Source organism: Podarcis tiliguerta (assembly GCF_965153285.1).
Source record: "Podarcis tiliguerta genome assembly, chromosome: 9".
In the NCBI taxonomy this organism is placed as follows: Eukaryota; Metazoa; Chordata; class Lepidosauria; order Squamata; family Lacertidae; genus Podarcis; species Podarcis tiliguerta.
Genome location: NC_139542.1, coordinates 40,552,868 through 40,613,815, shown reverse-complemented (window position 1 = coordinate 40,613,815; position 60,948 = coordinate 40,552,868). Strand labels below are relative to the sequence as shown.

At 40.6% G+C, this 60,948-nt stretch overlaps 1 long non-coding RNA gene across 1 annotated transcript; it reads left to right on the top strand.

Moving 5' to 3' along the window:
• Positions 1–2,947: 2,947 nt before the first annotated feature.
• LOC310685471 lies at positions 2,948–23,952 on the top strand. The gene is made up of 2 exons (XR_014515304.1): positions 2,948–3,710; positions 22,775–23,952. It is a non-coding gene; the product is annotated as an uncharacterized lncRNA (long non-coding RNA).
• Positions 23,953–60,948: the final 36,996 nt, after the last annotated feature.

Genomic DNA, 60,948 nt, shown 5'->3' with positions numbered 1-60,948 from the left:
GGAAAAGAGTATAAAACAAATCCCTCAGTACATTTGCTTTATTATTTTTTTTAGCTATTACAAAAGCAGCTTAGAAGCCACTCAGTGACTCATCACTTGTAGGTGGTAGCTTTATGAGTAGCTAAATGCAGCCAGCAATTGTTCTCAAACTAGATTTCTATCTGAAATCTAGATTCCTATTTGGTACAGCAATGCCAAAGCATTTTCTTATAGCAGTAGCATGAATGCTACATAAGTTGAGCCCCGAAGGTAAAGTTAGTTAAATTTCTGATATAATTTAAGCTGATGGCATCAAATTGTAATAGGTGTTTCTTCCAATTCAGACACACATCAGAAAGAAGGCAAATGTAATTTCGATTATTTTCTGATTCTGTGAAAAGGAATGTTAAATATAACAATAAAATGTTGCAGTGATGAGTGGTCCCGTTCAGGATTCCAGTTGGCCAGCCATATGTTTTTTCAGGACACTCCATTCCATTGTCCCTTCCCCTGGGCTCTGAGGCCACAGAGTGATTAGCGCCTTGGGATAAATGATCATGTACACAAGTCTTTAAGCGATCATGAAGTTGAGGGTGGGCATGGCTTAGACATAGGTCACATGCTTTGCCTGTGAGAGATCCTAGAGTCAATGACTAGCATCACTGCTTAAAGTACAGCGGCAGCAGGATCTGAAGAAAAGCCATTGCTAGTTAGTGTTGACTTTCATGGGCTAGTTCGGGTGTAACCAATGTGACACCTTCCAGTTGGACTACAACTCTCTTCAACTCCAGCCTGTAGGGCTAATAATCAGGTATGATGTCTGTTGTAGTCTAAAACTACTGGAGAGTATCACGGGCACTGTCCAAATATACAACGGTTCTAAGTTGATGCAAGGCAGCCCCTTATATTCAATAACATCTCTGGCAAAATAATATTGTTGGATGTATGTAGCCATCTTTGATAATGAATGATTATTGAGCAGAGGTCTTAGTGCTCACACTCACTCACTCACTCATGAAGTCAAAAAAAGAAAATTTAATGACAGACTCAATTGAAATTCTTTTGTTCCGTTTCTATTTTTATAAAAGCTACAAGAGATTAGGTTAGAATTTCCTTGTATAACAGTGATTGCCATGGTAACTAAACAAATTTAAAGCCTTAGGTGCTCCCCACTCTCAAGTCTTTCCTTTATATTGAATATAAGGATCTCAGGTTTTGTCCTCCTGCTCTCTAATTCAATACACTGATGTGTATTGTTATACAGAACCCTATGAAGAAACCTGTTGAGTTCTCAACACCGCGTGGAGCCTGTTTTTAGTAATTAAGGCACAACACACAACACACTTACCAAAGCCAAGTTTTTGCTATTAACTTCTATTTGCTATATTCTATTCTATTTGCAGTAATTTGCTCTCACACCTTCCATTTTTTTAACATTTCCTGGGAGTTCAAGAATAACTTGTGAGAAGGTAAGTGAGACAACTACATCTTTTATCTCGGTCTTCTTATTCCTCCTGTAATTTTTCAGAATTAAAGTCCAGTACTAGGCACACTTACTTTGCCGTGGGACCCGTTTTTAACACGGTAGTCTTGGAACTGATACAGCTGGGTAATGAACCTCATCATTCAGCATCAAAGTGAGCTCCTGCTACATCCTGATATGAAGCCACTGTAGATACAGGATTTCTATTCAAGGTAAAATCGGGAGCTCAGCACCACCACTCAGCACCATTCCTAGAAGCTCTCACTAAGCATCTACCCCTATGAATATTTTGCAAAACCCACAGACTTGACAACCTGCTGACCAAACTCTCCGTGGTCAACTCACCTTTTGAGACATATCAACAACATAGGGTTGTAGCCAAGTGAATTCTCTGAATTCTCCCATTGCAATTGATAGAACTAAGTTAGTGATGTGCATTAATTTTAATGGATCTGCTCTGAGTATGATTAACATTGGATGTAATCCATAATTATCAGAGGAGCCTTGCTGGATCTGAACAAAGGTTTTTATTCATTAAAGGTTTTAAAGCAGAGGTTGGATGGCCATCAGTCATGCATACTTTAGTTGAGATTCCTGTAACCTCACTTTTTGCAGTGAGGGCATCACCAGAAGGCCCTCAGAACTGGATCTCAGTGTCCAGCACTGGTGGAGCCAATTCAGTGCTCCTGCTGGTGTGTTTCCACCACCTCTAACCTCTCAGTCATCTAGTAGCACCTCTCTTCCTCCTGGTAAGCAACTGCAACCCACCTGCTAAGAACCTAACATAGTGGCTCTGCCCTTCACAGTCCGCCACTTCTGCATTTCAGTGACACCTCAAATTCTTTCCATTTTTGCCCCTTGCACTGTGGGTGTCACACTGAAGTTGCAATTACGCTGGTGCACTAATGGTGCCCAAGAATGACACAAATCCACTCTGCTGGTATATCTTTGGACTCAGTAGCACTTATTTTATCTTTGTCCAGGGTGCTTAAGTCAAAAGTTGGATTGTACTGTTATTCTTTTAAAAAATATTAGTAACAATGGTTTGGGTACTTGCAAGGTAACCTGTTTTTATGTCAAGATATATTAGTTTTCCCCCCTTTGGTTATATTTCAGTGTGAATTTTTGAGTCAGATACTGTTATATTATAAAAAGCTTTTCCTATCTCTTCCACTGTTAAATGTTTTATACTGTAATGTATTATAACACAACACTTAATAAATTTTGACTTGGCACCCCACAGGGCAGACACTATTTCAGTCTGACTTCAGCACTTCATGATTCTTACTGCAGAGATTGGGGATTTGTATTCCCCTCAAATTCTGCAGAGATCCCCAGTCTTTTATATACCATATTTTTCGCCCTATAGGATGCACCGTCCCATAAGGGGCACCTAGTTTTTTGGGGGTGAAATAAAAGAATTTTTTTATCCCCCCCCCAGGCACGGGGCAGGGGCAGGGGAAGCCCAAGCTTGAAGGGGAAAAAGTGCGTCCTATGGGGCGAAAAATACGGTATACAGATGCACTCATTTGATGCACATACTTTTGAACTGCATGGAACTTGGATTAGACCACAGCCTCCTAAGATTGATTCCTGAATTAGCTTGTTGCACCTTAGATTCTCAAGGCTGATTTTCTATCATATCCATTCATCAAACCCATAGGAAATAATGTATCCTGGAGATGTATTTCAGAGATTTGCTTCAAGAGGCAACTCCCTCATATCCACCAGCTGATAAGTATTTTATGCATGTGTCAGAAAATGGTCTGAATGGGAGGATTGGGAAGTGTATCCTCAGTCAGATCAGTTTCTCTCCGAAGCGGAGGAGAGGGGGACGATTCGCACCCCTTCTCCCCAGCAGTTTCAGTAGGAGAGAGAGAGGCCTCTGTAGGAGTTACCTAGCTACAAGATAGTGGAAGAAGAGGGGGAAAGGAGGGAACAGTCTCCCTAGAGGGCCTGGGCAACCCCTCTCCCCTTGGGCTCGTAGGTCTCTCCGTATTAGAGAACAGAGAATGCAGAGGGGTTGAAATTCCCATTGGTGCCCAGGATGTTGCTGGGGATGGAGGGGGAACTCTCTTTGTGGAGAGATATGGATTCTTGCCTTGCTGAATGACTGAATAAAAAGGACTATAAAAGACAAACTGCTTGTGATTCTTGACTATGAAGTTACCAGAGGAGAGGCCTCTCCACGCCTGACAGTATACTGATTTGGTAGATGGCATGGCGTCAGCAATGAAGCGAACTAGTGGTAAATCAAATGGGCAAGATCAATTACATGAAAATATTATCTGGCCTCTGCAGAAAGACATTAATCATGCCAGACATTTTCCAGTTCTGCCCCAGGGGTGCCTGTGATACTAGGTGAAAACCTTTGATTCCAGCCTGGAAGTAACCCAGTTCCACCATATTATCGCTTTTTACCACACTTTAATCTTAAAATAATACCTGAAGCAGCTTACAATACGGCTTAAAATACACAACAAAAATACAAACACTAAAACTGCATATTAAATATGATAATATCCAGAACAATAATAATATATTCCACCTGCCCTTCTTGCTATCCTCAGTCTCTGAGATTCTGACTTAGATCCTGCCTAAGTCCATTCCAGAATGCTGTCCTCCCTATGGTATCCACTCAGAGGTCTCCAGCCCTAAGCAGCAGCCCTCCGTAACTGTAGTCTACCCCGGGCCACTCTGGACACTGCCTGGCCCAACTGTTAATCTGAGTCTCTTCTAATATCCTCCACCAGCACCTTCTCCGCCTCTCTATATCAGATGTTTGGAAACAGTGTGGTAGTTCAACATTATTTCTGAAGTGTGAAACCCCTTTGTTGAGTGTGGGTCAACAACATGCCAGAATGGCATATCTTCCAACATGACATGGCCCAAATCTGGGATGCCATCTTTTGGGTCCACACTCTCATGTGAGTCATGTGACTCGTATGAGATCATGCCCCCCCCCCAAAGTGCTATTTCCAGGCATAGTGGCCCAAAACACATGTTTTGGGGCACAATGCCTGAAAAAAAGAATAAGGTTGTGGAGGCCATTTTGGCCACTGTCCTCTTGTAAGAAAAAAGGGATGTTTATTGGGGCAGTTGATGGGTATGTAAATGGGTTGGCGACATCACTGCAAGGCCAGATTGTTTCCATTTACAGATGATGTGAGTAAATCACTACTGGATCTCATCCACAGATACCTGCAGCAAAATGTTTGCCCATGGACTGTTCACTTCTCTCATAGGAAAAAAAGAAGTACTGTCCACTCTTGAATGTCTTTTCTTCTAGTTTTTTTTTATAAAGTTATTCAGTGTGCTAGTTTGAAGCAACAATTAGATGCAAGTAGGCTACTTTTCCTTTACAGAAGTAGGACAGCTTGAGATGCTTGCAGTACCAAGTCACAAGAAAAAAGGGTGTTTAGATCGTGTGCAAAATATTTTATGGTTTATGTAAATCTGCTGTGTGCAACGGTCTGAACAAAAATACTGTAAGAGATGCCTTTCTGGACACTTTATAATTTAAAAATCGATGACAAGATACACTGAAAGGATGAGAAGATTATATATATTTATTTACAGCTGGTATCTGTTTGTTTGTATTGAGATTTATTTATTTATTTCAACATAGCATTCTTTAGTCAGTTTTTATTTCATTTAACTCAGCTAAGGAGCCATGCATCCACTTTCAACTTAAATAATAGTGACGTGCTACTCTGTATCTCCTTTTGCTCAAACATCAGCTTCACACCCACACTAATGCAGAGCCAGATATTGGATTGGGGTGGTTGATCCTCAAGTCAGCTGGGGGCAGACTGGCCTGATCCGGAGGAGGGACTTTTTGTGCCAAGCCCAATCCTTCACCATCCTACTCCTCAGGCTCTTCAGATGTGTGTAGTGCTATTCCCTGTCTTTCTCCTATTCCTTTCTTAACCAGAGTCCTTGGATAAGATCAGGTTTGAGCAGCACAAAGGAGCGAGGATGGAGGGATGGGGAGTACCCATTTTACCATTTCATCTCTACAACAGTAGATCCTGACATACAGCAGTTAACAGCATGAGCATGGTTAGACTCAAGGGTCCTCATGTATTCTTTGTCAAATGGAATCTTAGTGCTGAGTAGAGAAGGTTCACATGATACAGGGTAAGTTCATAAGGGGAATGCATTTTCCAAGACTTGACAACAAACATGTCAGGTTATCAATCTTTTCAGAGTTTTATGGGGTGCTTGCTCACTTGTGACAATCTATTAGCCTATTTGCCATTTTGCATGGCAAAATTTAACACACTTTAACACCCATCCCTCTTGCTAAATATGGAGTTGTGCTGCACTTATTGTGTGGTGTGCGGGTCAATTACACAAACTAGTTCATTGTGTGGTGGATTCTGGTCTAGTGAAATTATGCACATGCCTCATACAATAAGGTGAACTCAACTCCATATTTTAAAAGTGGGATCAAAAGGTCTGACATATTTTCTCCACGAGTTTTATTTTTCTACAGTTGTCCATGTTAAGAGGACAACCAATTCAGAAGCCATACATGTGCTTTCTGAGGACAGAAGCTTCATGTAAATACACCTGGTGGGGATAAAAGGCAGAACATTAGTAGCTGATGGTGGGATTTCAAAGTGAAAGCAAGGTTTGATATGGGAATTTTTGCAGGTTATTATTTCCAGAATTTTGTTTGCTCACCTTAAGTTCCATCAATTATTAATTCAAATGGAGGTAACTTCTTTGACTGAACTTTGTGTGGTTATATTAAGTGCCTGGCTAAAACAATTCCTTCTTTCTCTAAAGACAAGGAGAAATAATCATAACTGCATGAGCTTTAAGTGCAGCCCCGTACTGACCACGGGAAATAGGTTTAGGATTGCAGTGCCAATGTTCTCATACAAAATAGAGCACAATATGTAGTCGCTGTGAAATGTAAGGATTTGAAAGTTCACTCACTGCCCCCTAAATTAAATAATATATATGTGTGTGTGTGTTTGCGTGTGTTTAGATTGTCACCATTTCTTACTTCTGTTGCATAAAGATGCAAACAGAATGAATATGTTGGGGGTAAAATGCCTTCCCATAGGCTTCCATGTCCTTCTGCATTTGCAGGATGAGGCCCATGTGGCAAACAAAGAACTGCCAGTGACTAGAGCAACCAGAAAAGATATGTTTCAGGTTACTGAAGTAGGATAGGAATGTGTGAAGTATCTCATAGGATTAAGAAACGATGACAGTTATCCAAACAATGAGGAAAATTCAACCTCCTGCTCTCCTGTCATCGCAAAGATCTTTCCCCCATCCCTCTTCTGGGGGTTCTCCTGACCATCCACAGCAGATATGAAGGAGGAGAGGTGGGAAAGTCCCATTGCACCAGCAGGACCTGGGCCTAAGTCCTATTTAGCCAGGTCAGAAAACCTCAAGCTCAGGGACAACTTGTGGTGTTCCAGGCCAATCACCCAAGTCCTTGGACTCTCCTTCCCAGGCCCTGGCTCTTGTGCTAGGCTGGAATGTGATAATGTCTCTTGCTTGCCATGATGGAAACCCTTAACTTCCACATGGCTGGAATGTAGCCTACTGTATGCTCTGCCCTCTTTTGCCTTGGGTCCACCTACTACTACCGTTTAGCCCCCAGAAGATTGACCATAAGTCAACCTCGGGCTGAAAAATATAGTATAATATTTGCTGTATGTCTGCTATAAAGGAATAGTCAATAGACACCTAGTTAAAACGGTAAAGGACCCATTGAGTGGTTAAGTCCACTCAAAGGTGACTGTGGCGTTGCAGCACTCATCTTGCTTTCAGACCAAGGGAGCTGGTGTTTGTCCACAGACAGCTTTCCTGGTCATGTGGCCAGCATGTCTCAACCGCTTCTGGCACAACGGAACACTGTGACAAGTGCCAGAGTGCATGGAAACACCATTTACCTTCCTGCCACCGTGGTACCTATTTATCTACTTGCACTGGCGTGCTTTAGAATTGCTAGGTTGGCAGGAGCTGGGACAGTGCAACGGGAGCTCACTCTGTCACGGGGATTCAAACCGCCAACCTTCTGATTGGCAAGCCCAAGAAGCTCAGTTGTTTAGATACAGCGCCACCCGTGTCCCTCGCCCAGACACCTAATACCCTATGGGAACTGCTCCAATCCATTGGTGGATTTCTTGCAGCCCACACTGAAGAATAGGGCATTAGTGGGGGAATCAATACAAATTTCAGAGTCCAAAGTTCAATGGAAAAGTTGCACAAAATCTCTCTTTTTTCAAAGTTCTACTTCTTGTATTTTGTTTAAAGTTGTGCAACCAATCTTGCATTGGGGAGCCTAAAACAGGATTCTTGGAAATGTGCAAGTACTGTTTATAATGGCGGTGCCTATCACAGATTCATTCTGGGTTGGACTGGATCAGAAAGCAAGACAATTCCAGTTCTACATAATGGTATTCTACAATAATCTGGAAATTGAATTAAATTAGAGGTTCCAGGCAGCACTAAATAAAAGAGAGTTGTATAATCCAACAATGGCTTGTGACAATAATTCTTCAATAACATTAATTCACAGTGAAGTCTTTTTCAGTAATAGTTTTCTGCACTCATAATTAAATGTTTTATTGCTTCCTGGTCAACATATTAAGGAGCAATTCATTAATAATCCCCTAGCCACACTAAACTGGAAACAATGCAATGGACAGAGCATGTGAAGAGAAAGCTTTTCATTTAAGGCACTGCAGCCCTTAAAAGCCTCAGTAACAGTTTATCAATTCATATTGAATAGGCTAGCACTGTTAATGCAAATATTAGGTCCCTCCTCTCTTTTTAAAGACCTTTATTGTTTTTACATGGAAGTACAACATGAAACAGTGGAATGCAATGACTGGATTTGGCAATGGTGTGATTTGAGGTCTATTTAAAAAGTTAATGAATGAAGGATGGTCAATTCAGAAAAAAGGGCATGTGTGGAAGCAACCCTAGAATTAAGTTAGATGAGATATTTTTATTAAAAACAGAGCACTTAGTCACTGTACAAGCTCTTTGAAGTCTACTGGCAGGTGGAATAAAAGCTAGCAGTTTAGGACACCTTGACCTCGTTTATGCTGACGCTTTCAGAAATTGCATTATGAGGCTGCCAAATGCTTTAAGATGGTACTCTGGGACAGCTTTAGGCATGCACTTACAATGGAAAGAGTGTACAGTTTTTCATTCGCATGGTTCTTTCTTTTTAAGTTTTCAATTTAGCCCTGTCCCTAAACAGAAGAAAATGAAACCCTAATTTTGGTATGTTTTCATTGTTTTGTATTCTTTCAAACTTAAAGCAATGTTGTTGTGTTGTTTAGTCGTTCAGTTGTGTCTGACTCTTCGTGACCCCATGGATCAGAGCACTTCTGTCTTCCACTGCCACCCGCAGTTTGGCCAGATTCATGTTTGTAGCTTTGAGAACACTGTCTAACCATCTCGTCCTCTGTCGTCCCCTTCTCCTTGTGCCCTCCATCTTTCCCAACATCAGGGTCTTTTCCAGGGCGTCTTCTCTTCTCATGAGGTGGCCAAAGTATTGGAGCCTCAGCTTCAGGACCTGTCCTTCCAGTGAGCACTCAGGGCTGATTTCCTTAAGAATGGATGCGTTTGATCTTCTTGCAGTCCATGGGACTCTCAAGAGTCTCCTCCAGCACCTCCAGCACCTCCAGCACCATTAAAGCAATAAACAGCACCAATAAATAACAGCAGCAGCAGCAACAGCAACAGCAACAACAACAACATTCATGGATGGTTTATTATCAACTTTTTACTTAAAATGTCACCACAATTTTTTATTTTCTTTCACAAAAACAGCAACAGCTGCACAGTGAGTCCTCTCAGCACACCTACAGGTATGCAAGTTAGTCATATGCAGGACAATATGTGTGTTGTCTATCACAGCGAATGAGAGAAAGTTTTGGGATGAACAAAATAAAGTACCAGTAATATATAGATATATATTTGTGACAGGATGTGATATGTTGTCAGCAAAGTCCTTGACATTGTGCTTTTAAATATCATAGCCAAGAGAAGAACTGTTTTGCCACTTTATTCCCATAGGAGACCCCAAGAACTTGTTAAAAGAGAGTACTATTTGATTTAGTAATTCTATAGAGATTCAATTTATGGAGTCACTAATTTCTTCCTCTGTTGCTGATTCTTTCCTGATATTTTCTATGTTCCCTTATTGTTCCTATCTAATCATTATTCCTTTATTGATCCCCCCAATATTTTTAGTTTCCTCTCTCCAGCATGATAAATACATATTGCCTGCCAAGCTGTTCGCTGAACCAACTCTGTCCTTCACCTTTCTGCTAATATCTTGATCCTAAGTATGATATACCCAAAGGTAGCTGTGCTTGCCCCAATGAAATCAGTGGTATAATGAAAGGGCAATATTAGGTTGACCGCAGCAATGGAACAAAGCTATAAGAAACTGAGTTGGATTTTGTGCTTGATGGTCACACTGGGTGACATTCAACTAGATTTTACTTAGAGTAGACTCACTGAAATGAATAAACATGACTTAGTTAGGATCATTAATTCCAATGGCTCCACTCTGAGCAATACTGAGTTGACAGTCACCCACTGTGTCTATAAGTAGAACACTTGTCAAATTCATTATTCACTTCAACTTATCATATAAAATGTGTACAATACATATAGTATTTACTTACTTGGCCTTCCTTAACTAATACTGTCTTCAAGGGTTTATCAGCTTCTGCTTATGAGTGTGATACAGGAAACCTCTAACCCTTAAAGTGTTTTCCTACTTTATTTCTGACTAGGGATGGACAAATATGTTCCTTTTGGTTTATCTAAATTCCTATTTTTTCCAGTTTTATTAACTTCCCACGTTTCTGTTCGCATCATAGTTTTAAAAAGTCATCATTTTAGTGCACTTTTATCAAATATACATGCATTTGTATGTCATTTCCCCATAATACCTTTTTTGAATGCTGTTTTCACTAATATATGCATTTTTACCTGTAATATACACATTTTTGTAAACAAGTTTGGTAAAGGTAAAGGTAAAGGTAAAGGTAAAGGGACCTCTGACCATTAGGTCCAGTTGCAGATGACTTTAGGCTTGCGGCACTCATCTCGCTTTAGTGACCGAGGGAGCTGGCATACAGCTTCCGGGTCATGTGGCCAGCATGACTAAGCCACTTCTGGCGAACCAGAGCAGTGCACAGAAACGCCGTTTACCTTCCCGCCAGAGCGGTACCTATTTATCTACTTGCACTTTTGATGTGCTATCAAACTGCTAGGTTGGCAGGAGCAGGGACCGAGCAACCGGAGCTCACCCCGTTGTGGGGATTTGAACTGCTGACCTTCTGATCAACAAGCCCTAGGCTCAATGGTTTACCGCTACCTGCATCCCCTACACAAGTTTGGTACACCAACCCAAATAGCTGTGCTTCTGTTTGCATATTATTTGGGGAGCTACAAATGAGGAAGATTCACATTAACATACAAACTAAACTCACTGCCCCAATTTTGTTTTTGACCTTTTTCAAAATCATACATAAACATCAATCCTTAGTACTGTAAAATCACTGGGACCTGATTATATTTAGATGAATAGGATATTTCTTTCCAAAATGTCTTTGTGGCAGATGGTGCTTCCCCATCTGTGATATTTGAACCCTAGTTCCTGTATTCCATGAACCACCTACTGCCATCTGCTCCTTCCACCAAGTACCATTATTAATTTGCTCCATTGCCTTTCCAGAGAAAGCCAGTAGAAGGCAATTTGCTTCTTCCAAATTTACCAGGGATCTCCCACTTCAGAGCTGCTTGATCTCTGCTTTTACTTGGGCCTCTTCCAAATCATCAACCAATTTTGGCATTTTGTCTATTAGCATGGAGTCTGTTACATTGTCCCCCAAGACAAACAGATGCCAGCCTTCATACAGATCACAGGTGACAATATGTTGGTCATATCTAACAGTTCAGCTGCACTGGCACAAGGGACTTCTCTGCTTGCAACAGAATTTCCTCTCCCTCTCCTCTGCTTTCCTCTCCAGCCTCCTCAAAATTAGTTCAAGACCCTTGCTGCCACAACTGGACACAACTCTGTACTCATAAGTTGTCTCCATTGAAATGATCTTGTACAAACTCTTGTATCTTTAATTCATTACTTTATATGAATACAATTAGATTCCAGAAATTGGGGGGTGGGGTGGGCGTTTGGGGGTGAGGAGGGGATAGCTCTTGATTTAAAGGTTGAGCTAGCAATGGCTTCCCCTGTCTTTCAATACAGTTCCTCCATGGTTTCCCATCCTGTACTTCATTGGCATATCATTCTTGATAAAGGCAGGGTACCATTTTGGCTGGTGAAAGCCAGATTAACTGATGTTTGTTTGTTTGCTTGCTTGCTAGATGGCTGTAATGTTTTATTCTGTTCTAAGCCTTCAGGATGTGCATTTTATTATTTATTGAATTTATATCCCACCCTTCCTCCCACTGGAGGAAGGAGTTCCCAGGATTTGAACATATGACAAATAATTATATATATTTTTACTTCTCTCATTCAAGCAGTAAACCCGAATTCATAGTTCAGCTAGTAATTCAGAAGGCCCCTGACCTTTGATTAATGAAAATTCCCTTGTATTCAAAAAGGGTTGTTTTATACACTTATCTACTAAATTAAGTATAACCTACATAAAAAGTGACCTTGCAAGTTACTTCACAGCTATTTTTATGCATTGCTGCAATATATTTGCATACTACAGCAGGGCTAGTAAGTAATCTTCTCCTAATGTAAATTAGAAGTTGGCTAGGCTTATCAAACAAGACACAGCAAATTAACAAAAATCATTTTGCCACAGCACATAATTACCTCCAGGGAGCCTGTCTGAAGTTCTAAAATCAAGGCAGAGAACACAATGGAGTTTTACAGCAGATTTGGAATAGACTTTTCTGAATGCCTTGATGCCAACTTAGTAGAATTATTTAGTAAATTAAAAGAATATGTGGTAGATGTTTCGTATTCATTTCAGACAATGGCTTGATTCAGCTAATATTCTTCCTTACTTTGTCCCTATTTATGATTTAGGAGGTTTATCATGCTTTCCTGCCTGGCCTATTTAGCACATCTGTTCCATCTCCACCCCCACATGTTGGAATGTCTGCACATGGGCATAATGTTTGAAGAGCATTCAGTGTATCTAAGCACCAAACAATATGATTGATTCCTAATTTATATATATATATATAAAATCTTCAAGAGTGGACATTTGAACTGCATATTTCAATTAGAGCTAGACTGGTCACTGTGAGTGGCCGCCGAGACCATATAACACCAGTCTTAAAAGAACTTCATTGGCTCCCAGTACATTTCTGAGCACAATTCCAAGTGTTGGTGTTGACCTTTAAAGCCCTAAATGGCCTCGGCCCAGTATACCTGAAGGAGTGGCTCCACCCCCATCGTTCAGGGCTGAGCGCCTTCTGACTGTTCCCATAACTGTGAGAAGTGAGGTTACAGAGAGCCAGGCAGAGGGCCTTCTGGGTAGTGGCGCCCACCCTGTGGAATGCCGTCCCATCAGATGTCAAGGAAATAAACAACTACCTGACTTTTAGAAGACATCTGAAGGCAGCCCTGTTTAGAGAAGTTTTTAATGTTTGATATTTTATCATGTTTTTAATATTCTGCTGGGAGCTGCCCAGAGTGGCTGGGGAAACCCAGCCAGATGGGTGGGGTATAAGTAACAAATAATAATAATAATAATAATAATAATAATAATAACAACAACAACAACAACAACAACAACAACAACAACAACAACAATTTTGCCTTGCTTGGGCTTTGCCTTAAACTAGCCTGTTTAACATTGTTAGAACAATATTAGATTGTTCATTCTAAAACATCACAGGACATACTTGTAATTTTAATCGTATTTTCATCAAACTGTTGCTGGTTGCTCTGCGGCACCCTCTGGTTTCACATTTTAATAATGCGTTAAGAACATTGTAAGCAGTGCAATCATTTGTTCCTCTGTGTAACCGCAACCGTTCCTTAACTCTTTCCTAGAGTTAAAAACACAAGTGTAGATCCACCCTTAGTGTCTTGTTTTCAACAATAGCGAGATACCTCTAAAGATACTGTAACCGTGCTAAACTTTATCCCTCTTCAGAAATGACACACACACATTCAAATGCATAAACAGGACGTGGGGCTGCACCCGTTACCCTGACTTCTGGTATCCATGCCTCCATCTGTAGCAGGGATGGCTTTATATATACAGCTGGCTGCAGAAAGACTTCCATGCCACCCTGGACCCCAGTAATGCAGGGGTCTCCTGCTTGGTAACTACAACTGCACACACAATCTTCACATGTACGTGCTCAGGCTTCCTTGCTACAGCTGTGTATGTGTGGATGCTAGGCAGTAGGGCTAGCTGGTTTGGCCCCGTTCCTCGCTCAAAGAGTTGATTTAATGTGTGGGCATCATTTCTGAAGTGGGCTAGAATTTCCATCTCAGGCACTCCAAGTCTGCTATATACATATTATAGATCTGCATAGCACCATCAATGTGCACAGTATTTTAGCATATGGGGGGGGGTGTCCTCTTAAGAATCTTGCAATCATCAATAGCAAGGGTGAAGAAAAGGTCGCATCATATACAAGTTCTGGAAGAGCATTTTGGCAACCATTTATTTAAGTGTCATCTGCATTAATCATCCTCCTCCTCATTATATGTCCGCACTGAGTGGCATTACTGTTATCAGCTCAAATTAGAAATTCTTTAGCTAGTTATTTGGGACTGAAAATAAGCAGCTAAATTTTCCCTTTTACAGAAAACCTGTGTTTCCTAGTGCTGGCACAGGCTTTAAGAAGGCTGGCTGGACTTCACTCACCAGTCAGTTACATCCACACTTTCCAAAGAGTTGAAAGCCAGAGAGTTTCAGTGTGGGAGACAGTTTAGTACTGAAACTGATGATGAGAACCATTGGGAGAGTCAAATGAACACTGAAAAATTAATACTTCTTTCTCTCCCACACAAACAGAAAGGCTATTCATTTACATGGGGACCAGATTATGTTTGTGAAGAGAGTTTTCTGATTACGGATCTGACTTGAGCTTAATACCATCTGACTAACACATCACTGATATGTAAATGTAAAAAAAGTTGAAACTGTGCTTTTGCCTTCACAAAGCTTATTGTGAATATTCAAAACTTATTACATCATTCCTAGATGTTCTCTTCAATGGCTTAATCCCAGCCAGTCATAAAATATGGTTTATTGTGAATACCCAGCCTAGGTTTTAATATTATCATGATCTGGAATAATAAAAGGGTGTGCATTTATGACCATATGGGGAGTGCTACCAGAGTGAGTCCACATCTCTGCATTAGAGGGAAAGGTTGCTATTCCAAAAAGAGTGGCTTCCATTGAAACTAGAAGCATTGTATTTCCTTTCCTTTTTTTTTTTAAAAAAAATTGTACTTCTCTAAAAATGTTCCATTTCTCCATTGCTATGTTGAATGGATCATTACATTTACGAATTCTCACATGCAAATCCAAGATTAGCAGGTATTTTATGCATCTTGGCTGTGAGTCCTGGAAGACCTGCTCCCTGCCTTGCTAGCCTTTCCCCGGCTGGCTGACTGACTCCAGCTACAAAAGCTGAGGCTGGGTGGGGGCATAGTTTAGGGTTTGATAGATAGATAGATAGATAGATAGATAGATCTTATAATTGATTTAGAAATGGCTTGATTTGGTTGTGTGCTTTTTGATGTGTTTTATTTATAGTTTATGACTACTTTTGTCATGTTTGTGATTATGTAAATATTTTTACATTGTAAGCTCCTTGAGGATAGTTGTAACTGTGGAAAAGTGACATACAAATCAAATTATGATGGTGAGGATGATTCTGGGATTCCTGGAGGCCTTGTTGCCTGAACAGCAGTGGCTCATGCTGTAGAGCGTGTTGTGGTGTCTTTGTGCCTTGCAGATCATGTTTTGTGTGTCTGGTGGAGTCTGGTGACGACATAGATGTGGAATAGCACCTTCCATGTCGGGCTACTAAGGAGTGGGGGTGGGTGGAATGTGGTTGGCACAGTGATTGGTGATTGCTGGGAGTCAAGAGTTGGCATGGCTGCTAGGGAAATGGCTAGCAAGAATGATCCATTTAATTGTGTGTGTGTGCTGCTAGTATTATCTCCTCAGCTTCTGTGTATAGGAACATATAGGATCCCAATTAAGCATGCTGCTAGTGTGTGAAGATACAGGAGTGCTTGCCTTGACTACAGAACCCAATAATGCAGTGCATTCCTGAATAAAAATGTGTATATGGCTACATCCAAGACCTAAATAGAAACTAAATTATGCAGAAGTATGCATGGAAATGGGTGAACTTTAATTCAGCCGGAGGGTTTTCTGTGGTGATGTATTGCTTGGCCCAAGAATCTGGAGGCAATGATGAAATCCTCAAGTGTATTTTGCATCTCCTTACATCACCCTGATGTACTAGGGCCATGGGAAGACAAGCTCACACCTTCGTATTTTTGAAATATTTGAAGCCTGTACTGATTCTTTTAAGGGGGCCACTGGGGCTTCTTTCCTTACTCATATAAATAGAATGACAATATAAACCCCAACACTGGATATAATTTGAAAGTGCAGAGTTTAAGTATGCATTATAAGTCTGCTTGTTAAAATCCAGGCTTTGCCAGGCAAGTGAATAAATCAGTGCTAATAAAAGGAGAAAAGGTCTTGCAGCTTCTATAACAAGCTGATACAGTCACCTTTTCCACTCCAAGGAGGAAAACAGCAGGTTCCTTTTCTTTCAGCCTCAGGCAGAAGAATGGAAGGGCTCGTCTGGTAACTCCTGAGGGAAAGAGAAATGTTAAATAAGTTCCTCCCACACTGTTTTCAGAAGAATGCATGGCTTCTGACTCCTGACCCATCTATCGCCCTGATATCCAGCCCTGAGAGGAAAAGAAAGGTGCCATATTTGAGTAGCTTGGCAAAACAGGGAAGGAAATGGTGAAATATAACAGTTGATCAAATTCTATCTTGTCTCAGGCCTATTTTCATATTCCCGTAGGATACTGTCAAGTCATGCTGCCAATGCAGAACTGTTCTCTACAGTGTATTTGTGAGTACTTTGTCTGGGCTGGTTTAAAATAGCTTGAACGACGGTTTCAGCAGTTGCAAAGCTTATTCTTGGGATATTTTCTTTCTCTTCAGTATTTTGCCTACCCTTTCTCTACCCCCAGCTCAAGTTTAAATGATACCTTTTGGATTTATTCAGTGCTTTTTTTTTTCTTTAAAAAAAATGTTTAGGGGTACTCTCATTTCGATTCAAGAAAATTACCATTTTACAGTTCAAATCAGGAAAAATACAGTAAATGGACAAAAGTACAAAGATTCACAACATGTTTAGGGGTATGCGTCCCCCTGCATCCTCCCAGAAAAAACCACTCAATTTATTTATTTGATTCTATTTATGAATTGCACCCCATAAAAATATCACGAAGCAATTTTCATATGCCTATGTTAAACCTTAGATTTTACTTTCTTGGGCTCCATGATCACTGCAGATGGTGACAGCAGCCACGAAATTAAGAGACGCCTGCTTCTTGGGAGGAAAGCAATGACAAACCTAGACAGCATTTTAAAAAGTAGAGACATCACCTTGCCAACAAAGGTCCGTATAGTAAAAGCTATGGTTTTCCCAGTAGTGATGTATGGAAGTGAGAGCTGGACCATAAAGAAGGCCGATCGCCGAAGAATTGACGCTTTTGAATTATGGTGCTGGAGGAGACTCTTGAGAGTCCCATGGACTGCAAGAAGATCAAACGCATCCATTCTTAAGGAAATCAGCCCTGAGTGCTCACTGGAAGGACAGATCGTGAAGCTGAGGCTCCAATACTTTGGCCACCTCATGAGAAGAGAAGACTCACTGGAAAAGACCCTGATGTTGGGAAAGATGGAGGGCACAAGGAGAAGAGGACGACAGAGGACGAGATGGTTAGACAGTGTTCTCGAAGCTACAAACATGAGTCTGACCAAACTGCGGGAGGCAGTGGAAGACAGGAGTGCCTGGCGTGCTCTGGTCCATGGGGTCACGAAGAGTCGGACACGACTGAACGACTAAACAACAACAATGTTAAACCTTAAATGCTTAAAGGTTGCAGTTGCCCCAATGTGGCCTTTTGGACACAGTTGGACCTGTTCTGAGTGGAAAATGCAAAGGATTGTGCTGTTAAAAGCTGCAACCTCCACAATAAAGATTATACAAAAGAAACATTGTACAGAAGAGACCACAGCAGAGAGAAATTTGCCCTTCAGACACAAGGCATTTGGCCTCACCAAAATAAATGTAACTTAAAATCAGGTACTGTACTTTAAGATTAGAATAAGCTCCAAGTAGTTTTATGCAGTAACCAAGTGGTCTGCATCTGGGGTTGGGGTTGGGATTTCTCCAAGATGTCATTTCTGGCTATTAAAGAGCTAACATCATCTTCATCAGAAGGAATTTCCAGGAAAGAGGCTACTTCTGGGAGTTTTTCACAGGTGTGCCTTCTGCTTTTTGGGGAGGCTCATTGGAAGACCTTAAGGGGGGAAAACAAAATGGATACTTTAAGAAAATTACACCAACAACTGCAGAGCAGCCAAGCTGGGAAGGAGTAGGGTATGTGTGGCCCAAGGAGTTGGTGGCTGAATACTCTTGTGCCCCTGCCCCCATGTACAGTGGTACCTCGGGTTAAGAACTTAATCCGTTCTGGTGTCTGTTCTTAACCTGAAACTGTCTTAACCTGAGGTACGACTTTAACTAATTGGGCCTCCTGCTGCCACCACGCAATTTCTGTTCTCATCCTGAAGCAAAGTTCTTAACCTGAGGTATTATTTCTGGGTTAGCGGAGTCTGCAACCTGAAGTGTCTGTAACCTAAAGCGTCTGTAACCCGAGGTACCACTGTATTTGGACAAGAGACTACAGAGAGCATTACAGTCCAAAGTATGTAGCCGTAAATCAGATGAGCAGGGGTTTGGGGGTCTAGAAGTTCATTACTGGAAAATCAGTGCTCTGAAGATGTGGTAAACCCAGCTGAAAGACTGAAAGACAATTCAATGGGGTTGAAAGAACGATGTGATTGGCCATTTTGCACATATCTTGAACAGTGTAGGATTACTATGTTTGATCAGAAATTTGAGTCTGGGTCTGTAGATGCCACTCTGTTCTCACCTCTCCTGCACCAAGGTCCTACCATCCTCAATTCACTAGGATTTTGTGACATTTGCATTCCTGCCCAAGAGGAAAGTTTAATTGAAACAAATCCTGATATGGGCTCTTCTCAAAGTACTCTGAGTACATTTTCAGTGTTGTGGCCCCACTTAATTCTTATACCAACACTAGCATTAAAATAATAATAGAGAATTGATGTTGATGCAATTTTAATTTAAGAATTGTGGACTTTTAGAATATAGCAAAAAGATACTGCTGCTTTTAATTTATTACCCATCTTAAGGTCCCGGGGCAGGTTACAACAGTTTAAAACACAACATTAAAATGATGGTGCAATAATACACAGAACAAGGACAAGAGTTAAATGATGGGGTCTTTTTATTATATATCTTGGGAGCTGGCTTCAAAAGCATACAGGGAAAAGGTTCTAGTGGTCACCTGTCCAGAAGATGGACTTCATTGGGATGAATGGACTGCAGCTGACATGTTTACAGTATTCTGCAAGAAAGGAGGGTCATGGCAAAGACTAAAATGGAATCACTGAAAAGTACACTTTAATTTTTAAAACATAGTTCATGTTTAAGTGAAGAGGAATAAAAAGCACATTTTACTTTGAAAAGTGTAGCTCAGGTTTAGGTGAAGGAGAGGATTAAAATATTTATCATTAAAGCACTTTGATGTTTAAAAGGATGGATGGAAGGCAACCTAAATGGGACGATTGCATGGTAGGATGGGATGCACAAAGTAGCTGGGATTGTGGGTGGGTGGTCTGAGTCTGGTGGATATGAATTTAAAGGGAAGTAATAACGAGCAATGTTATTTCAGCATCTGTTCAGGTACTCAGACCACATGGGCACTACACATTTGAGAGTGGTTTAACAGCCATTCCCTCTTCTTTGTGGGGTTGGTGGTGGATGGGTGGGATCCAAAGGTGTCCCAGAACTTACATGAATTTTGGACAATTTTTTTATCTAAGGGGGTTCATTTCAAAAGCTAGATAATGGGCGCATTCAGATGTGAGGAATATTGGGTTGGTTTTTCCTGATTATAACACTAGCCCTTCTGTTCTGTTTTCTAATGTTCATTTCACACTCCATTAGTTTCTCCTCACAAATTAACTATATCCAGAAGACATATGCATATTTAGATATTAAACTGGAGGATGACATCAGCCATTGTTAGTTACTTGGCAGGCAGCCCACACCTTGTTAAGCTTTGGCCCTATATTGGTTTGTGGCTTACTTGGTCATCATCTTTTAGATTATCAAACATCATCAAGGAATGTTGGTCTGAAGAATATGTTTCCATATGTATAGCATTTTCCATGAATCAAGCAATTAAACACCCCCCCCCCCAAGAGAGAGGGGGAAATGATACAACACAATACAAAACCACTATAGAAAACAATAACATCTCAAAACAGCAAAAACATAGCAACATATTTGGAAGGCATCCTGACTCACAGTGTGAAACTTTCTGTCTTCCACCTGCACAAATCATACAACATCCTATCTGCTATTCAACTGATTCTACTCCTGCATCCACAAACACATCACCCACCCACCCAGTCACTGCAATATCTCATACGCCACACTCCATCACACTCAAACTGCTATCACTAACCACTTCTTCCACCCTACTATTTTATTTTATTTATTTTTTTGCAAAAACACCAGGAGACAATGAAACCATTCACTGGACAGAACCATATAAAATATCAAAACAAATTCCCGCCTGTCAATCACATAGATGTACTGCTACCCTGGCCAGTAATCTTGCTCTCACTCAGGTTGCCAATTTCCACCCAGGACTCTCACTCAAGGATGGGGAGAACTGCACTCATTCCTCTCACCAGTGAGTACCCTTAGACATTTCAACCCGCAGGACAGACACTCACAGAATATATGTTTGTGCCTACACTGAATGTTACAATGTACCTACCAAGGATTGTGGCTCCTTCCTGTTATCCAAATTTTCAACAGCTCATATTGCTTCTGCTGAATACAAGATCCCAAGAGAACTCTGTCTCTGGTTGTTTCACTCTTTTTCAGACCTGCATGATTCATGGGGAAAGTTCCATAAAAAGCACACTGAAGGACTTTTTAATGAGAGCTTTTTTCCCCATCCTACATACACCGACATTTTTTTATTATTGCATGAGCCTAAGCATCCAAATTTAGCTCTTTGGAATTAAAGATAATCTTAGAGCAATATGTTCCACTGTGGCTCCATCTCAAATCGCCTGACAATGTGAATTTTATACTGGCACCTTGACATGAAATATTGCTTGATGTTAGGGTGCTGGGTCTGATTCAGCGCTCTAATCAAAGCTGAAACGAATAGAGCTTTTTTCCAGTTCACAAATACAATTTTAGCAAATAGTTGGAGATTGTAACCCATTGTGACTTTGCACCCTATTTTCACCCATTCCAACTGCAGCCCTCTATGTTGTATCACATGTTGTTCCAGAGGGGCCCCCTTAAAAGAAGATTTTGGGTGGGGAGGTGCAGGGTCTGCATTGGGGAGGAGAGATCAGAGCAAATCAAATACTCTGCCCTGCATTTGCAAGTGAAAGTGCTTCTGTTAGTGCAAAGACACCATGGGCTACAACTTTGGGTTTGTAATAATTTCATCTGAAGAAGTAGTTTTGTTGGAGAGTTGCAGTCAAACTTAACAGTGGTAAATTTTTAGAGGAGACTCAGTGATATCCCATCCCCTCTTCCCATTCCCTCTTCTCCTGATATTTTTTATACATATTGTATTATTTATATGATGTTAGTCTCTCTGAGCCCGGCTCCGGCCAGGGAGGGCCGGGTACAAATAAATTATTATTATTATTATTATTATTATTATTATTATTATTATTATTATTATCATCATCATTAGATAAGGAGGAAGTAAGGCTTGTTTCCTGTTCTCTCACTTGCTGCATGTGATGGCGGCAGACATGCCGCAACATATCTCCTTGCCTCAGACATAAGTCTGAAGCTGCTTTTGCTGAATTTCTACCCAGTAACTTATACCTACATTTCTTATTGTTACTACATAGGATAGTGCATGACTGTGACCTCAGATTGAGTAAGTAAAGCATTTTTGAACGTACTTCAGAATATGGTCTGTTTCCTTACATTAGAGGAGTAGTGGGGAGCCAGCTGCCTTAAACAGCTGGAATGTATTAAAAGAAGGTTTCATAACCTATTCCTTTGTTTTTTTTATCTGCCTAACAATGGGGTTTAAACTCTGCTCTTTACGTGCTAGTCCTGTTGTTTTAAAAGAGGCAGCCGTTTTGTTCTTTTGTTAGTTAACCCCCTCCCCCAGGTCTGTAGAGAATTAAATATGACTGATATATCTTCACACCAATACACATCGTTTTTTAACTCTAATGCTTTGTCACTTTGCTCTGTTTTTCCTTTAATTTACTGGGTTTTTAAAAAGCCACTTAGTCATTTTGAAATGCATTGACCAAGGCAGGTCACAATGTATTAAAAGACCAAATTTCATTCTAACATAATACAGTCCATAAAACCACAGTCTAAAAATATTACAAACAACATTATAACAGCAGAATAAACATCAGCAGAATAAAAGGGCATGAATATAAAAAGGCAGCAAAAAATTAAAAGCAGCAGCTGTTGAATACAGAGCATTAAAATGTCAATTAAAAGCAGTCTGAAACAACAACAAAAAGACTTCAAAGACCATCCTAATGTCATCAAGTCAGCACAGGGCTAGGGCTCTATGTACCTGCTTGCTTTTCCTATTTCATCTCATTATGCTACTCTACTTTCTTTCCCTCTGGCATGAGTTTAAAATTGAAAACAACAACTGTCAGACTCTTTCTTAAAAGTGTTATTTGTCCAATGAACACGGCATGAAAATATGAACAGAACCAAATTTCTCCTCCATCCCCGGAAGGGAGAGAACAAGAAGCTAAAAGCACCTTGGAGGTTTAAGTATCTTTCTTTGGGAATCTGATGCAGGATAGAGGTTCTGCTACATGTTCTGCTACACATGTTCTGCTATACTTGTCTCAATTCACAGTCAATGTGTATATTTCTAAATAAAATATATATTACAAGAAATGCCACCAATTTCTCACTGTGCTCTCCCCTAAGGAAACCAAGCCCCAGTTATTCTGCCTCTGGAACTTCTTATTGCTCAGGAAAACAGGGAGGACATAACAAGATTGCACTCTATTAACTGCTGTTGATTAATTCCCTCCATCCTTGGAAAGACTTTCCCTTTTCTTTCAGGATATGTGATGTCTCTACTACAAGCTAACCAATCCAAGAGTGGCTAACCAGCAGTTCATTACTGTTCCAGTATTTATTTTCTGCTCAAAACTGCTGAAGAAATCGTCCTTGCATTGAGAAAAGTGTGTGAGAGAAACTCTTTAAGACTCCTTAAATAAAATTAAGGCTGCTTACATGTGAAAGCCCCACATATCCTCTGCACATGAATGTGCATATGGCGCCATGATTACATTGAGAGACAAAGGTGTTAGCATTTTCTGGAAGAGACACAGTTGGTCACAATGTAAGTGGCTGAGCTCCACATTGCAAGTGGTTCAAAATATTGAAGGCTGTGCTGAGATCATTTAATGTGAATTTGCTGTGCTTGGCCTTATCCCCATGACAACCATTACATATGCTTTGGCTCATAATCATTGATTAAGATGAAGTGGGCAGGTGCTCACGTCCGGCTTGACTTGAAAACTGGGGCTGGAAAGGGTCAGGCGTGAACTGATCTTTCAGTCTTTACAGGATAGTCACTCACTTTGAAAACTGCAGCTTTTATTTTTATTTTATTTTTTAAAAAAACTTACATGATTAGAATTGAAATTTGAAATGGAGACATCCTAGGTTCAGTCTTGTACTCTTTGCTTTGCAGATAATAAAACTGTGTACTCAAATGTGCTCATCCTGACAGGGGAAATTAAACTCCAGCCATCTGGAGGACAATGTGGAATATAAAACTCTCAGCATGAGGCCAAAGAAACCTCATAAACTGATAGATTATATTGGGGATGATTTCCTATTGCTGTGTAATATCTGCTGTTTTATTTTAAGGCTTGTAGAAAGCAAAATGGCACTTTTACCTTCCTTAATAATAAAGGGTGGAGGTCTACAATAAAATGAGAAACTTGGCCTGAACAGCTGTTGAAATTATTTGGGAGGTACCGATGGCCAACTGAGGAGTGGCGGTAATTTCTGAAACGCAAAGTGAGAAATCAGCTGTGTGTTGATACCTCTTCTCTGTGTGTAATAAAAAGAAAGCTTATTTGTTGTTTACACTTCATCTCTCTGGCTGTGAACCTTCTGGGGGAATGCCTGTACTGGTCTCTGGAGTGGATGACAAATATAATTGAGAAGAAAAGTGACAAAACCATGAGCAGCACAGAAGAGGATCCAACACCCAAGGCAGCTTGCAGATGGAGCTCACAAGGGCCTTTTGGGTCTCGCCAAAACCGCTCACAGGAATACTGTGAAACTCTCAAGCTGAGCGATGAGACACCTTGTACTCAGTACATTATTAGACATTTCATCACAGGAATGACCTTCCTGCGAAAAATATAGCTTTGACTGGAGAAAGCATTTGAGTAAATAATGCTTTCTCCATAGCTATTAATTTAGAAGTTGTATATGCAGAAGATCATGCAATTTTTAGAGGAGACTCCATGATGTCTCATCCCCTCTTCCCATCCCCTTTTCTCCTGATATGATAAGGAGAAAGTAAGGCATGTTTCATCTCTTGCTGCATGTGATGGCAGCAGACATGCCACAACATATCTCCTTGCCTCAGACATAAGTCTGAAGCTGCTTTTGCTGAATTTCTACCCAGTAACTTATACCTGCATTTCTTAAGGATCAAGATAGCCTGACTACGCTATTATAGGCAGAAAGGTATATGCAAGCAACTGTTGCATTTTTGGGGGTGTAGGGGCATTATGTGACCAAGGCTCGTTAGTATATTGCAAGGTGAATTACAGGACCTTGACAAAAGATGGTCTAGTAGCCAGAGACTTAACGTCCTTAACTGACTTTGAATTCAGTTGGATTTATTTCCATGAAGGATGTAGCAGTTAGAACTCGGAAATCTGTGTTATGTAAATAAATCTAATTCATGTATAATCCCGATCTTCTGTGTCATCATAATACCCCTGCATTTTCAGTATTCCTTGGGTTTAAATTATCCCTGAGTGATGCTCATTCAATCTACTCCTATAAGCTCCAGAAAAGACAGTTTGACAAATGCCCATGGGAAACATCCTTCAATGAGAAGGCATACCTAGCATTCAACCAATAGATATGCAGCTGAAAATTGCACCCAATCAAAGTCAGTAGTCCCACCTATATAAGATAGAAGGGCTTTGGCTTTTCTAGGTATAGAAGAAAAAGAATCAAGATTACCTATGGGTCTTTCTATCCAGCAATCCCACACTAAAAACCACATGCCTGTATGAAGCTCTACATGAGGGACATTGCCTTTTGCCAAACCTTAGGTCCTCTACATGTGGATACATCTCTTAACGAATTTTGTGCTAGTGATTCACAGACTGGTCTTAGGCTAATCATAGCATTCATTGGCTATAAAATGAGATCAATATCCACGAAGATATAAATACAACATTGTGTTTATTATCTGTGTATTATATGCATCTGTCTTGCCATGTAATGTGTGGCTTGCCTCACTGCTTTTCTTATCTGAAAACATCTACTAGCATGGACTTTTAGTTCATGCTTTTTACTTGTGGCACTTATTGCAGTCCCATGAGTAGTGAACAAATTCAGGCAGACAATGATATGGGTTAGAAAAAATGGCCACTACCTTATCGATTCCAGATCTAGGTGGATTTTGGCTCAGGCATTGGGTGCATATCAGTTCCAACCTCTGGGTTGGAATTTTTACGGTTGTGCTAAGGATTATGGTCTCCACAAGATGTCAGTCTACCATAAAGGCCATCCTCAGGCCACTCCTGGAAACTCTACGGCCTATCAACCCCACACTTGGCTTCTGGGCAGAAACTTCCACTGAGATCCCTCTAACAAGGTACACTGAATCCACTGGTGACTAGGATTCCACCCATTGCCTTAATTGCCAAGAGCTGTGACAGTTTGCTATGGGGAAACTGGGTGTTTGCCAATGGGGCCAATCTGTTTGCAAGTAAATTCCTTCGCAGCCCTAAATTGGTAACCATAGCCCCACCAACACATCTGCCAGTTTTCTCTATTTTCATTGATGAAATGCTGGTGGTTACATACAAGGTAAAAAAAAAAAAAAGGTAAAGGACCCCGGGATGGTTAAGTCCAGCCAAAGGCAACCATGGGATGCGGTGCTCATCTCACTTTTAGACCGAGGGAGCTGGCGCTTGTCCACAGACAGCTTTCCGGGTCATGTGGCCAGCATGACTAAACTGCTTCTGGCACAACAGAGCACTATGATGGAAGCCAGAGAGCACGGAAATGCAGTTTACCTTCCCACCGCAGTGGTACCTATTTATCCACTTGCACTGGTGTGCTTTCGAATTGCTAGGTTGGCAGGACCTGGGACAGAGCATCAGGAGCTCACCCCATTGCGGGGATTTGAACCACCAAACTTCCAATCAGCAAGCACAAGAGGCTCAGTGGTTTAGACCACTGCGCCACCCGCGTCCATACAAGAAAACATGAATCAGGCTGCATGGGCGTGAAATCTAGCCTGTATTATATATCTAACAGACAAGGGGAAACAAATTACTATTGGTCAAATGTGCTGCAAGAGCCTTTAAACCACTTACTCTGTTGTAACTATAGTAACAATGAGGCCATTTAGAAATCAAAGAAGCAGAACAATATTTGCAGTGTTGCTAACTTGTACGTTTATTTCAAACCTCAATCGTGTAGGCACTTTTCACAGTCTAAAAATGGTAATGCTTACAACAAAATTAGAAACAGAGGGAGCTGGTTTATATCAAGGGAAACCATTGGTCCATCTAGGACAAGGCAGAAATCTTTCACAGACCTACCTGGAGACACCTGGGATTGAAACCTTCCACTGATAGAACATGCTCTCTCTAAAGTGGAATATATTACATTCAAAACAGGAATGGGGAGATTCTGTATCGTAAATTGAAGTTAAAGCAATTGGGAAACATAATTTCAAGAATTCCCTCACGGTTTTGAAAAATAACATTTTAAAATATGTATACATATCCATTATTCTGAAAGACAGGTGAGGGATGATCGAAACTCTCTGCACATTCTGGGGCTGGTAATCTAGCATTTAATCCTGGGAATGTCAGAAGAGGATGTCAATGTTCTTTTTATACCTGACATTTGGAATGGGCCCCTTGCCTGAAGAGCTCTCTGCTCTGTAACAAGCCCACAGCCTTTTCTGCTACATCAAAGCCCTTTATGAGATCAGGGAATCTGTGAGTGGAAAACGCTTAGAAACAAGCATCACGATAACCGGATAAAGTGCTCTGCAAGATAGATAGCTTGTAAGGAGAGCTGTTATTATTTCATTTGTCTTGTCGTTTGATGGGCCAAAGCACTCCAGTGTTCCTATGGCGCTCGGCACTATTTGGCAAACTGCATAGGTGGCGGCGGGGGGGGGGGGGGCGCAAAGTGGTGCACCGATTAGAGTGTTTGGCCAATAGTGGGGAGACCCAGCTTCAAATCCCCACTCATTTATTTATTTTAGTATTTATATGCCACGTAAAAGTATCAAGGCCATGAATTTCAATGGGTGACCTAGGGTCAAGCACTTGCTCTCAGCCTAACCTCTCTAAAATGGTCGCTGTGAGGATCAGTGGGGAGGGAGACAACCACATATGACTTTAAAAATAATTCAGTTATGTTCAAAGCAAGAGGAAGAGTAAGCAAGTAGTAGGTCCCTTGTGGGACGCTAGGACTTGCCGATCGCATGGTCGGCGGTTCGAATCCCCACGGCGGGGTGCGCTCCCGTCGTTCGGTCCCAGCGCCTGCCAACCTAGCAGTTCAAAAGCACCTCCGGGTGCAAGTAGATAAATAGGGACCGCTTACCAGCGGGAAGGTAAACGGTGTTTCTGTGTGCTGCGCTGGCTCGCCAGATGCAGCTTGTCACGCTGGCCATGTGACCCAGAAGTGTCTGCGGACAGCGCTGGCTCCCGGCCTATAGAGTGAGATGAGCACACAACCCTAGAGTCTGGCAAGACTGGCCCATACGGGCAGGGGTACCTTTACCTAGGTCCCTTGTGTGGAGAAGATGGAGAAATGCTTTTGTGTGACAAAGAGAAGATGGAACTGTTCAGCGCCTATTTGGCCTTCATCTTCACCCGAAAGGAAAGCAGTGCCCATAGCTTGGTAAAGAGGAGACGGAAAGGGGTAATATGATAAGCATCTTCAAATATCCAAAGGATTGTCACATGGAGGATGGAGCAAGCTTGTTTTCTCCTGCTCCAGGGGCTAGAATCTGAAGCAATGGATTCAAGTTACAAGTTGACACCAGGAAGAACTTTCTGACAGTAAGAACTGTTCAGCAGTAGAATGGACTCCCTTGGGAAGTGGTGGGCTCTCCTTCCTTAGACATTTTAAAAAAGAGGTTGGATGGCAACCTGTCATGTATGATCTAGTTAAGGTTCTTGCATTGCAAGGGGTTGGACTAGATGACCGCTGGGTTCCTTCCAACTCTACAGTTCTATGATTCTAAGAAGGAAACAAAGATTTATGACACTCCACACTTTTTGGAATGTAGGTTTCTTCTTCAAGAGCAACCTTTTTTTAACTTTTGAAAAATAAGCACATGCTCCAAATTCCCTTAACAACAGGATACACCCCTTAATGTAAAAAGAAATAAGCGGATGTCAATGAAAAGCTGTTGCCATAGTAACGAGTTGCACAGTCTAAGGGCAACAGTCAGGTTTAATCTATCAAAACGCTTCCTGTCAGAAACATAAGAAAATCCATATAATATCCGTGAGAGAGGAGAAGGGAGGTTAATTATTATTTTTCCTAAGATGCACTACACACCTAATTCAGCTCCATTCTCCATTCTAGGCATCTGATAATATGGGTTCTAGTCCACAATAGCTCTTACCATGATAACATTGATTATTCTTTCTGTTTCATGGTTGTTTTTGCTGCAACAGACTAACAAGTCTACCCCTCTGGAAATGGTTGCAGCCTTAACATTAAAAAAATCTGTTTGGAACATTGTTCATAGGGGAAGTTCTACAATGATTTATAGGAAAATGGCTGTCTACTCCTCAGAAGATGAAAACAGGAAAGACCATTTTTTGTGGTTAAAAAAGTCAGAGTTCATTTGGAAAGAAAAGGGTTAAAATCCCCACCTTTCACCTAGTTGGACCATTGGCCCACCCATGTCAGTACAGTCCACACCATGAACAGCCAACACAGAGCCTACAATATGTTATTGGAATCCCAACTCACATCAGTCCCAACCAGCATGTCCAATGGTCAGGGATGACAGGAGTTGTAGTTCAACAAGATCTGGAGGGCACCACATTGACCATCCCTATTCTGTACCAAGGATAGCTCATGAAATACTGGCTTCCTCCCTTAGATCCTTAGACAAGTTCTTCCATACACAGTGATTTTAACTGAATGGCTCATGCAATTCATCAGTGGTGGGGAAACATTCCTAAAGACATGGGCTATGGAAAGTGTAGTCTCACAACATCTGAAAGGACACAGGCCCCTAACCACTATCATACATATGATAAGTACTACAATGAGGGAGGAAACTGGAGCTCATCCAAAGTGTCACGTCATTAGGAAAGCTTATTAAAACATATTCAGATGTTTCAAGTCTCATGTGGGACTCCATTTATTAGTCTATTATGTTCTTTATACAATATGCCTAAGAAGTGATCTTTTACTATCTAGATATTAATTTGACACCTAACAGTTATATATGAAACACATTATAATTGTTAATAGGTTATCATTATAATTGTTAATTGGTTATCATCAGCAGTTAAGACAGAGAACTGAGCTGGCCAATACTCCATAGAGTCTGACATGCAACATTTAACACCAGCCCCGTCTCAGTGTGCATTCAAGGCCTGCACATTTTTTTTTACCCTTTGCTTCTTGCAATGTCTCCTCTGAGGATTAATTAAATACAGAATTCACAAGTGTGTTATCTAAAGGAATGGCATTTCCATATATTTTACAATCCCCAAGTTGCAGGGTGGTTGCAATTTCAAATCAACACATTCTGTAATAATGGGCAGCTGATATGAAACAGGACATTGCAATAGTATGTAATATATGTTCATCTGCGAAGGCTCACCTATAACCTTGTCTCTGTGTTTATAAACACAAGAGAAAATAAAAATAAAAATATCCACTTAAAGAAATAGTTTAGGATGTTTAATTCTTCTTCTTCTTACTATTATAGCAATACAGGCAACCTTCCTGTTGGCTCAGGGGCTGTGCTCCAGGTCATTGTGCACTTGTGTGAAATTGCATGTAATCAAACACCTATTGTAAAAGCCAGCAAACACCCCGTTCCGCCCCTGCACTGCCCCTGCTCCATCCCTGTTCTGCCCTTCTAGTGATGTTTCAGTGACATCTTTATGATGTTTCTGGGTCACTTCTGGGTTTAGCACTGTATCAGACGTGTCTAAACCAGGAGTTACTTGCAATCATCATCATCATCATCATCATCATCATCATCATCCCCCCTTTCCTCCTAAAGAAGCCCAAAGTTGTCAGTTTAGTACAGGCATAGGCAAATTTGGCCCTGCAGATGTTTTGGGACTACAGTTCCCATCATCCCTGACCACTGGTCCTTTTAGCTAGGGATGATGGGAGTTGTGGTCCCAAAATATCTGCAGGGCCGAGTTTGCCTATGCCTGGTTTAGTACACTGCTGTTTTTAATGAAAATATATATTTAAGTTGATATCCTAATGGAAACCCTTTTTAGTTTCTTTTCCTATGACACAGAAAAGGCGTTTGTCCCAACAGATGGATTTGGGTGAAATTATGCCTTGACTGCAGATAGAACAAGAAATCCTTTAGAAACATAAGATGCACACACATCACATGACAGCACACGCACAAACATGTTCATAGTTTGTGTTTAAACATTAAATACAATTTCAATTCACCATCTGTCTTTGATGCAGCTTGCTTATTAAAATACTTAAATAAACTGCATTCAAGGTCTTGTAAACATTCCTTGACCTAGATTTGCGAAGCTTTCTGAAATTTTGTTTCTCTGGATACTTTGGCACATCTGCTTTGGGAGGAAAGTGGGATCTACAGTCGTACCTTGGAAGTTGAACGGAATCCATTCCAGAAGTCCGTTTGACTTCTGAAATGTTTGGAAACCAAAGTGCAGCTTCTAATTGGCTGCAGGAAGCTCCTGCAGCCAATCAGAAGCTGTGGAAGCCCTGTCGGACATTCAGGTTCCAAAGAACGTTCGCAAACCGGAACAATCACTTCCAAGTTTGTGGCATTTGGGAGCCACAACGCCAGAATACCAAGGTGTTTGGGATCCAAGGTATGTCTGTACTTTGGGGGGGGGGAGGGGAGAGTGGGTTTCTGCCTGGAAACTTTATTTGCTGTGAAACATTTAATAGTTCATTTCAGGCATCACTCAGTCTCAGTATACCTTGTCTCAGTATTTCTTGCTCATACCTAACTCCTCTGCAGTTCAGGGTTGGCTCTGGGTTTGAGGGGTACCTTGGCAAAGGCAGAGATGGATTTAGGGCAGTGTGACTGGTTCTCCTGAACTGGGCACCGAGCCTGGGGGGGGGGGAGGGTTTGCCACAGGTCATTGCAACAACGACATAGTGAATTGGAAGGTGAGAAGTGGGGGTGCCAAATTTTGGCTTCACACAGGGTGCCACCGAAGTCCACCCCTGGCAAAGGGAGCCTTCCCCTAATCAGTGGGTCTCCCCCTGTGGAGTGGCATGAGCTGTGGTGAGGTTACCTTGGAGGCATGAGAGGACAGGAACAGTTCTTTGATCTGTTTCCAAGCTAGTGCCAGTCCAGGACATTGTGAGAAAGGGATATGAAGACTCCCTGATCTAGCCAGCTTGCACTGGTTGGTGGGGTGGGGGGACAGGTGTCAGTGGTGGGGCCACCTGGATACGGGAACCCCAGCAGCCACTGGAAGAGTGAGAACATGGTAATGGTGGACCATATTCATCGTTAAAGTCCTACCCATGCTTGCTTGCTTGTTTGTGAATGGGGTTGGCACATGAAAAGAATGTGTCTTGTATAGTCACAATCTGGCCCTTGGTCAAACTATAAAATACTTTTATAGTCACACAAGCAGGAAGAAATAGATAGTTCAGTTCAGCAACTTATGATTGTATAAATAAATCCTAGACAGGAAAAAAAACAACCCACCATAATATTTTCAGCATGAACCAATGTTCAGGAAAACAACCCATTAGGATTTCGTCTACATTTTCCGCCCTGTAGGGATAACTAAAAAGGACACCAAGATGCAATGCCAGCTCAGTTCTAAAGAATTGTTGCAAAATGCAAAATAGCCTAAGCACCTAATATGTCAGAAGAAATCCATTTTCATTGCCGGCACATCAGTGTTTCTAACAGAGACTTCATTTTGATGGGCATTTCAGATTTTGACTGGCAACGTTGAAAGCAGCATTAGAAATATATATATAAAAAATGAAAGCAGATGTTCCGATGCCTTTTGAGGTTTCAGAATTTGTTTTTCTATGTGTGCATTTTCATGCCCTGCAAAATGTTTGTGTAGCTAATGAGCAAATAGCATTTCCACCAGAAACGTGTGCGTGTAGAGCTTCCAGGCAAATTTTTACACTATGAAATATCAACTAGGTTAAGTCAGGGGAAGCTGCCTGGAGTTGTGCTCTGAAGATTGCACCTTAATCTTGTTAGCCTAGGTGTGTGATGGGAGAAGAATGAGGAAAGGTTTTATTTTTTAACAAATATTTATTTTCCTTTGTAGTATTCTATGTGCTCTCAATCTTTCTGCATGAACCACGGTTACATGCAATTTCCCCATCCTTTGGCCTTCATTGCATCACAGGTTTCCCCACTAACCACTGGAGGCTGGTGCCTCAGGGTGAAATGGGCTCTGCCACACCAACCTCAGCCTGCCCTCAGCCAGCCTCCACCCACCAGCCTTCTTGTAACCAATCAGGGAGTTGCTTTCTCTGTCATTGGCTCTGGCTCCACCTACTGCTGGCCACCAGCACACATGGCAGCCAATGAAGTAAAACAGGGATGCAAAAATTAGTGTTTTTATTTATTTATTGCCAAAAAAGTATTACAGGTGAGGGATGGAGGATGGAAAAAACACCAGCTGCAGATTGTGGTGGTGTATACTTGCCCAGTCTCAATGTTTGTCTGTTCATTTATTTATAACATTAAGGCCCTGCCTTTCTTCATAGGGTCTTAAGATGGATCTCCCACCTAATTATATCATCACAACAACCCTATGAGTTAGGCTAGGCAGAGTGACAGTAATTGGCCCAAGATCAGCCAACGGCTGAGTGGGGATTTTAACCTGGGTCTCCTCATGTCAGGGACCGTGCTGAGGAGGGCTGCACTGAGGAGGAATGGTGGGAGCCTCCCCCTCCCCCTGCTCCTGAATCTTCCCAGGAGCAGGAGGACAGTATAGATTTGGAACAGCGGTTTGCAGAGGGATGTAGTTCAGAAGGCAGAAGCTGGGAAATACTGGAAGGGGAACAGCTAGGAGAAGAAACACTGGAAGAGAGAGGGTTAACAGATTCACAGTCCCTGGACAGCATTCCTGTGCTCAGCCCAAGGTGAAGAAGAGCTCAGAAAGTGTCAGAACAGAAAGCGTAGAGGATACAAGCTCATTTTACAAGACATAGGAGTGGCATAGATTAATAGGGACGGAAGGGGGTGTGATCCTTAACTGGGAGCACCACCATTCTGATTAGAAGCTTTCTTTTGTCCTTTGCTGTGTTTAATAAAGAAACTAACTGGTAAGAATTTCTTTTGTTTGATCTGCTCATTTACGGCCAGGGGGGAGGAAGCTGATTCCCCGAAGCCTAACACTTCACTCTTAGTCCCAAACTCTAACCACACCACCACACTGGCTGTTCCATTTCCAGTTATCACAAGCAAACATTTTCTTTGGTGTGAACTGTCTTCATTTGGGAGGGGTTTTGCTTTTTGTCCCCTAATAATAAGATTCCTGTCAGGTTCTGTATGCAAGCACTCAGTTACACAGTCTTCTCTGCTTTGTCTTAGCTGTAGCTTTTTATAAATGCTTCTATTTGTTTAGGTTCTCTGCACTGGCTGTCAGTTCAGCTATAGCTGAAATCATTAAATCCCCATCTAATTATAGTGTTGCCATTCAGACAGCCCATGCTCAGAGTCTGTCAATGTTTGTGTTAGAAATCCCCAGTCTTGGGGCTTTATTGCAAAATACTTTGTGAGGCATATCAGGGGAAGGGGGATGTTATGCTTTTTAGAGAGGGAAGAAAACAACACATTGTAATCATTGCAGATGTGATTTTATTCCTTACTCAGGAGGACTGTGACTGTGATGGAGGCTATAGCTCCTCAGCTTTATCCCCACCACTACCCATTGCATACAAATATATTTCTTCAGTGCTTTCACTGTTTCTCAGCATTTAGCATGGTGGGTATACTTTAATGACATATGAGACATTTCCGCTGAGGTTCCAGGTAGTGAAATTATGGATGTAGTTTGTATGTTCATCAACAGCTAACCATTGTTATAGGATTCTAGGGATTATTGACAAATTTTAAAATGAACAATTCATCAAGTCCATATAGAATCCCCTGAGGGTTATGAAAGAATTTTTAAAATTGCTGATCTTCCAACAAACAAAATATGGTTGCTCTCCCAGCAGAATGAAGACACATGACAACCACTAAATCTCACAGAGAACCTACACAAGGTTCCCAACTTCAAAAATTATGTCCCCTGCTTATGAACAATAGGGTTAAGGATGAGAATAGTGGAGTTGATGCATTTATTCTGTTGTCCTACACTGTGTGTGGGATTGTATTGCCGGAAAAGGACTATTGCTAAAAACAAATGAGTCTGTTGTAGAGTTCTGAGTGTATTATGCCAGGCATAAATATTCAGAAATGATTTTATTTTGTAGCAAAACCTGTAATAAGAGTGGGAAATGGTGTGTGTGTGTGTAGATCCAAATCTAAAGATTATAATCTGAAGTTATTTTCAATAGCAGCAGTAGTGATTCATAGTAGATCTCTGATGTTGTCATTGTTTTGGTAATATAAAAGTATGCTTTATATACATTTCTGTTGTAACATGTTTGTGTCTTCTTCATCACTGCTCTATTTAACTGGTAAAGCTTATTTTGCAATAGATAAATGAAGGTGGTCTCCTTGAGATTAACTTCTGCATCTAAAAGAAACTGATATATTGCAAGGGGCAATGCTGATGGCCATTCAGCAGTGCAAATCAAAAGTTTTAAATATTTTTTATCCATTATGTGTAGAAACACTGCTGTGTATATAAGGAAAATGAAATGAAATGAGTGGGTGGGTGGGGGATTGTTGTGTCTATGAGTAGAGCAGTAACTGATAATTTACATAACTTCATGTTTGTATATCTGGGTAATTTAGTGAGAATGTAACATAACTCATTGTCTTAAACTGAAATTGGATTGAGAAATGATTTATTATTTCAAAATGAAACTTCAGCTACGAAGCTAATTACATATGTCAGAATCAAATACCTGCCCTTCACTCAATTTATCTTCTGTGTAGGGATAGGCAAATTTATCCATTTTGGTTCCTCATTTTTCCCAATCTTAAATTCCGTTTGTCCCATTTCCACATCAGCTTGCAAACTCGTTTTAAGTCATTGTGAAAATATGTACACAGATTAATGGCAGTTCTAATATATGTATTTTTGCAAGCAATTTCCCCTAAAATACAGCATTTTCCTCTAAAGTATACATTTTTGTGCATGCTTTCCCCTCATATGTGCATTTTTGTACCCCTTTCTTTGGGTAGAGATGCCACTATGCTGATTTTAGTAAAGCTCCATGACCTAGCATGAGTTTGAACTCTGGTCTACCACTGGTAGGAAGACATAAGACTGGCACCTGAGGCCTCTTGTGGAAAGCTACTTGGTGTGCAGACAGAAGGCTGAAATAGTCTTTTCCTCCATGTTTCAACTTAGCTCCAGGCACCCAAGGAACTCTTTGGTCCCTGGCCTGGGTATAAATACTTCTAGGTCAGGCCTGTTTCCCCGCCAGGATCACAGCCAGATTTGAGCCTTGGTTATTTTTTTTCTAAGTAGCTATATTCTTCGGGGTTTCTACCAATTTCCTTTCCCTTTTTTGTCTGTCTGCCTGCCTTGTATGTTCTGTCACGGACTTCCAAGCTCTGGACCTTTCATTCTTCAAGTATCCTGGACCTTGGATTTCCCATGCACAATTCCTGACACCGTAGTGGGTCCTCTGTGTCAGCTAGAAAAATGCAAAAAGTACATAGACACCTCACACACACAGTCAGGTGACATTTGATCACTAGCAAGCCTACCATGAAAAAGCTGCAAAATATGTCAGTGTTGGGATACTGCCAGGGAGACAAAGGCCATCACTGCCTCCAGGTCGCCTCCGGACGTCCATCGATCTCCCGTAGATACAGTATCAGTCAATTAGCGACACGAGGCTTCGGAAATAGCTTTCCACATTCCAGAGCTCGTGCACGCTCTATCAGCAGACTTTTGCACAGCGAAAGATGCACTCAGGAGAGCATATTTACAAGTTTATTCAGCGTTGGACAGAACAAAGAAAAAAACATGACTGCTTGCTTTAGTGTCTCAGACACAGAGAGAAAACGAAAGCAATAGACAAAATATAAACTTCCTGTGAACAGGAAATACGCAGGCTGTGACACAACAACCTGCTCCCTTCTTAAGGTGGAACGGAAATATCCTAACAGTCAGAACCCAACACAATGATCTATCCTTTACAGGAGGTCAAAAGATCTATATTCCTGCTTAATTTCTAACCATGACCCTGTTCCCCTTTGGGTAACTGAATTTATTTGTGTGACTTGTTCAAGTGGGAGAAAGTACACTTGCTTCACTTTTCAATTTGCTGTTGCTTGATATTCTAATTGAGTCATCTTTCGTGGTCAAAGCCTCTGAGACCCCCTTCTTAATTGTTCACTCCCCCTGTCCTCCAGGTAGCATTATAATGGTACAAAGGAAAGTGATGCCTGCCTTTAATAGCCCTACTTTCATTTGCTTTTCTTTGGAGAAATGTTCTGAGTAATGTAAGCCTCTGTTATTACCAGTATCCTTTGTGTACATGCTCATATTGTTTCTCTAAAAGAAAAAAAAAAGTACTACATTCACTTCCAAGTGACAAGATTCTGCCTACAGGGAAGTTTTTAATGACTGTTTAGGGAAGTTTTTAAAGACTGATGTTTTAATGTATTTTTAATCTTTTGTTGGAAGCCACCCAGAGTGTCTGGGGAAACCCAGCCAGATGGGTGGGGTATAAATAATAAATTATTAAATTATTATTACTACAGCGTGTTACTCAGTGGGGCAGGGGAAATCATTACAGTGGTACCTCGGGTTACATACGCTTCAGGTTACATACGCTTCAGGTTACACACTCCACTAACCCAGAAATAGTGCTTCAGGTTAAGAACTTTGCTTCAGTATAAGAACAGAAATAGGGCTCCGGCGGCGTGGCGGCACCAGGAGGCCCCATTAGCTAAAGTGGTGCTTCAGGTTAAGAACCGTTTCAGGTTAAGAACAGACCTCTAGAACGAATTAAGTACTTAACCTGAGGTTCCACTGTACCTGTGTCAACTATGTATCCCAAACCTTCAGTTCTGTTTTAAAATTTCACTTATCTAAGCAACTTTATTATGGATACAGGCCATTTTGCAAACTGGATGCGTGTGAACTACATACAGGGAATAAAGCAAGTCTTATGATGCTGAGGTAGTTTAAAAAACTCTATGCAACAATTTTGAACCATGCATTTCTACCTCCCCCAAATTCTAAACTCTGATGTGATTGGCTTTTTTGTTTTTGTTTAAAGCAGATGCCTGATTTACACCCTTGAATGCCACACTGTCAGATTGTGATATTTACGCACGTTTTATACCCTTGGCATGAATGTTAACAATCCTACCAACATAAAAAGACTTACAAATATTTTGAATGTCTCACAACTCTGCCGGGCTGCTTTGTTTCTTTCCTGTTGACTACACAGTCCACACAGGCTGGTTTGTTTCCAAGGCAGGAAGCAAGTTGGCCTCTTGCTACAGCTGGAGCTAAAGCTCTATTCTCTCCTTCACCGAAAGCAAATTAAAGCCCTGTCCGGCTGGCAGCGAGGAGATGAACTTCAAGCCCTCATAAGCTTACTACGCTGCTTACTGCAGTTCTGTCTTTATATTTTATACACCATCAGTTCATTCTGCACATTCTTTGGTATAGAAGCCTTTATTCTTTTCAAAATAAGGTCCTTGAATTAATCCTTGGTCTTGGCTGAGGTTGTGCTCTTAGTTTCAAGAGGTAGAGAGACATCACTGAAACTTGTGTTTTTTGCTCAGATGTATGAGTCTTGGAGCTCCTAAGGCTCACCTCAAATATTTTTTAATCTTTGCAGGAGGATTTAACTCCTTTCCCCACTTGCCATTAGAAAGAGTAAGGCTGTTGCCTTGGGCAACAGATGCTGAGGGACAGGGCAGCAGTACCCACAACCAGCCAGCACATATGGATTTGTATTTATTTGCTTCAATAATTTATATCCCACCAGTCACCATCAAAGATAGACCTGGAGTGGCTCATTTTTTATATTTTAAAAGAATAAGATAAAAATATCAAAATACAATGCCAGATCCAATAGTAAACCTACACAACACAACAATATTGCATCTTTCTAATCTGGATTTATTGACTTGGAATAAATGCAGTCCAGAGAAGAAATACATATGCATACAATGAAATAATGTGTGTGTGTGTGAGAGAGAGAGATAGAGAGAGATAGAGAGATAGAGATAGATAGAGAGAGAGAGAGAGAGAGAGAGAGAGAGAGAGAGAGATGGGGTGTATGTGTGCGTGTGTAAATTTACTTTTCCAAAATTCTAATTGCAAGCAAAAAGTACTTTTTTGTTAAAAAGAAGACATGCATATGGCTTCAGAGAGCTGAAGACAATTTTAAAACACTGCTTATGATATATTTGTTCCTTCACTAGTAAGTAAGCCTATCTGAAGTGTTTTTAATCACCGAAGTGCAATCAACATAGTAAGCGCTACCCCTCTTAAACTTCTTTCAGGTATCTTAAAAATTGTATATTGACAGGTATAGTGCTGTTTTCTTCTTTAAGCTTACAATTCCAACATCTATAAATACAGTAGTTGTGCTCAGGCATTTGCTTGAACCAGCAAAGAGTTAAATCAGGGAAAGAGCAGGGTGTGCACACACACTCTATTTTCCAGTGTCCCTGAACTTAGAGACAGCTCTTCAGATCTTCACACAATTAGTGCAAAGGTCTGAAGAGGGATTTTAAGTGCATTCAATTGAATGCGCTTAGAAACTCATCCTGCAATTGGAAACCTTGTAATTGGATTCCTACTCACAGAGAGGTTTCTAAGCGTGTTCAATTGTATGCTCTTACAAACCCTCTTCTGACTTGGTGCTAATTGCCCAGTGGCCTGAAGAGCAGTCAGGAGATGTTGAGAAAGGGGCCTGTGTGTGTTCCCTTTCGGTATTCAGCAGGGAGCGGGTGGCGCTGTGGTCTAAACCACTGGGCCTCTTGGGCTTGCCGATCGGATGGTCGGTGGTTTGAATCCAAGCGATGGTGTGAGCTCCTGATGCTCTGTCCCAGCTCCTGCTAACCTAGCAGTTTGAAAGCATACCAGCGCTAATAGAAGACTAGGTACTGTTGCAGCAAGAAAGTAAACAGAGTTTCCGTGCACTCTGGCACTCGTCACGGTTCTCCGTTGTGCAAGAAGTGGTTTAGTCATGCTGGCCACATGACCCAGAAAGCTGTCTGTGTACAAATGCTGGCTCCCTTGCCCTGAAAGCGAGATGAGCACCACACCCCATAGTTGCCTTTGACTGGACTTAACCACCCAGGGGTACTTTACCTTTACCTTAACCTATTCAGGAAAAGGCCTGAACAAATCGAGTGGGTATCCTGCATTTCAGTTTGCATGAAATTTTTATATGCCAATTACATTTTGAATTAAAGTTACGTCTGACCTCTTGCTGTATTATGCAGGGGGCACAATATGTATCATGTTTTGGGAAGTTCCTACACAGGCCCCATTGAAATTATTGACAGTGGTCTTGTTCACACAACATGGCATGTAGAATGAAAACATGGAGGGGGAGCAGTGGTGAGCTTCACTAGTTCCATTCCCTAGCAAAACATGTCCAGTATAACTCATGAAGAGATCCTGTACTTTGTCTGTTCAGTGTGCACAATGTGGCACCCTACCAAAGGGTCTTTCTTGAGTAGATCATCTCTATATTGGAACACTTTTCTGGGAGGATGGTAATGTTTGAACAAGCTCCCAATCCCCCAGGCAATGAAGAGAGAGAGCCAGTTTTTCATGTTGCAGATTGATTATGAAACTGCCATGTAGGAGGCGTGATCTGCTTAGCTTTTCATGAACATTGGCATGAAGACCAATAAGGATTGAATCCAATTTCACTTGATTTTCACACTACAGTTGCAAAAACCCCCAATGCAACGTTCATGTATATTACATGTGGATGCATATATCCCAGCCTGTATCAGTTTGTCAAAGGATTTTGCTTGGTTTGGATGGGATATTAGGCTGCCTTGACAGATTTTCCTAAACTGACTTCAGAAGAGGGTAGAAGGGAAGGGCTCCATCCTACCTCCTTCTCTGATATTGATTAAAATTTAAGTACAGATGCTAACAAAATCCTGACAAACAGTGGACATTTTACTTGAAATGGGATGCATGCTGCATAATATGCAGATTTCAGAACTGCTACAATATGGTGTATGTTTTATTTAGAAACTGATGGGAGTTTACTGTGCTGCCAAGTGTCTATCACAAACTGGAATGAAATGTCTCTTGCAAAGCTATTCTTGAACACCTAGAAGAATCAAAGAGCAAAACCCAGATTTATAGCCAAAGCTACCCCCATGGAGAAGTACAAGAAACCCTTCAAAATGCAGATACACTAATTTTGCATTCATGTGATGCCAAATGCAGGTTTTTTCAGTGGCATTTTATATTTGCTGAGGTATGCTTGTGAATAACAAGGTGTTATTTTTCATTATCACCATAGCACTTTTGAAATATGCTTTGCACTTTTACATTTTCTCACATCTGTCCGGTGAAGTTACTTGCTGTAAGGGCTACTGAGTCAATCAGATTGACCACAAATACACAGGAGTTTGATTTGACCATATGAAGCTGCTAATACAGATTCAGGCAAATGGTCCAACTAGTTCAGTGTTGTCTACTCTATCTGGCAATAGATCTTCAAGGTCCCATTTCATGATTCACACTACAGCATGAATCCTTCTTTGTGCAATTAAAAAAATGCAAATGAAACACAATGTGTACAAGGGAAACACCTCAGGTACACTCTAGTGTCCCTGTATGCATCAAGTACACATGCTCCACCCTAAAATGTTCTGCTTTGTATGAGAAGATCTGAAGGGGTCTTCTAAGCATGTTCATCTGAATGCAATTAGATGGCTTCTGGTAGTGTTGCCATATTTCAGACAGTGAAAATCCAGAAAAAAGTGTTGTTGAGTTTTTTTTTTTTTTTTTGGCAAAGTTGTTGACTTCTTGTTTTGCTTTCTTTTGTTTTTGCCCAAAATTGCTTTACAAATGCCATTTTTTATCTATTTTTATGGGGAAATGGCAAAAACGGCACTGCTGCCATGGGCTGCCATACGTCCAGATTTTCACAGTCATTTCCCAATTTCTACCCAGAGAATTTCGCCAGCTGCAGTATTCTGGATATGCACTTATGTAGTGTAATAAAACCATTTGCCTCAATTTAACCCACAAGTGATGACTTTGAACTTCTTAATTAATCAATAATTATAATTTCATATTCTGTTCTTCCTTTTGAAGTTCCTTTGGACCAGAATGGTACTCAAGTTACAGAATGTTTTTGGGAAGATGATAGTTTCTCTCACTGGTTTACAGATATTGTCATATCTGATATCACAGAATCACAGAAACATAGAATCAGAGAGTTTGAAGGGACCACCAGGGTTATCTAGTCCAACCTCCTGCAATGCAGGAATCTTTTGCCCAATGTGGGGCTTGAACCTCACAACCCTGAGATCAAGAGTCTCATGCTGTACTGACTCAGCTATCAATTTATTCCTAGAATAAAGGCACTCTGTACATGCTTAGAGATGCTTACTCCTTTGTGGTGAGTTATTAAAAACCAAAATTTTCTTCCTATCACCGATTCCCCCCCCCCCCGCTCTATGAGACATTCTGTCTTTGGTGGCAGGTGTTTTGTTTTCAAAAGGTGGGAAACCTTAGTTGAAGATTTAAGAAAGGCTCATAACTTATTTATACTTAAAGAGCTGACCTTAACTCTGGATCTTCAGAGACTTACATTACAAATGTGGCATTTGAGGAACAAACTAGGTCAGGCTTTGTAAATATAAGGCTCTGGGACTTGCAAATCCTCAAGCTTCCTCTTGAGGATTTGAAGTATGATACATTTAGACTTACAATGCTTAATGTGTGCATATTAAAGCAGCATACAGTAGCCATAACGGAAGCTAATGTGCGATTCTTATACGTGGCCTGACAGTAGGTTGCAGACTTTTAAAACTGGGTCATTTGAAAGCGAAGCTCTGAGATCTTTGCAGCAATGAAAACAAGCATGAAATTAAAGCATGCATTTAAGCATGTCCAGTTCAAGTAGATGGTAAAGCATGCTAAAAAGAAAGCTGTGGTAGATATGCTTAAGATGCTTCTTAGGCATAGAAACCTACCTTAAAAGCATGATAAATTTATTGGGGTTATATCAAAATGATAGAACAAAATTTTGCAATGGTATGTGCAAACCATTTAGATATGCAGCCTATTTCCATTCAGTGTGGTGCCAAACGAGGATGCCTCTTATCTCCCTTGTTCTTCATCCTCTCCTGGGAACCCCTGGCAGAAGCGTTGAGACAATATTCACTTATAGAAGTTTACCAGGAGAGGGTGAAAAGCAGCAGATCAACCTTTATGAAGAAGACATTATTTTAAAGCTAAAGAACCATGCCTGAGCCATGCTGACGTTATAGAAGGAGCTTTGCTTTGTTGAGGAAATAGCAGGACCTGGAATCAAATTTCGATAAACCTATTATAATGTTCTTTCACATTCAACCTTCAGAGCAGGTGCATATCTGTAAAATTGCTTGAGTTCCCTAATGCCATAAGGCATTCAGCTACTTAGGGGTGCATATCCCTAGAAAACTGTTTAAACCAGGGGTCAGCAACCTTTTTCAGCCATGGGCGGGTCCACTGTCCCTCAGCCCTTGTGGGGGCCAGACTATATTTTGGAAGAAAAAAAAAAGAATGAATTTCTATGCCCCACAAATAACCCAGAGATGCATTTTAAATAAAAGGATACATTCTACTCATGTAAAAACACGCTGATTCCCAGACCATCCGCAGGCCGGATTGAAAAGGCGATTGGGCGTTAGGTTGCCTACCCCTGGTTTAGACTGTTCAGTTTGAAATCTGACCCACACTGAGAGAAATTTGAACAGATGGGCTAAGGGGAGCATTCAGTTACCAAGCTTAAGGGAGGATAGCAACAGTTCAGATGAAGATCATGCTGTGATCCTTTTTTGTTCTAATCCCAGGCCCTCCCTATCGTTCTTTCAAGGTGAGTGGTCACATCTGGCTATGAAAATTCTTTCTTAAAAATATGATGAACTATCTAATAATAATTTATATTATGAGGCATTCCAGCTCTGGCACGTGGAATTTATACTGGTGAAAATGCACAAGGAATGGACAAATCTGGAATAGGATCCGTTGGGTCTGCGATCCCTACAGGAAAGAACTTTTAGACACATTACGTTTACACAGCTGGGGAAAAAATCTTAACAATTTCACTATGTTATGGACTTGGAAAAAGTGGCAAGGTCAAATTTCCCCAGCGTGTTCACCCTTAATCCCCCCATAGTCAGTGATTCTACAATACATAAGGTAGTATCAGGGTTATTTTTGAATGTGTGACTTTTTCAAGAATGATGCACTTGTCAGCATTAGCTGGGCACGGGTTGGTTGTGTCTTCATCAGGTGACACAGCCACACAGCCACTAGAACCCTCACTAAAACTGAAATTACTATTTTACACTTTAGCCATGTTGTTAAATGGAAAGGCCAGTAAAATCTTGTATTGCAGCAAATGCAAGAGAAACCATGTTAAATGTATATCATGGTGTATGAGAGTGTGGTGCAGATCTCCAGAATTTTATCAAACATGGCCCCTGGTTGCTGGTGAGGCTGTGGAGACCAGGGTACATATTTTCACTTATAGTGTACCTGTGCCCAGCTTTAGGAATCTTGTTTAATGATATTTAAGGATATAGGAGTCACACTTAATGAACAAATTCAAATGTCATCCCTGTTACCCCTCCTATCTATATTTGAGAGTTACCTAGAATCATCAGTAGTCCAACCCCCTGAAATGCAGGGATCTTTTTGCCCAACATAGGTTTGAACCCATGGCCATGAAATTACGAGTCTCATGCTCTACCAACTGAGCAATACTAAATTTAAGGAATTACTGATCTTTTCGTTGGTTGATGTGCACTTATCTATTGTACAGAGATGGAAGACCTTACAAGACTTAAACCTTGCACTATGGTACAAGGCTTAGAACATTGCCGTAGCTGGAAAAAAATTCCATTTAATCTTTGAGCTTTTCAGGGCACTTCAAAAACATGACGCCTTTCATGCTGCACGGTGGAACTTTATATGTTAACGAATGCCACTTTCAACAACAGCTCACGGCAGAATCGGTTGACATCTGGAACTCTTGAACTGACTCTTGTTTTCTGGCACTGACATATGCTTGTCACCATCCTCTACCCTGTTCGTTGTTTTTGTATTTTATTTGTCTTTTGGATTTTTGCTTTTGCTTTCGTATAACTATACTGAAAATCAACCCCAAGTTCTCATGTGTATTTTGCGATTTGTATGCCATTGTGCCTGATACATACACATAATTGCAAAGCAATTTCCCCTAAAGTAATGCATTTTGGTATGCTGTTTTTCCTAATGCATACTTTACTCAATATACACATTTTGGTACGCATTACCTGGCTGTAACTGCATTCAAAAATTTGGAGAAGTGTGAATTTAAGAAGGAGGGCTATGTTCACATATAAATGTAAACAGGATCCATCCCTACATTTTAAGGGGGGAAAATCCTTGCAGCCTCCACCAGTTTCTTGAATTCAGAAGATTGTCTCCTCTATCCCTCAAACTCTGAATGCAAAAGTAATTATTACATGTTGTAAATAATAGTCTAAAACTATTAAGAAACTTGCATCTCAGGTATGCTCACCTGGTGCTGGGTTATCTTTTTTGTGTTGGGTGAAAAGTTGCTGTTTCCAACTTGCCCTAGTGGTTTTGGTTTTGTTGGGCAGGGTGCTCAGTTTGGCTGATGAGTTCATCTCACTTTTGAAAAAGCTGTTTTGCTGGCTTTTTCTTCTGTTCCATTGTGTTAATTTCTAGTGAGACGATGATATATTCTTTTTAAAATAAACAACAACAACCCAGTTCAGACTGTTTTGAGTGGCTGTATACCTTGAAAAGCAGTATATAAATGCTTTAGACAAATGAAAAAATATATATTAAAAGGAGTCTGGAAGGCCAGAAACTGAAGATACCATAACATCCTTTCTAATTAATGCAGACACTAACTGAAGATGTGGAAACAGATTTCTCTGGAAATCAGGACTGGAATATATTAATTTTGGTTGCCTGCTAAATCAGTGCTTTTGTTTTTCACCTAAATACATATCTTAGAGAAGTGCTTCTCCCCATCAGCTGACACATTAGCATAATGTTTACAACCAGTGAGGTTGTTGAAAAGCTTTAAAACAGAAAGTACTGTAAATGCCCTTTAATTGGGAATGTGATATCCTCCCATCTGGAGTGACTCACTGCTGCAGCAGCCTGTAGTTAGTAGAAGCTCTTCTAAAATAAACCACGTTGTAGTTTTCATCCCAAATGACTCCAGATTTAGTCACACTTTGTCCTTTGCTCATGTTGCGTTCTTTTCAATACCAAGTTGTGAATTTCCCAACTTGAATTTGATAGCAAATTATGTTTGTCACTACTAAAATAAACTGGTTTTGGCAACTGGTAGAATTCTTTGGGGACCTTTTGTCTAGACACATGACTGCACTTTCCTGTATATCATGTAGGATCAGGTATGTGTATGTAGACTGCTGCTGCCCCTAGGGTTTGCTTCTGCAGATCTGAAATATACAATCAAATCACCTTTATGCATGTTTGTATGCAATCTGCATATGCTTTGAATGGACTCACAAATAAATAAAAATAAAACAAGCTTTTAAAAAGAGTTTGGCTTACAGTACCCCTTTTTATGGCATAAGTACTGCTGAGTTGTCATGTGTGGTTTGTGCATCATTTTAAAGTATAAATTGTATACTCTATGCTCAATTTATACAAACATCAAGAATGCACAGTTCCACTATCCTACTATGCATTCAGGCCATGTGATTTGCCATCTATGCAAATGGGCATTTTAAAGGATTTGTTTCGCTAAAATCAAAACAATTTTTTATTATTTTAACAGGAATGTACCTTGGCAGGTATATGGACTCAGCAAATTTTACATTGCCTACTCATGTGAAACTATGCAGTGATTTGGGGACAGAAAAGTCCCCATGGAAGTGGGTATATAGGATTCTGCAAGCTGGCCATTCTCGACTTCTTCTGAGGCCAAGCAGTATGGCTGGTATTCAACTAAGTTTTACACATTGTAGACTTATTAAAATAATTGAGCATAACTATGTTAAGTCCATTAATTTCCATGTGTGTAGTCTGAGTAAAACTTAGTCAAATACTCCTCTCAGAGTCCTCAAATGTGAAATAAGAACCTACAGTTCTATCCTCAGGAAAGGTAGGGGAACCAGTGGCCTTAGAGATGTTTAGGGACTTCAGCTCCCATCAGCTTCAGCTAGCGGAACTGGTGATGATGGATGATGGGAATTATAGTCTGACAACAGCTAGAGGGTTATAAGCTTCATATCTGTGATATATCCTATTGCCCAAGGCTGTGGGCTCTCATGTAAATTCAAGGCACAGCAGATTGAGGATGTAGCTGTTGAAGAACCAGGTGATGTCAGAGAAATAGTTTCCTAGTCAAGGGACGGTCCTTCCTACAATTGCAGCTAGGGTGAGGCTTGGACTCGTAGTAGGGTATGTCCATTGTGTAGTTCAGGGCTGGGGGGGGGGGCGGAATCAGCACAAGGGCCATATTCCCTCCTCAGCAACATTCCAGGGTCCACTTAACACTGGTGGGCAGGACCAAAGGCAATAAATATAAAGACTCTGCTATTTTCCTTCCAGACAAGCAAGAATAATTATGCATCTTCAGGGTTACACTATAGTCATGTATAAACACTCAAAGAGGATCACAGGAAGGCCGGTGATGTGACTAGAGAGGGGATGTGGCTTGGAGAGAATTTCAAAGGCCTGATAGACTTTTGAAAGGTAGCATTTGGCCTGAGGTTCCCTACCTCTGGTCTAGGTGTTCACAGAAGCAGACCTTTGTTTAAACAATTTCCATTGAGTCTCCCATGTGAGTTGACCCAGACTCTTCTGTGCCTGACAACACAGAAACTTCTATCTTCTCCTGAAATTGTTCCTCAGGTCACCCTTCTTGGGCTTGTTCAGCATTTCATAGGCTTGCAGCTTTGCTGGAACACCCTAGTATTCCTTCTTTTTAGGCCATAGAACTAAGGCAATCAATAACAGTATGACATGTGCTTTGGAGTGGGCAGTGATAGTTCAATTAAGAGATCAATAAGATACTTCCTAACCAAATGCCTGTCAATGATAAATCCATAACAGTTGTGTAAACTGTCTTTTTAAACCATTCATTGAATAATCCATGAGCAGAACACACAACATTAGAGGTGTGCTTGGGCACCAAGATTTGCTTTTTCTCTGTATTTGTTTATTTTATTTTACAATTATAATCTATTTCTGAGTCACTGTTCTCCATAATCCCTTACGGGGGTGGGAACTGTTATTTGTTTTTTTCTTGAAATAATTCAGAGATGTGTCAAGAGGTGTGTATTCCTGCTTGCTCCTTGTTGTTGTTGTTGTTGTTGTTTTAAAATCTTTTCAGCTTCACACTGTCCTTTGCTTTCAGGGGGTTATATCCTCCAATAGCCTTACAGGCTTTCGATGGGCCTTAAAATGTGAAGCTGTCGCAAATGTCTGAAGAACTCTGAAGAATTTTTCTTGTTGCTGTTGATAAAAGTAGGATTTTTTTGTTAGGAATGTGTTGTTGTTGTTAAAACCTTGAAGTTGTTGTTTTTAAAGCAACAACTCTGCTGCTGTACTTTAGTGAAAATAAAATAAAATCCAGAGTTCTTTAATACTTCACAAGCAACATATTGAAGAGCCTCACTTCTTGCAAAGCCCATCGACACATAACAAACATAAAGATATGGACAAGCATACAGAAAATCACAGGAACAGAGTGACACAAGTCTTTGCGAGGGCCCTGATCCATATCAGGGTAGGGGAGTTATTGACATTGTACTTCAACCCTGAATGACCGCAGTTTGCCTTATTATTATTGTTTAAGCCCACACAGAACAGATGCACATTCCTAGCAAACACAGTGGCTTTTCATATATGTAGGATAATGCCAATTACAGCCAGCAATCTGAAAAAAATATATTGTGCTCTTGTTCAGAGCACTGTGCTTTATTAAGTGCTGCTATGGGCTATTCTTGTTTATCCATCCACATAAAATCTCTGTTGTGTATTGCTGAAAACAGGAATGATGTAGATAAGGAAACCAGACGGATATTCCAATTCTTGTATCCTTTCAGCAGTTACCACATAGACCACCACCACCAAGGCTGCAGAAATCATGTCGAGTGAGAGACACTCATAGCTGTGTCATTTGATTGCAAAGTATATAGGTGGAAGCATAGCAGGAAGTGGGTAAAAACTGGGAAGGCTGCAGAGCACCACCTGTCAATGCCGTCTGTTAAAACTGAACTTGTAAAACTACCGTTGTGTTAACATGAGGGAATAGAAAGGCCAGTCTGGCAGCTGTGTTTTTCCATTATTAGACAAAATGCTGTTTTGTGCATATGCAGGCTAATAAACCGAAAGGCCACTGTCCAGTGTTTATACTCTCATTGACACTTTGCCACATTTTCTTTTAGTAAATATTTTTATTGATTTTTTGTCATTTTTTGGAGAATATTTTTATTGAATATTTTCCACATCTTTTCTACATATTATTTATAGCACTTAATAGTATAGCTTTATGTTTCAGACACACCCCTCCTATGCTTCCTGGGTAATTCCTTCTATCTTAACAATTTTAAAATGTCATCTTGATCCCTGGGAAGTTAAATCTGCAGCAGAATCATCTATTGCTGCACTGTCTTTCCTAAACAATTATGTGATTTATGTGGAATGACTGTATCATCCAATCTGTAACACCAACAGCAGCAACAAGCCCTGCTGCTATATTTGTGATGCAGGATTTAGGTTTGATAAGGCAGGCTGGGCCCCATGAAATACATTCTTTTCCTAGCTGCTCAGAACTGCAATTCCTATTTAAGGCTCAGTCTGAGGTACACTACTGCTGAAACAATGGTCTCGTCCATTTGTGCCACCATTTGCCCCCAGGAAAACCCACAGTTTGCCATTGAATAGGTCCAAATGGCAATTGAGTTATCCACAGATTACTTTTTGTTCTGATTCAGCAGCAAAGAGCATGTTTTCCAGGGGAAAGCTGCAGGGCAAACACAAAACCACTTGGACCCATGCCTAGAAAGCATGGGGCAAATGGAAAACCACTCAAAACCATGATTTCTAAGCAACAGGACAAGTGTGGATGAGTCCTGAAAACCTGACCTCTGTTCTTGTGGCGTCTCCAGTCTGAGCCCTGGGTGGAGCTGTCCATGGTATCATTGGATCCTGAAACTCTCAGCTCAGCCTAGACCAGGCTTCCTCAAACTTGGCACTCCAGATGTTTTGAGACTACAGTTCCCATCATCCCTGACCACTGGTCCTGCTAGCTAGGGATCATAGGAGTTGTAGGCCAAAAACATCTGGAGGGCCAAGTTTGAGGAAGCATGGCCTAGACATTGGCCTACTATTCTTCATTTTGTTTTGCTTGTTCAACACGAGCTTTTACCTTAGGTCAACAACCACAAACTGCTTAGGCTATCACTTGAAACAGAGCACATCTGTCTGATACTCAAATTACTCAGAATATGGACACATCCATTTTACAAAGCATTGGGCCAAACTGAACATAATTGTGTGAATGTAAGTAATGTACACAGATGTGGGACTGCAGAGATGGACCTTTATCTTTTTGCCATGCTCTGGGTGGTTCCTTGGGTAGCTACCGCTCTGCCATATAGGTGAATGTGGGTCCTTAGACAGCTCATCTGCTTCTTCCCCCTAATTCACATGAAATGATAGGTACACAAACGCCTACCCTATAGCAATCTGAGTTGCTTTACTGAAATTCTCCATCCCATTCTCGTAAGAGAGTTCTAAATCAGACTATCACTGATCTTTTAAGTTAAAGAGTGTTACAGCTTTGCCGGTCTGGGAAAATGTTGATCACTTTCACTGAATTGTCAATTGAAACAACAACAACAAAAGTACAGTAGTGAATCAGATGTCCTATTTTCTGTGTTTCCTTAAATAATAGAAGTCCTGCTCTACATGTAGAGCAGCCAAATGGTAGGGAGAAGTCTCAGCTTGATTTCAGTGGAATGTAAGCATATACTTGGCTGCTTTCTGAAACCTGCACTTACACAGTATTTTGTGGATAAACAACATTGATTGCATTCTTCTTTACAATTCCCAGCAGACACCTGCCTTTCCTAAGGTGAAATCTAAACAGTAATGACATCAAGTGGGAGATTTCCTTATTGACTTCAGTGAAGGCTAGAGTTAACTCTTGACATCTGCTGCTAGCTGCTAGCCACTTCCTTTTACCTTTATGCTTGTTAATTTTATTACTATGTTTAAATTATATTAAAATAAATACATTTTGACATATTTATCACATTTTATAGTGCCTATCAGTCTTCTCAGTGGTTTACAAAGCACTGAAAACCATGAAATACAAAATACAAACAAGAATAAGCTTAAAACTTGTATCAATAGACTAACAATACGCCAGCATACAAAATCAGCACAAATTAGAAAAAGCAGCCCCACCAAAAATAGCATAACATCAATATAAAGGTCAAAAACAGCAGGGAAATGGATGTAAATAGCACCAGACTCCAAAAATGTTCTAATAGCATACAACTAAAAATATCAGCCAATCATGAGTTTCCACAGTGCTTTCAGGAAAAAAAGTGAATACAGTGGTACCTCTGGTTAAGAACTTAATTCGTTCCAGAGGTCTGTTTCTAACCTGAAACTGTTCTTAACCTGAGGTACCACTTTAGCTAATGGGGCCTCCTGCTGCCGCCGTGCGATTTCTGTTCTCATCCTGAGGTAAAGTTCTTAAGCCGAGGTACTACTTCCGGGTTAGCGGAGTCTGTAACCTGAAGCATTTGTAACCTGAAGCGTTTGTAACCCAAGGTACCACTGCAATGTTCTATGTAGTTCCCCTCCAAAGCAGTAAATGACAAACATTTGAAAATCAGGGTTTGCCAACTCATTAAAGAGCTTTAGTTGACTTATCATATTTCTTTGACCAGCTTAGTCAATTAAATGTAAATAATCTTGGAAATGATTAAAAATCAAAATCTCATTCATGTGCTTTTTAAAATGCTTGTGGGAACTGGTAGAGAACCTAAAATTGAATAAGCAAAAGCTGCTGCACATTGTTAGAAATGCTATCTTTCATTATTTCTCTTTAATGCCCTGTTATAAGAACATACCAAAACAAAAAAGCCTCAAAATTATCCACATCCATGTTACGAGACACGTATACCTGATGTTGGGCATTAGGAGTATTCTGGAAGTTTTACTTGTGTAGAGTACTTATTACCTTGCTGCCTAAATGATTCCACTATAAGCTACAAGAAGCCTTGAATTCCCCTCTCATATAAGATTCTCTCCCCATTAGAATTAAAACGTCCATTCAAGTATGTCTTGAAAGTGCTAACTAAAGCGGCCATGTTAGCTCTTGAAGAAAAACATGCCACATTTCCACTGTGTCAACGACACTTAAATGACAGCTGAGATGGCGGTGAGGAAATCAAAGAGGGTCAGATGATTGGCCCTAAATGCTCATGACTTCATGCACCTTTGAAATGTACGTATCATCAAAGCTTGAGTAAAGCTGTCCTATTTGCATCACACATAAGTTCTTACATTCTGCCCTAATTTAAATGTGTTATTTAAGAACTATAATAAAATATTAATAGGAGTTCTCATCACTTATTTATTTGATTAGCTTAAAAAAGTGTTATGTCATCACTCCATGGGAATTGGGTAAATGGGGAAAAATTAAAGCGATAGTTTTAGACTTTTGACATTTATGAAATGAACATTTTATTCTTAAACTTATTTCTAGGTCAAAAAACTTCGTAGGGAAGTGTGGGCCTCTGAGAGGGCATGCTGCAGCAGACTTGCAAATACTTAATGCAGTGCACTTTGCTTGGTGCCCTTTGGTTTCATGGGAGCCATTCACTCATGCACACCAGCACACAAAAATACAGAAGGATGGAGAAATTGATGGATGGAAGAAGAAAAACGGGAAAAGTATCAGCAGAGCAGCAGAGTGGACATAGTTTTCTCTTGGATTTTTCTTCACTTGAATATGGAGATTTTCATCTTTCTCTCTACATGTTTCCCCACCATAAATCCTTTGTTGTTGTTTAGTCGTTTAGTCGTGTCCGACTCTTCGTGACCCCATGGACCAGAGCGCGCCAGGCACTCCTGTCTTCTAAATCCTAAAGTCTATTAAAGGTTACAGTAGGGTATCTAGATATAGGCGTAAAGAAATGACATCTGTCCCAGCACATTGGAATTAGATTTGTAAACCAATACTGGATTTTGTTGCATTCGATAAAAGATCTGGTACAGAAAGAGAATCAAGTTAGGGTTGCTAATTGCAACAAGTACTGAGATAGTTATTAAGTAGAAAGGTGGTGAACACCCTAATTCAGTAAACCAAGGTATTGGAATAGCTTAATAAATTTACAAATCTGCTATGGTTTTGCTCAGTGGTTTTTTTCTAGAAATTCACCCTGAATTTTACAGTAAGTGTTGCACTTTTTAACAACAAATTAAAGAGGTGTCGGTACTGGTACCATTGAGTACCCCCGAAAGAAAGCACTGATTTTGCTAATGGAGAGGCTTATTCCTTAATATCCAACCATCTCCAATGGTTTACAAATGTTTCTAATTTTCAAAAAAGATTGGATGTTAAGGAATAAGACATGGATTTTTCTTTGATTCTAGTGGTTATTTTGCCCACTAATCCATCTTTGTCCGGAGTAGGAGCCATTGAAGGTCAACTCACTCCCCTCTTCACAATTGTTGTACTTCACTATACTAAGGAAGCTACAAAAATGAGTTGTTTCTTCAACAGAATAAGCTATATCCATATGATTTTTCTCCCTCCTGCTTTTCTGCAGGTTGAATAATTGCAATACCCTTCTGATACTGCAAGTGGATTAGATAGGCATCAAAAATAATCCCCAGGATTCCATGTTTGAAGGCCAGCTATGCTCGTTTGCAACAAAGTTCTACTCTGACAGAACAAAAAGGGTCTCACTACCAAGCTAAGTATGCTCAGAATTTGAGGATGCTAATTGGGGTTGTACTGCCAATTTTAAAGTAGAACAATGTCCTTAAGATACTTCTGGCCCAAGTTCTTTGCAGCTTATACTGATCTCTTATATTCCACCTGGATCACTGAGCTCCTCTGATGACACATTTCTGATGGTTCCCCATGCCTCTGAGTTTCAGCTGGCCTCAGTGTCCCAACTGTGGTTTAAGCAAGTTTTGTCAGGCTTTTAACATTTTTATATAGCTATGATTTCAGTTTTAAAGTTGCTCTGCTTGATCATTGCTCTCTGTTAAATATGTATTAAATTATTGTTTTGCATGTTGTTGAGGATTCTTTTTCGTAACCCAAAGGTAGGATATAAAGGGGATTCTAAGTACCGGTAAATAAACAAATTGTTCCCTTTATTTCAGATACCTCAGCAGCAAAATGCCCTTAACATTTGGACCCTAACACCCACACACCCTCCTGTACAGAATACTGTTTTCTGGAACTAGTGATATTGATTCATGTGCTAAGGAAATATGCTCTTACATAAGGTATATATTTTTCCTAAAGCAAATCTTTGGGGAAATCAAGATATTTTGAGCAATGCGTTCACATTTTCCTCTTCCCTGAAGCTATATAATAACCAGAGTTCAGATGGATATATACACACAATTGATTACCTGGGAATATTCAGGTAAAGTGAAGGTCATAAGAGGCAAGAAATGTGTGTGTGTGTGGGGGGGGGGTGGCCATCAATATTACCACCTGCAGACAAAATGTTAATGGACTTGATTTCATAATAACATTTGTTCTTTGCACAAATACCAATAGGAGAACAGTCTTTATCTCCACTCTCAAGACAAAAAATATATTGCTCATCCATAAATGTGATGTGAAAGGGGCATGTAGTTTAACCATTACCCTATTCACATATTAATGGTGAGTCAGGCACACACACACAAGAGGAGTGTCCTGCCTCTGGCTCCAACCCCAACATTCCATTTCCAGGATAGCTCCACCTTTCATGCTTAGTTGTCTAAAAAGAACGCCTGCACAAGAGCAGCTATATGCAATCCATAGGCAAGTGATTTGTGAATGGAGCTCACAAGAAACAATTCTAGATTACCAGAGCTCTGGTCCAGTTTTATACTTCCACATTTTATTGTTGTACAAAGAAGCAATATGTAACGGTTAATGACTGGTGGGATCTGCCACTATATATATATATTTATTTAAAAACATCAGATTTGGAGCAGTTCCTGAAAACTATACCCAGTGGTGGATTTTTGTCTTTAAAATTTCAGTGGCGCCCTGTGAGAGACCAAAATTCAGCACTCCTTGTCTCTCACATTCCTTTCTGCCCCATTCACTATGTTATAGTTGTGAAGCCCTGCAATACACTCAAATGTCAGCGCCCAGTGCAGCAGAACCAGTCACACCTCCTAAAATCTGCCTCTGCTGTAGCTGATGTGCTAAAGGAGTAGGATGCGACAGTGATGAAGGCTACAAACAATCCATGCTTCATTTGTCAACTTGGTTCATATGGCTCTTGATACAGTTGATTATGCCTAGGATTTTAAGTTTGCTTCTGCTGGAGGGAGTGTCACATGACATTGCCACTAGTAGAAAAGCTCACCAGCTTCCTCTTCTCCCTGCAACCACTTGTGCTCCTGAAATTTGCTCTGGAGTTTGAGAGGGGGTTGCAGAGGAAAATAGGAATTGGCAAAATTGCCTCCTCCCTTCTGCCAGTAGGATCTTTTGCTGGCTCTCAGTTCTGTCCATTAATGAAAATTCATGGGAGCCTCATTAGGATCCAAGCCATTGTATTTTCTCATTCAGCTGTACCTTCAAGTCTAACATTGTTTTCTGGACAGTAACGTCTTGTGCAGTGTCTCAGAAAAATAAATTATATGTGGAATAGAAAGTACACAGCATGAAAACTATATTAGTGTGTCATGTGGCAATATCTCAAGTAAAACTGAAGAGAATGTTAGCATTGAAGTGCCTGTTTCTGGCTATCCACTCTCTAAAGCAACTGACCTTTATCTGAAACATATTTTTATGTTAGAGGGGCATTTACCAAAGATAAAAGATAGACTAGGTCATAAAGCCAGCTTGTACTTTGCAGAATAGACTTTATCCAATTGGGGAAGGTAATATTGTCGACATTGAGTGTTGCAAGAGAATAAACCATCTTCCTTTCTACTTTGACACAGACTTTTCAACTTCAAGAAGGTACAGTAGGATAGCAGAATTGGAAAAGCAGCCAACCAGATTTGAAATGGGTGTTTGAAAAGCCTATTTATATTCTGTCTACCTATTGTTTTAGCATAGAAAAACATAAAGCATTTGCATTATAACTGCAAACTCTGCAGTAAACTGATTTTAACAATATTTCTTGAAAATTATTGGATCATTTTAAGGAGATGGGATAAAAAATGTGGACTAGTCACCAAGACAGTGTCTCCAGCTACAATCCCAAATCCACTTACCTAGGAGTAACTCACAGTGAATCTGAGTAGACATGGTTGGTATAGCACTATGAATACTGTCTTGGTGGAAACGGATTCCTGTTGTGCAAGTCAGGATATCCAATTTGCACTGCCCATTGCAGCTCTCTGTCCATCTGTTCCATATGGTTTTCCAAAATTTAGGAGCAGCATCTTGAAATAGATGGGAAGATTCATGAGCAGAAGTGTTTTCTACTCAACCAAAGTTTCCATAGCTCACAGAGTTCCTTGTTTCTTATGAGTAAAAGAACTTTAAGTAAACAAATGTCTAACAAGAGAGTGGGTTTAAAGTGTTGTGCTTTCGTTTGCTGATTCCACCACTAGTTCTGACTTATAGTACTTTATTGAGAATACTTCTATGGGTGGATGTTGAAACTCTTGCAGTGTGCATTTCAACCAGTTGTTTAAAGAATATATGTCCCAACTGGTTTGGATGTATGTATATGTGTGTATATACTCCTTTGTATGTGTAAGAAATCAAAACATGGGTGAGTATAGCACACTTTTAGCGGATTCCAAATAGCAAACAATTCATAAGACACACATTACCAAATCTAAACTATAACTAGTGGATAATCAATTAATCAAACTGCATAAAATGTTTAAATCAGACAATATTATTTCATCTTTCCTGATATTCAGGAGTGAGTGTTGATGCATTAGTAGCCTAAAATGGCACTGCTCACATATGAGAGGGAAACATAGGGAAATCCCAAAGTTTGTAGAAATACAAAACATTTCTAGAAGAAGGAAAAAATGTTCAGTGTTGGGGACAAACTACAGAAACAACACGTTGATGACTGAGCATGCTCAGTGGTCACAGAATGTTATTTTTTTTTTGGGAGTGAGGGAGAAATGGAAAACAAACTGGCTGATCAAAGCTGACAGTGTGGAACAGCAAACAGGACCATTGCACATTGCAACATTTTGTGGCAGGTCCTACATGTAACCTCTAAAAAGCCCACACTTTCTGGATTTCCTTTATAACATTTTTTCTCCCTCTTCATAGCACAAAAGCTGGTTCGCAGCCTTGGCTGTTGCTGTGGCCAACTCTCAGCTTGGCTGGCAGCCTCCCCCTTGGACAATTGTTTCTGGACCTTCTGTCTAAACTCTCTCCCACAGGCTCAGGAGGCTGAGATCACCCTCCGTTCCTCTTTAATGTTCACTGTCTGACAGATTTTCCTCAGGTTCCAGAGAGATCTCTCTTCCCAGCTAACTGTTCTCAGATGTCATTTTTATCCCCCTTTCCTCAGTTGACCTCTTTTTTGGAATTTTCTAGTTCCCATGGCAACAGTAACTAATCAGCAGCCTGCCTTTCACCCTGGGTTAACTTTTAGTTAGCCACTCCTCACACTACCAGAAGTTACTATGGTAACACATGGCGGCACAGGACATCCATGTTCATCATCTCTTTTCATCACAGTCTTTCCCTCTTTATAAAAAAACAGTCTTTATTTTAACATCTCTTTCATTACATTTTTTAAAAAAGGAAACTTTGTTCTTTTCTGGTATGCAGTTTAGAAGAGTACATAAATTAACAAATAAGCATCAAGGAAAGAAATCAGGATAGATAGTCTATTACATATCACTTCAATCTACAAAACCCCATGCATACAGTTTGGGGTAGCAAAGGGGAGATTAAAGATGTATAAACTCTTATTGCGTTTTTATGTATCAGACATTAAGATTCATTTTTCATTATCTTTGGAAACAATTATGTAGCATAATAGGTATAAATGGGGAAAATTATTAATAAAATCAGAAAAACTCAAGACAGATACATCATTTCTTTTGGGTAGTACAAAATAATTGGGAAACTCCTGAGAATTAACTTCCCTGTTGTGATAGCCCAACTCTGCAGAGTTGTTAAAGCTACAGCCTCTTATCATTCAGGTGAGCAGGAAGAAAGGGAATGAGATAATGGAAAATAAGAGGAGGTGGGGCAATAAGCTGCTGTGTGTCAATTGAGAAGCAAGAACCAGATCACGGCACAGCTTTACCACTGCTTGCTACCTGACCTGATGACAGAGATGTAATGCTGCGTGTGTTGTTTGAGTGCAAACTGAAACTATCATAGATGTGTGTGTGTGTATGTATTCATAAATGGTCCCAAGGCAACTAATAGCTTTATAATTAAAAGGGGGGGGATGGAGAAGAAATAAGAACATGGGAGACTTGCAATTTTAAGAACTGGGCAAACAGTTTGAGCAAACCGTTTGGTAAGAAAGACTTCGAAATCTAATATGGTGAGCCGACTAATCAGCACCAATCATGGGTTTTTAAATTTTGAAACTTTCCAACTTAGCCCTCTTCCAAGAAAATTAAAATTGGACACAGCTAGTTTTATGGGTTAGTTTTCTGCTCTGTGTGACTTCCAGTGTAGTATAAAATTGACACGCAGGCAGTATGAAACTCATATATGCAGTTTTATGGGGTATTTAACATTATGGGGTATTTTTCCTACCCCAAGCCAATTTAAATGTGGCAAAATGTCCCAGAACATGTATGTTGTGTCAGAAGAAGGGCAGAAGCTGCCATTGGGGTGCACCACCCAAATATCCAGAACTACTGATAGTCAAGTCCAAGACTGTGGTCAGACATTGTCTTAAGACAACCCAGAATTTTAATAGCATTAGTCACAGAAACCAGATAGTGAGGACCATTACAGTAGATATTCTCAGATAATATATTATGCAGAATGAAAAGCACATGTCTAGATTTGACTTTCTACCCAAGTAAGCATGGTAACCAAATGAAATCAATTAATATTCAGAGCTGCTTGTGACATTCATCCTTATTTGGAGTGCCTTATGGCTTGTCAGCTTGCAGTGAACTAAGTTGTCTGTATGATCCATTTTAATTCAGGATGCCACCAGCCCTAAGAAGAATGCATCAGAGATGAAATGTTGCCACAATTGGCAGGCATTGATAAATATGAGATTAAGGAATGGTACCAGATTCAGAGGCAGTCCCCAATTAGCCATACTTGGCATATATTATTGTCCTGCCATGCACCAAGTAGCAGCTTGATTAATAGCCACAAGCCATGCGGTGTCATTTGTTATGGAAGAGCACATTTGTGTGTACATGTTCATTACGGGAAGCCATTCTTTCATCCCTTCAATCTCTCTTGCCTCCCTTGATGATTCCTGTCATGGAACTTTGAAGCTCACACAGCAGTGCAGGGCACTGCAAGGAGCCTTCACTGTTGATTATTGGTGTCTCACATGGAGCAAGCTATGCTTGAAGGACCCCCCATTGGAGTACAAAGGCTCCCTTCGCCTCCTGACTACAAATTGCAAATAGTATTTCAAAATGGTGACTATAAAATGAGAGCTGCAAAGTAGAATGAAAGCAACATTATACAGATCAGTTTGGTGAGCCTTGGTGGCTTGTCCTGAAGGCAAAGGCATTCATTTATTTCATCCTCTGTCTCAGAGTGGCTTGCAATAGCATCACAATTTTACAACAACAAATCATAAAAATGAAATAACTCACAAAACAAGGCACGGCAGTGCAATAAAACGGGACAAAATGTTGGGCCAGCATAAACTCTCAGACACTTAGGCAAATAGAAAGGTTTCAGCCGGCATCAAAGAAAGCAAAGATGAAGCCATGCATATGGAGGAAAGAAATTGTGGAAATAGAGTCCCGCAACAGGAAATACCATGTTTGCTATCCTCAACTATCTTCCCTCAGAAGATGGTTGGGACCCGGATCAGACTGATACATCTAAACAGGTTCACAGAAGAGCTGGCAGTCCTTCAAATAACCTCATCCCAAGCTGTGGTTTTTGTAGGTCCAAACCGGAAAGGATCTCTCTGCTTCTGGTGGTGATGGGCTGGGGTGTGGGACAGGTGGAAGTATATATTCACAAATGTCTTTGGATTCCTGCTATTTTGTCAAGCCAAAATTGATTTAATAAGCTGAGGAATAAGGTTAGATTGTGAGAAGGCTTTGGTGTTCCTAATGGCTCATGTATCCCTAACTCCTTGGATGCTGGCCTGCATTGATAAGTTAATTATCCTGTGTGGTGGGGCAAGAAACCATTGTCTTGATTCAAGCCTAAATTGCCTGAAAAGTTCTAATTCAGTAATTTCATCCTGAGTCTCTCTTTGAAATTCTTTTGTTGGAGATTGTCCAGTTTTCTGTTCAGCAGTGGGAGATTGAAGCGATCTCTCACTGGCATGTGAACAATGCCATTTCTGTTGTGACGTGGGCACAAATACCTATTTATGTAGACCTAGTTGTCCTAAGCTAATACACCAAGCATAGCTTCAGCTCTTAGCTCAGGCTTCCTCAGCCTTGGCCCTCCAGATGTTTTGAGACTACACTTCCCATCATCCCTGACCACTGGTCCTGCTAACTACGAATCATGGGAGTTGTAGGCCCAAAACATCTGGAGGGCCGAGGTTGAGGAAACCTATCTTAGCTGAACTGAAGGATCATGTTGCATCAAAGCCACACGCACCCAAAACACAATAAAGGACAGAAATACAGTATAAAGATAAGGCCTGTTGGGACAATACAGATACACACTGATGTTACAATATTATATATGAATAAGTGTGCAGAAAATCCACATAATCTTGATGTCTCTGTCACTCTCTCGCTCACACACACCACATCACTTTTTGGTGGCTACATGTGCAGATATCATAGCTGGTACCAGATGGCAAGTACATGCATGAGAAATCATCAGTGAGATGGCAACATGGTCAGCCTTCCTGCCAATATCCATGCAATACGTAGCTTAGCTCTGCTAAGAGATATTGCAAAGCAGCTGGACATCTATCTTTGCCTGCAGCAAGGCAGAAACTGACCTTCTGGCTATTGCAT